Source organism: Argopecten irradians, chromosome 13 (genome assembly GCF_041381155.1).
Source record: "Argopecten irradians isolate NY chromosome 13, Ai_NY, whole genome shotgun sequence".
In the NCBI taxonomy this organism is placed as follows: domain Eukaryota; kingdom Metazoa; phylum Mollusca; class Bivalvia; order Pectinida; family Pectinidae; genus Argopecten; species Argopecten irradians.
Window position 1 is genome coordinate 38,224,920 of NC_091146.1, and position 61,398 is coordinate 38,286,317.

Here is a 61,398-nt window from a genome sequence, read left to right on the forward strand (position 1 = left end):
ATTCAGCATCCGCCAGTTTTTTTTAATAACTTATCACCGTGCCCATGCACACATGCGTATACTTATACTTCTTTGTGCACATTATCAGATACATATGACAACTGCTATATTACAATCAATTTATGAAGGACAAAACAGGAACAGGAGGACTAAAGAACAACAAGAAATGAATTTCAATAATATTTATTCTATACTGGTATTGCTATTTATAAAAAAAGTTGAATTATATGATATGAGCCTTTTCAGTAATTACTCTGTTAATACATTTATTGTTTCCATATGTTTTACAGAATGTCTACATGCAAGTATCATTTCAATTGGAACCAGTCCAGGAGAAAAATTGCGTGAACAAAATGAAAGAAATAATTTTCAACTGTGGAAGCTTAATACTGTAATAGTTTTTGATCTGAAAATAATTACTATCATCATATATTCAAATTCCATATATATAATACATTTAATGTTGTAAACATTTTTTATCCAAATAATTACCATCATCATGACATCTTCATTCCATATATACAATATTAATTTGCATAACACAGGTTGTCGTATGTTTTCCCTCCTTGACGATCAATCTTCTCTGATCACTCTGAAAGTGGTGATTTTACCTTTTTTCGGTCACCACATGAACTGCCCTTAAATCAATTGCATCCAATGCAATGAGACATACTGCATTTATTATTATTATTATTATTATAACGCTGTAAGGCAATTCTGCATGATCAGCTTACATTGTACATGCACAGTATGGTACCTTATTTATATCTCCTTTCCTATTTTCAATCTACCATGGTGACTTGGAATCTTATCTGGCGGAAAAAGAATGTTAATTGTCTGACAACTATTGACAAATTACTTATAGATAATATTGAAAAGTATCCTAAACTTTTTATCATTTTATATGCTGATGACACTGTTCTACAACAAATGTTAAACGGATTTGAACAATATTGCATTACATGGAAATTATAACCTAATGTCAGAAAGATAAAAGTTGAAATATTCTCAAAACGTAAATCGGCCCAACAACACCAGTTTACGTTATGGGATATAGAATTATTTTGATAAGAAGGGTATACATATCTAGGTATATTTTTTTAACATCAATGGTAGCGTTTTTAAAGAAAAGGAAAAAAACTGCTGAACAAACAATTCAATCAGTGTCTACTATTTTTAAAAAACAAAGGAATGTATCTCTTCCTGTTGATTTTAAACTGAAAATATTTAGTCACTTGTAATGCCAGTTTTATTATACTCATCAGAAGTATGGGAAAATACAAATATTGTAGAAAAAATCATTTGTAATTTCCTCAAGTTAAGAAAGTGTATAAAACAATTCATGGTCTATGGCGAGCTAACAAGATACACAATTGATATTGGAATAAAATGTAGAATGATTACTTTTTGGCATAATGTATACTTTACATGAAAATAGACCAGACGTTTTTTAAATGGCTGTAAGATGTAAGATATTTTATCCAGAGCTAGTTTAAATCATGTTTGGATATATCAATCAACATGCTGTTTTACAAAAGAATAATTACAAAAACTTGTTAAAAGTAGACCAATTGACCAATTCATTCAGAAATGGTATGACTATATTGATAAGTCTTCTAGAGGACTGACATATTCTATATTTAAGACATTTTGGAATAGAAAAATATGCCTCTTGTCTGTCTCTGCTGCAAAACAATACTTGTTAACTGATACTTTGGTCCCAGGAACTTGATGAGAATAACAAGGAAAAGGTTCAAGATGCTATAAAATCATTTGGCATATAACATCATAGGAAATATTAGAATGGGCTCCCAAGAGTTTAGTATGTGTTTCTTATTTAACACCTTGGTGTCCAAGGAATCCTCAAAAGTCCAAACTGGAAGGAACACTAGCAAAATATATTTCTTATTGTCCAAAAAAAGTGTTGACTTTAGAAATATATCCTCCAATCATTGAGACCGAGCCATTTAGTAGTTTCAGTACTTTGATTCAAATTACCTCCCCTTGTTACTTGTATAGGAGGAATATTGGTGAAAATATACCTACCTTATGGGTAAATTGGCATTACTCGGTGACTATTAGAGATACACAGTATAGACGGATAGGTCATTTTGTTTGTCACAACTTTGTTTAGATATTATTTGGGTTTACGAAAAACTTTAAATTAAAAAAACATGCCGTATAAGGTAGCAGTTGACAGTTAGACCGAATAGCCATGGGTGAGATTTTTAGCCCACCATCAGATGTGGGCTAATCAAATCGCCTTTCGTCCGTGGTCTGTCGTCCGTCCGTTAACAATTCTTGTTACCGCTATTTCTCATAAAGTACTGAAGGGATCTTTATCAAATTTTATATGTAGGTTCCTCTAGTGCCCTAGTTGTGCATATTGGTCAACAAGATGGCCGACCAGCTGCCATCTTGGATTTTGATAGTTAAAGTTTGTTATTAGCTCACCTAGTCCGAAGGACCAAGGTGAGCTTATGCCATACCGTGGCGTCCGTCGTCCGTCGGTCTGTCAACAATCGACTTCTTCTCCATAACTGCTGGTCGGATTTCAACAAAATTTTACTGGTAGCATCCTTATGGGCTACTTACTGAAAATTGTACAAATGATGGGGCTGACCCCCCAGGGGCCTGAGGGGCGGGGCCAAAAGGGGTCAATTTGGCTATTTCCATTTAAACGACTTCTTCTCTGAAACTAAGCATGGGATAGCACCCAAAATGCAATGGTAGCATCCTTATAGGGTGGGGATTCAAAATTGTACAAATGATGGGGCTGACCCCCTGGGGGCCTGAGGGGCGGGGCCAAAAGGGGTCAATTTGGCTATTTCCATATAAACAACTTCTTCTCTGAAACTAAGCATGGGATAGTACCCAAATTGCAATGGTAGCATGCTTATAGGCTGGGGATTCAAAATTGTACAAATGATGGGGCTGACCCCCCGGGGGCCTGAGGGGCGGGGTCAAAAGGGGTCAATTTGGCTTTTCCATATAAACGACTTCTTCTCTGAAACAAAGCATGGGATAGCACTCATAATGCAATGGTAGCATCGTTATAGGGTGGGGATTCTAAATTGTACAAATGATGGGGCTGACCCCCTAGGGGCCTGAGGGGCGAGAACAAAAGGGGTCAATTTGGCTATAATTTCCATATAAATGACTTCTTCTCTGCAACGAAGCATGGGATATATATATATAGCACCCACAATGCAATGGTAGCATCCTTATAGGGTAAGTATTCAAAATTGTGCAAATGATATGGCTGACCCCCCGGGGGCCTGATGGGTGGGGTCAAAAGTGGTCAATATGACTATTTCTGTATGAAAGACTTCTTCTCTGTAACTAAACATGGGATTACGCTCATAATGCAATGGTAGCATCCTTATAAGGTGGGGATTCAAAATTGTGCAAATCATGGGGCTGATCCCCCGGGGGCCTGAGGGGTGGTGTCAAAAGGGGTCAATTTGGCTATTTCCATATAAACAACTTTTTCTCTGCATCTAAACATGGCATTACACTCATAATGCAATGGTAGTATGACAGATAGCATTTGGTTAAATGAGACACAGTAATTATATCTATACATATAGATAAGAGAGTTAGACTGTCCACTGTGTAGTGTCAGGATAGAGGGACCATGCTGAGTCAGTACCCCTGGCTGAAGGGAAGGGTTGACCCCTGTGGTGACCACATGATAGCAGCTTTCAGTAAGAGCTAAAATAAATGTGTTTGTCTTATATTTAAAACAAGTAATAAGTCAGTATTTCTAATGTAACATTTGTAATTAATAATAGTTCTATATATTTTATATATCATAACAAAGAAGATAAAGTTATCTTTAATTGGCAACCTTTATATTGGTTGTGTACTATATGGTTTCATTAATATATTAGGATAAAGATGTATAAGAAACACAGACTAGGTCTGTCAGGTAAAACCTAGAGATCCTTAGGGAGTCTGATTAGGGTGTCTTCTACCAGGTGTGACAGAGACTTGTATGGTAGGGTCTTAAACCCCAAAATCTAGTTAGAGGAGTGAGAGAAGTTCTGGAAGTTCTAGAGGTTCTACTAAGAAGTTACAAAAGGTTATTTGACCATTGGAATATATATATATACATGGAATGTAATTGGTGAATGCGAGATGCTGATTTAAAATTGTGGAACCCTAAGTAATAAATATGAGGAACTGGCAGTACGGATTGGACATTATATTTGAAGTGTAAACTAAGCATAATCATTATGTATGATTATGCAAGTGCTATGACCAGCCACGACGGCCGGTCATACAGTGGTGGAGAATTCCGGGGCAGCATGTAACACCTGCAGCTGCATAATAAAAAGGATCCACAGGAAAATGGTGTGTAGTGATAGAAGATTGAAAGGAGAAAAATGTTGATATCTTCAAATTCACTTAATTAACTTCCCCTGATGGATATGGCAGAGGACAGAATCCTTCTGTGTGATCATAACCCCTTCCTTGTGGAGAACACTACAGTCTATACATTCTGTATGGTGAAGTACAAGTTTATTGGTTTCCTGGATGGGATGGAAAGAGCCTCCGTTGGCAAAGATGGAGCCATCCTCACAGATGCACCAAACCCATGTGGCATTGTTTTCTATGACATCATTCTTGAACAGTTTCGTACCATTGACCTGAACATAATGGATCTCAAACGACATTCCATTACATTCAAATTTATCTATGGGTCAGACATAAAGGCAATTCGATGTGGAAGCTACAAGATCCAGATTCGGTTCACAAGGAAGAAAACCATGGAACCTGTTATACCAAGGGACAGTAACAAGCTGTCAGGGGTTGGTTTCATCATGTGGATAGTCGCCTGTGTCTTATATATGACCACAAGGAAACTGGTTGTGGTGTTTAGCTTGGGGAATAAGCACTCATCACAAGAGACAGTGGATCGTTCAAAAAGAACAAGGACCATCTGTAGGGTACCCCAGCATCACCGACAAGGGAACCAACAATGTTACAAGGCACCAGATCAAATAGAGACACTGTCAGGTACACTCCATAACAAGAAGTGAAATATTAGAAGTAGTATACATGTATATATATATATATATATAGAGTAGTCTAGAGTAGTAAAAACATTTTTTTTTAGAAAAATGCCATTCCTCTAGTAGTATATGATTGTTATTTTTGTTTTGATGTAGAGTATAATTGACACACAACCATGTAAGATAATGGTATAAAGAGGAGTATGTAGGTATAATATATGCATATAGGTATATATGGGCACCAGAAAATACTAAATAGACTTTATATCCTTTTCTTACACTGATAGATCTTGACCTTCAGCAACTTGAGTTCTGAGATTTCTAGCAGTTTCAAAATTATTTTTGAAATTTGGCCAAAATATTCGGAAACTTTAGAATAACTTTTGGTTTTTTTTTACTGTTAGGATTTTAGTATTTTGATCTCTGCTTTAGCTATAGGTGTATTTTGTTGGGAAAACGATAGTAAAATCCCTTTGAATATTACATATCTAAATGTATTGTATAATTGTGCTGATATAAATACTCAAACTGTTCAGTGACATATCCAGGTACAGGTGTGTCTGAGGGTACAGAGAGTATCCAATAATCTAGGTACAGAAGGGTACTGGAAGGGTTAATACTTAAAGATAAAACTACCAGTAGAAATAAGTAATAGAACAAAGTTTGAGTAGTCACCTCATTTATGTTCATGGGATATAATAAGTCTTGGAGATATAAGTAGTACACAGGAATATGTGGTACTGAGGCATGTAGGATACGTGTATACAATGTATATAGCTATAGAGAAATAGTTATAAGAACATCAGTTAGTATTGTTCTGGAAAGTCAAACACATTTGGGAAGTATTCAGTATGTAGCTGTATTGTAACGTTTTATTCAATAGATAGATGAACACTTACTCTCAGTGCTGAGATGATTTAGGACTTGTCCTATCTTTTTGTTCTATCACTCAAAATCTATTTTGTTTAAGAACGTTGCATGGAACCTACAATTTGTGTGCAATTTGTTGTTACTCAATGATATGAAACATGGACAGTTTCAAATGTGAGCTTAAACGCTATATTTTCAATCGTGGAATTGAAGTGTTTGTGAATATGTCATCGTATGGACAAAAGTGAATATATATAGTGCTAAGAAACATGGACAGTTTCAGTAATACAGCACTAGAATATATATATTAAATTGAGCATTTTTATCGAACGTTCTACAGCTCATGGAAAACGAACTGTCACCAAGCAAAATGAGTTAATTTTTGCATGTCTATACAATATACTTATGAAATCATTATACATGATTATATATTATGTTGAGAGTTGGAATGCAAGAGTGAGAAACAGATAAAATAGAAATGATATTTTACAAATATCATGTACATATAAAGCAAATTTGTGGAACAAATTTAAATGGTGTAAGGGCGTATATGACCGATAGCATTTGGTTAAATGAGACACAGTAATTATATCTATACATATAGATAAGAGAGTTAGACTGTCCACTGTGTAGTGTCAGGATAGAGGGACCATGCTGAGTCAGTACCCCTGGCTGAAGGGAAGGGTTGACCCTTGTGGTGACCACATGATAGCAGCTTTCAGTAAGAGCTAAAATAAATGTGTTTGTCTTATATTTAAAACAAGTAATAAGTCAGTATTTCTAATGTAACATTTGTAATTAATAATAGTTCTATATATTTTATATATCATAACAAAGAAGATAAAGTTATCTATAATTGGCAACCTTTATATTGGTTGTGTACTATATGGTTTCATTAATATATTAGGATAAAGATGTATAAGAAACACAGACTAGGTCTGTCAGGTAAAACCTAGAGATCCTTAGGGAGTCTGATTAGGGTGTCTTCTACCAGGTGTGGCAGAGACTTGTATAGTAGGGTCTTAGAGCCCAATATCTAGTTAGAGGAGTGAGAGAAGTTCTGGAAGTTCTAGAGGTTCTACTAAGAAGTTACAAAAGGTTATTTGACCATTGGAATATATATATTTACATGGAATGTAATTGGTGAATGCGAGATGCTGATGTAAAATTGTGGAACCCTAAGTAATAAATATGAGGAACTGGCAGTACGGATTGGATATTATATTTTAAGTGTAAACTAAGCATAATCATTATGTATGATTATGCAAGTGCTATGACCAGCCATGACGGCCGGTCATACAGTGGTGGAGAATTCCGGGGCAGCATGTAACACCTGCAGCTGCATAATAAAAAGGATCCACAGGAAAATGGTGTGTAGTGATAGAAGATTGAAAGGAGAAAAATGTTGATATCTTCAAATTCACTTAATTAACTTCCCCTGGTGGATATGGCAGAGGACAGAATCCTTCTGTGTGATCATAACCCCTTCCTTGTGGAGAACACTACAGTCTATACATTCTGTATGGTGAAGTACAAGTTTATTGGTTTCCTGGATGGGATGGAAAGAGCCTCCGTTGGCAAAGATGGAGCCATCCTCACAGATGCACCAAACCCATGTGGCATTGTTTTCTATGACATCATTCTTGAACAGTTTCGTACCATTGACCTGAACATAATGGATCTCAAACGACATTCCATTACATTCAAATTCATCTATGGGTCAGACATAAAGGTAATTCGATGTGGAAGCTACAAGATCCAGATTCGGTTCACAAGGAAGAAAACCATGGAACCTGTTATACCAAGGGACAGTAACAAGTTGTCAGGGGTTGGTTTCATCATGTGGATAGTCGCCTGTGTCTTATATATGACCACAAGGAAACTGGTTGTGGTGTTTAGCTTGGGGAATAAGCACTCATCACAAGAGACAGTGGATCGTTCAAAAAGAACAAGGACCATCTGTAGGGTACCCCAGCATCACCGGCAAGGGAAAGAACAATGTTACAAGGCACCAGATCAAATAGAGACACTGTCAGGTACACTCCATAACAAGAAGTGAAATATTAGAAGTAGTATACATTTATATATATATATAGAGTAGTCTAGAGTAGTAAAATAATTTTTTTTAGAAAAATGCCATTCCTCTAGTAGTATATGATTGTTATTTTTGTTTTGATGTAGAGTATAACTGACACACAACCATGTAAGATAATGGTATAAAGAGGAGTATGTAGGTATAATATATGCATATAGGTATATATGGGCACCAGAAAATACTAAATAGACTTTATATCCTTTTCTTACACTGATAGATCTTGACCTTCAGCAACTTGAGTTCTGAGATTTCTAGCAGTTTCAAAATTATTTTTGAAGTTTGGCCAAAATATTCGGAAACTTTAGAATAACTTTTGTTTTTTTTTACTGTTAGGATTTTAGTATTTTGATCTCTGCTTTAGCTATAGGTGTATTTTGTTGGGAAAACGATAGTAAAATCCCTTTGAATATTACATATCTAAATGTATTGTATAATTGTGCTGATATAAATACTCAAACTGTTCAGTGACATATCCAGGTACATGTGTGTCTGAGGGTACAGAGAGTATCCAATAACCTAGGTACAGAAGGGTACTGGAAGGGTTAATGCTTAAAGATAAAACTACCAGTAGAAATAAGTAATAGAACAAAGTTTGAGTAGTCACCTCAGTTATGTTCATGGGATATAATAAGTCTTGGAGATATAAGTAGTACACAGGAATATGTGTTACTGAGGCATGTAGGATACATGTATACAATGTATATAGCTATAGAGAAATAGTTATAAGAACATCAGTATTAGTATTGTTCTGGAAAGTCAAACAGCTTTTTGGGAAGTATTCAGTATATAGCTGTATTGTAACGTTTTATTCAATAGATAGATGAACACTTACTCTCAGTGCTGAGATAATTTAGGACTTGTCCTATCTTTTTGTTCTATCACTCAAAATCTATTTTGTTTAAGAATGTTGCATGGAACCTACAATTTGTGTGCAATTTGTTGTTACTCAATTATATGAAACATGAACAGTTTCAAATGTGAGCTTAAACGCTATATTTTCAATCGAGGAATTGAAGTGTTTGTGAATATGTCAACGTATGGACAAAAGTGAATATATATAGTGCTAAGAAACATGGACAGTTTCAGTAATACAGCACTAGAATATATATTAAATTGAGCATTTTTATCGAACATTCTACAGCTCATGGAAAACGAACTGTCAACATGAAAGCAAAATGAGTTAAATTTTGCATGTCTATACAATATACTTATGAAATTATTATACATGATTATATATTATGTTGAGAATTGGAATGTAAAAGTGAGAAACAGATAAAATATATATAGCCATTTGTAGGTTTTGAACAAATTATATTTTACGAACGTTATGTAAATATGAAGCAAATTTGTGGAACAAATTTAAATGGTGTAAGGGCGTATATGACAGATAGCATTTGGTTAAATGAGATACAGTATATTATATCTATACATATAGATAAGAGAGTTAGACTGTCCACTGTGTAGTGTCAGGATAGAGGGACCATGCTGAGTCAGTACCCCTGGCTGAAGGGAAGGGTTGGCCCCCGTGGTGACCACATGATAGCAGGTTTCAGTAAGAGCTAAAATAAATGTGTTTGTTTTATATTTAAAACAAGTAATAAGTAAAGAATTATAATAGTGAATAATGTAATTTACTAAGCATTGGATACAGCAAGATGTGTATTATTGATATACTGAGTTACAATTCTATAGGCAGTATAGTATGGAAGCTGTATAGCTTTTACAGTAATGTTTAGTATGTGAAAGTCAGTATTTCTAATGTAACATTTGTAATTAATAATAGTTCTATATATTTTCTATATCATAAGAAAGAAGATAAAGTTATCTTTAATTGGCAACCTTTATATTGGTTGTGAAATATATGGTTTCATTAATATATTAGGATAAAGATGTATAAGAAACACAGACTAGGCCTGTCAGGCAAAACCTAGAGATCCTTAGGGAGTCTGATTAGGGTGTCTTCTACCAGGTGTGGCAGGGACTTTTATAGTAGGGTCTTAGAGCCCAAAAGCTCGGTGGCCGGTGGCCGAGTGGTTAAGATGTCCCGACATATTACCACAAGCCCTCCACCTCTGGGATGCGGGTTCGAATCCCATGTGGGGCAGTTGCCAGGTACTGACCGCTGACCGGTGGTTTTCCCCGGGTACTCCGGCTTTCCTCCACCAACAAACCTGGCACGTCCTTACATGACCCTGGCTGTTAATAAGACGTAAAACTAAACAAACCCAAAAGCTAGACTAGTAGTTCTAGAAGGTTGAAGAGGTTCTATAAGTTACAAAAGGTTATAGTAAGACCATTGGAATATATATATATATATATATGGAGTGTAATTGGTGAATGTGAGACGCTGATGTAAAATTGTGGAACCCTAAGTAATAAATATGAGGAACTGGCAGTACGGATTGGACATTATATTTTAAGTGTAAACTAAGCATAATTAATCATTATGTATGATTATGCAAGTGCTATGACCAGCCACGACGGCCGGTCATACATGTATATCGAGCAGCAGTCTCCCCGACAAACTGAAAGTAGATGACGTCATCAAATATTGTGTAGCTGAAGTGACGGACGCGGCGAAGTGACGGGTATTTTCCAACAGCGAAGCGTTACTTGACCGCCATCTTGTTGCTAATGACGTTAGGGGCAAAGAACGATAACTCTCTAGTCCAAACCTGATACGATTTCTACTAACCTGATACGACTATATCTTGGATATCACGTGACGTCATTTTAACCAATAGGAATACAAGATTCTTGCATTGTCTGAGGCGGGATAAAGTAAATTTTTAAGTCAATGGAAATGCTCTTTACAAGCAAAATTGAATTACTCAAAATCAAAAATTTTGAAGAGTTTAACATACCGTCACGTAATCGTTTCTGGTTTCAAACATATACATCTGTGGACTTTTTATAGCCGGCCAATGAGATTGCAGCCGAAGCCTCGCTCATGCATATTATATATCGACCACAAAGCCAGTATTAATTTTAATTAGATGATTTTCAAGATGTTTTTCATAGTGGGGCTTATATCGTCTTAATGACGGCACTTTTTATAGATGTATAGGATCGATGATTTTGAAAGGAAAATTATCGCTCTTTCCAACGGTAGTATTACCGTTTTTATGACGATGTACTAGAAATGTGTTTTTATAGCCGCTAAATGTAGGCGGGTTAGAAATTTTGAGTCCGTGAGTTTCCACCCTTCTCGTATATAGTACCATGTAACGGTTAGAGTATGATTTTTATCGTTTTATAATCTAGACCTCTAACACGCCGAAAAATGGTCTTAAGGCACTCTGGTGGGTCCATGATTATATAATCTGTAATTAATTCTCAGATCCCTGTGTCCGCAAGTTACATCAGAGGTTGCGCCGGCAGATATCAAAGGAAATCAGCCATCGCCCAACGTCACGGTCAGTGCATAAACACAAAAGCGCTCGCGACTCAAGTTATTCGTCTAAAACCCCAAGTGACTTATCTTTCTCATCTACGTATTCCTTTTGTATATTGACACCAAATTTAAATTATTCCATCATTGATGACCAGAATGCAAGAAAAAAAAAGATAGCTAGCTCATAATATAATTCATCAAAATTAATAGAATTTCACGCTTGATTGCGCCTTTGTGGTAAGAAATCCCCGGTTGAAAAACGATTGTTTGCAGTGGTGGCTAAATCTTGTATCCCGTGCCGCGCCCGCGCCGGGGACCCGCGCCGGAGCTGTGGTTATTTTCACTTTTCTCTATAACGACTGCATACATTAAAAAAATATTTTGCACAATTAGTCTTTGTGTTAATCTTTATCTTTCCGTGTAAGTTATGTTATTTGAGATGATTCGAAACTTTGTAAAATCGACGATTTCAGTTGGCGAGTCGAGTTTGTTTACCCCGCGCTCAAGCGTTAGGTTTCAAGGTTTTATGCAGATCATTTAAAATTTAAGCATTTATTGCATGAATTGTTATACTCCCAACAACAAATAAACCTAGCTGATTAAAAATATGTATATTTCAACATAAAGTACAAATCTTTTCATAACAAATTTTGTCTTTTTATTAACCGTGTCCACTGGCGCGGGCCTTACCGATCTCATTTGTTTACCCGCGCCCGCGCTAAGGGCAGACAACTCTATTGACCTTATACACTAAGCTAGCTATATGCGTACATATTCGTGTATTGCCAAACAGTAACAATATTAATAGAAATATTCATCTATTTATTTATTTAATAGTTTGTTTTTTTCTATTAATTTTCCAAATTATCCATACATGCACTTTCGGCTCAACACCATCTTTCTATAATAAATTCCTATAGTCGTCCTACTAAAATATTCTACTCCCTCACAAAAAACTAATGTCACAATATGCACAATCATACTTTAAAAACGTCGGAATGTACAGTATTATGTGTCGAAAGATAGGTATGGCAATACAGAAAGCAGAGACATTGACAAGATGAACAGTTTTTGTAAGGAGTCAGTCTTGGTTTGTGTTTAAATGTAGGGACACCAAAAAATTCACGAGCACGCTCACAACAACCACTAACTACTAACACTTAGTCCGTCGGATGGGACTTAAAGACGGTGTCCCGTGTGAGGATGCCCAGCCTTGCACTATAAAAACCCCTCTGCGGTCTTTCGATGAAGAGTAGGTGTGATAACGCCGGCCCAGAGGTTAGGTATAGGTACAGGTCATAGTTTAGATATTTTCACATAGATAAATTAGAAGGGCTTCAAAATTATAGAATCTATATACCAAATTGATAGGTTAGGTTCCTTCCTTTCCCCCTGCTCTTAATGGGTAGGGCTAGTTACTGCTAGACGATACCATGATAGGACATTTTAGGATCTAGGAGTCGTCTTCCAAATTAATAGATATATAGGTATAGCAGACGACTCCTCACTCTATGCTTTCTCTATATACTCTGCTCTTCCTACTCCATTTCCTATTTTTTCTCGTGCCCCGAAACGTTATATTTAGCGTCACGGTACGTAAAACTCTTCATTCGAAAATGGACGACTCGCATGGCCGGATAACCGGCCAACACCCGGGGGGAGACACCTCCCCTACCAGGCGCTGACAACAGTTGCCACACAGTGCTGATAACAGCACACGTACCTATGTACGTACTAAACGTAGAGTATGGAGTGGGACTGTTGTGGAGTTAGCTGGGAGGAGGGAGGGAATAGGAAGGGGTGTTGGTCATTAGCTAGGCTCTCGGCAGGAACTTGTGGGGGCTAGTGTTATCGTTAGGTACAATCTGTAAATACTTCTATTCTCTATTCTTACTTTGTTATTGTTTACCTGTATATTATCGATTACTTAGTATAATAAATCTCCATTTAACCTTATACAATGTGTTTGTTGACATGTAATTAAATTGCTCCGCCACATCCTTATGAACTTGGGATTGAGCTGTCTGTAATCAGCTCACCGTGTCTCTACTCTCGGGATTCGTCTGCTGACCGGTGTCGTGGGGATTGTAAATCAAAACTATACTATCACAACATTTGGGAACTGACGTCCCCTCGACGCTGGTCCTGGGAGTGGGGACGCGCTATTACACTAATAATAATAAAATATATGGGCTCTTTGTAGAACTGCGTCCCCGTCGCAGAGCCCGGTAACATTCTCGAAAGAATGGCTAAATGTTCTACTTTTACTATAGACTTCGAGTTGCCTGCCCTTAGCGCGGGCGCGGGCTCGGGTAAACAAATGAGATCGGCGAGGCCCGCGCTAGTAGACATGGTTAATAAAAAGGCAAAATTTGTTATGAAAAGATTTGTACTTTATGTTGAAATATACATATTTGTAATCAGCTGGGTTTACTTGATGTTGGAATGCTAACAATTATTACAATAAAAGCTTACTTTTGAAATAATCTGCATAAAACCTTGAAACTCAACGCTTGAGCGCGGGGTAAACAAACTCGACTCGCCAACTGAAATCGTCGATTTTACAAAGTTTCGAATCATCTCAAATAAACTTACACGGAAAGATAAAGATTAACACAAAGACTAATTGTGCAAAATATTAATTTAATGTATGCCGTCGTTAAGTAGAAAAGTGAAAATAACCACAGCTCCGGCGCGGGCGCGGCACGGGATACAAGATTTAGCCACCACCATTATTTGCAACTATGAGGAATTCCCCCCTCCCAACCCTCCCCCAACCCGTAAACAATAAATCTGATATTGATATTCGACACAATGATGGAAAAATTCATTTCAAATCGAACCGTACCGAAATTATTATTGTAGTTTGATTTATTGTTGAGAAATCGGTACAGTAATAAACTTAATTCCTGGTACGGTGATTGGGTGCGGGATCGGGGACGGCGTACACGAAATCACCTCCACGGCCTCCACGCGACCTTCACCTAGAAAGTGGTCATTAAATGCGCGGTGGATGGAAGAGACAGCGAAAAGACGGACAGTAACAGCTATAAGGTATAGTTTTATCTATATTCCAGAATATATTCTTCTATATTTAGCGATTTTACATAAGCCTTATATCATTTATTGATAGTCTGGCTTATTTTGTCAATATTTTCTCATCCCGTTTTCCGCCATTTTGGACAAGGTCTCCCAGACTCGCATAACTTTAAAGTCCCATTATGCTTTCACAAAACTCTGTTACGATTTACATAAGGATTCCTTATGAAACATACTTCATTTGGTTTCTTTCCAATGAGGATAATTACGTTAGTAATCAATTAGTAAAGAATTCTTAGAACGGGTTAATTATCACTCACCTGTATCACATGCAAACTCATGGAACATATCATTACAAGCGCCACAATGTCACATCTGGAGAACAACAACATATTATACAACTTACAACACGGCTTCATATCATCCAGATCATGCGAGACACAACTTGCTACATACACGACCTCGCAAACAATAATAACAGCAACAAACAGACAGACATTATTATCATGGACTTTGCCAAAGCCTTTGACAAAGTCCCACACAAACGCCTACAATACAAATTAAAATACTACGGCATAACAGGCAACACACACAAATGGATCACAGACTTTCTCTCACAACGCACCCAAACAGTAGTACTTGAGGGAAAACAATCAAATAAAATACAAGTAACTTCAGGAGTCCCTCAAGGAACATGTTTGGGTCCAATTCTGTTTCTCATATACATTAACGATTTCCATCAATACATGCAGTACAGCACACTAAGATTATTCGCAGACGACAGTATTATATACAAAACAATAAACAACAAAGACGACACAATAAAACTACAGAAAGATCTGGACGCAGCAGCACAATGGGAAACAGACTGGCTAATGAAATTTCACCCAGATAAATGCAACATAATCAGTGTTACACCAAAACGCAACAAAATACACCACAACTACACACTCCACAATCACACACTCGAGCAAGTAAACTCAAGCAAATATCTAGGACTAACACTACAAAAAAACCTAAAATGGGACATGCACATAAATATAGTGTTTCCCACAGGAAAAAAAAGGGCATGGTGCTGGGTTTTGAAAAGGGCACTTTGACCGCGATAAACAACCATCAGAGGGGCACAAAGGTTATATCGACGAATTCCAATACAAGGGAAAATCTTTAAAACTGTCTTGTTGTTTATGTAATTCTGGTTCAACTTGATATCATTTAAATGCTTTAAACTCTCTTAGTTGCTAAGTAATATCAGGACATCAATTTAATTATTCTGAGTGAACAAAATGATTTTGGAAATAGTTATCTGCCGATCAAATATGATCATGACTATAATTGATTCACAAGAAAGATCTAAATTTCATTTATATTAATTAAAAGGATGGGAAAAATGCAAAATGTATTCCTTTATTTCAATCCAATTACCTTTATTTTAATATATATCTTTATTGAAATATTAAAAATACTGTATTGAATTGAATAAGATAACATGTTTCATTATAATGGACAATTAATTAAAAAAATGTTCTAAATTTACAAGCATTAAATTAAGAAAATACAGATAATTAGATAAGTATTCCAAATATTTTAATTTAATCTGATAGAGAAAAAAAATATTTCTTTTTAATTTGATTTATTTTAATTACTTTGCTATTAATAATTTTATTATTATTAATATATCTTTTCCAAAAATAAATTCACATCGAAATTCTAAAAAAAATTATACCGTTTTCATTTTTAAAAACGTGTACATATTAGTAAAAATCCTGAAATTCAATACCTCCGGATCTACTTTTACAATACACCCAAAATGGCGGCCATTACGATTGCAAATTTTGTGACATCCATCAGATATAGATAGGCCTATTTAACATTAAAAACGTGAGTAAATAATTTACAGTTGTAAGCAGTATTTGTTTTTGAAGTAATGCTCACTATCTGTAGTCATAAAACTTATTGAAAGGCCAGCTGATTGTTTTCTAGGCTGCCGATCGGCTGCTCAGACTTCAGCTTACGTAATACACAGACCTGAAAGTGACACCACAAGCCAAGGTGGAAATAGCCCAAGGCTGCTAATTAGGGCCACTGGGGTATTGGTCAGGGGATCAGGGAGTGGTCACACCTCTTTTGTTTACTTAATTATCAAGCCACTGCCTGGTATTTTGGTAGATTAGTAAAAGTGTACTGGGGACAAACGGGGCAGGGCGTTAGGTTATAGGGGCATGGCGTCAGGTAAAAAGGGCACGGCGCAGCGCCATGCTAATCGGGGCTGTGGGAAACACTATAAATAATATCACCGCAAATGCAAACAGATCACTAGGGTTTTTAAAGCGCAACTTAAAAATTAATTCACCACATATAAAAGCACACGCATACAAAGCACTAGTTCGACCCAAACTGGAATACTGCTCTTCCATATGGGATCCCCACAACACACACCAAATTCAACAGATAGAAAAAACACAACGCAGAGCAGCAAGATATGTTCACAACAAATATCACGACACCAGTTCAGTTACAAACATGATACATCAACTCAACTGGCCAACATTACAGACACGACGGCTACACACAAGATTGATACTTTTCTACAAAATAATACACAATATAGTTGCCGTCGAATACCAGACCATACTCATACCAGTAGACCACAGAACCAGACACTCCAATCCACACTGCTTCAGACAAATCTCTGCTACAAAGGACACATACAAATACTCATTTTTCCCTCAAACAATAACACAATGGAATCTCCTCCCTGTAGCAGCAGTACAATGCACTACACTCGAGGACTTCAAGGCACATATTTCCAACGTAGCCCTTGAAGCCCTCACAAAATAGTTCTGCACACACCTTTTATCTATATACTAAAAAAAAAAAAAAAAAAATCACAAATCTAATCCTTTCACACCCTTGCACCCCTACAGGTCCCCGTGACATAATCGTCATACTTTGACGGCGTCCCGTATACATAAGAAGAAGAAGAATTCCCATAACAGTTACACAAAAATATACCTCGTGTACACACCATAGGTTAGCTACTGTTGTAGCGGAAAAGATATCACGGTGATATAACAGTAGCTGACCATAGGTATTAAACTCGTCTGACAATATATGTCAATATATAATCAAGGTGAGTAACTCGATTGGTCTGATAAAACGATCCAATTTTGGGGAAAATGTGTTTGTGAAATAACCGTTGAAGCTATCCGGCTGGCATTAGCCTCGATTTAATTTGGTATACAGTTCACCATATCCCATAATGTAATAGTGTTGTGATACTCGATGAAACATCGAGAAATTGTCAAATTTCGGTTAGTCGAACACTCATCTGTCCGGCGCACAACATGGCATTACTCAAGATCTCTTAACTACGAGTGCATGTCAACACCATTAAAGGCCCACTACCTTTCCGGAGCAAAATTTAAAGGTTTCTTGAAAACATTAATAACATAAGAATATACATATCGATGGCCTAAGGTGAAGTTACAACACCAAACATATGCAAGATTTCCTGCGTAATATGTGATAAATGTCGAGATCCACTTCGCTGTTTTGCCATCTGGCGCAGTAATAATCAACTACCGCGCGGTATTTAGGACTACGGCGGGAAACATAAGACGACCCGCGTTATGAAATTAACATTTTATTTATTTTAATTATTTTTTCCTACGATGATGATGAGTGTAGTATTAACGGTAAGTTAATAACTTTTGTGACTCTTCAAAATTATCGACCTCGTTTTACATTCCCATTTTAAAAATTTAAAGCTGTTTCGGAAAGGTAGTGGCCCTTTAACTTTAGATTTTTCCTTAACTTCTGTAATGCTTTCCTATGGAGAATTTTAAGTTAAGAGATTCCTTAAATTTAAGGAATGTTCATGAAACTGAGCCCAGTTCTTTAATATTAAATGCATCTGGCTGGGGCTGTTAACCCTTGGTAAGCAAATTTAGAAAAAATAGCATTTTTAGCCCACCATCATCAGATGGTGGGCTATTCAAATCGCTTTTTGTCCGTGGTCCGTCCGTCCTTCCGTCCGTCCTTCCGTCCGTCCGTCCGTTAACAATTCTTGTTATCGCTATTTCTCAGAAAGCACTGAAGGGATCTTTCTCAAATTTCATATGTAGGTTCCCCTAGGGCCCTAGTTGTGCATATTGCATTTTGGGACCAATCGGTTAACAAGATGGCCGCCAGGCAGCCATCTTGGATTTTGATACTTAAAGTTTGTTATCGCTATTTCTCAGAAAGTACTGAAGAGATCTTTCTCAAATTTCATATGTAGGTTCCCCTAGGGCCCTAGTTGTGCATATTGCATTTTGGGACCAATCGGTTAACAAGATGGCCGCCAGGCAGCCATCTTGGATTTTGATACTTAAAGTTTGTTATCGCTATTTCTCAGAAAGTACTGAAGGGATCTTTCTCAAATTTCATATGTAGGTTCCCCTAGGGCCCTAGTTGTGCATATTGCATTTTGGGACCAATCGGTTAACAAGATGGCCGCCAGGCAGCCATCTTGGATTTTAATACTTAAAGTTTGTTATCGCTATTTCTCAGAAAGTACTAAAGGGATCTTTCTCAAATTTCATATGTAGGTTCCCCTAGGGCCCTAGTTGTGCATATTGCATTTTGGGACCAATCGGTTAACAAGATGGCCGCCAGGCAGCCATCTTGGATTTTAATACTTAAAGTTTGTTATCGCTATTTCTCAGAAAGTACTGAAGGGATCTTTCTCAAATTTCATATGTAGGTTCCCCTAGGGCCCTAGTTGTGCATAATGCGTTTTTGGATCGATCGGTCAACAAAATGGCCGCCAGGCAGCCATCTTGGATTTTGATAGTTAAAGATTAATATCGCTATTTCTCACAAAGTACTGAAGGGATCTTTCTCATATTTCATATGTAGGTTTCCCTAGGGCTCTTGTTGTGCATAATGCGTTTTTGGATCGATCGGTCAACAAAATGGCCGCCAGGCTGCCATCTTGGAATTTGATAGTTAAAGTTTGTTATCGCTATTTCTCACAAAGTACTGAAGGGATCTTTCTCATATTTCATATGTAGGTTTCCCTAGGGCTCTTGTTGTGCATAATGCGTTTTTGGATCGATCGGTCAACAAAATGGCCGCCAGGCTGCCATCTTGGAATTTGATAGTTAAAGTTTGTTATCACTATTTCTCAGAAAGTATTGAATGAATCTGTCTCAAATTTCATATATAGGTTCCTCTATGGCCCTAGTTGTGCATATTTCGATTTGGGACCGATCGATTTACAAGATGGCCGCCAAGGAGCCATCTTGGATTTTGATAGTTGAAGTTTGTTACTGCTATTTCTCAGAAAGTACTGAAGCGATCTGTCTCAAATTTTATATGTAGTATGTTTGCAAAAGTTTGAAAAGCAGAGAAAAGATCCCTCTTTCCATTGTCAGACATAGATCATTCTTTGGTGGGCGCCAAGATCCCTCTGGGATCTCTTGTTATCACATTTGGCCAGTGTGCGAGTGTTAATTTCGAACCCTGAATTGTGACCTTGTCTTAATATAAGAAAAGTCTAGTATTAATAATTCCTCTAAGACCTTTTATACAGTATATTGACCAAATATCCTTGCCATAAATAAATGGATCTCAAACTTAGTTGATAGCATAGACATCCCAGGTAGCAAGTGACTGATTGGAACCTTGTATTTTCTTTCAAACACAGTGAATCTTTAATTTGTAATATATATAAATAACAACTTATTGTATCAACTTATTGAGTTCATATGGTACATTTACCTATGTTGTTTGGGACGATCTTCGGATGGAGCAAAAATTAAGTAATATATGTGAGAGAATTCAACATCATAAACAACAGTGGTGTATCTATTTTTGAACATTGATCGGTAATTTGGTAACTAACATTGGACAAATGTAATGTAACATTGATCAGTAATTTGGTAACTAACATTGGACAAATGTAATGTAACATTGATCAGTAATTTGGTAACTAACATTGGACAAATGTAATGTAACATTGATCGGTAATTTGGTAACTAACATTGGACAAATGTAATGTAACATTGATCAGTAATTTGGTAACTAACATTGGACAAATGTAATGTAACATTGATCAGTAATTTGGTAACTAACATTGGACAAATGTAATGTAACATTGATCAGTAATTTGGTAACTAACATTGGACAAATGTAATGTAACATTGATCAGTAATTTGGTAACTAACATTGGACAAATGTAATGTAACATTGATCAGTAATTTGGTAACTAACATTGGACAAATGTAATGTAACATTGATCAGTAATTTGGTAATTAACTAACATTGGACAAATGTAATGTAACATTGATCAGTAATTTGGTAACTAACATTGGACAAATGTAATGTAACATTGATCAGTAATTTTGTAACTAACATTGGACAAATGTAATGTAACATTGATCAGTAATTTGGTAACTAACATTGGACAAATGTAATGTAATATTGATCAGTAATTTGGTAACTAACATTGGACAAATGTAATGTAACATTGATCGGTAATTTGGTAACTAACATTGGACAAATGTAATGTAACATTGATCGGTAATTTGGTAACTAACATTGGACAAATGTAATGTAACATTGATCAGTAATTTGGTAACTAACATTGGACAAATTTAATGTAACATTGATCGGTAATTTGGTAACTAACATTGGACAAATGTAATGTAACATTGATCAGTAATTTGGTAACTAACATTGGACAAATGTAATGTAACATTGATCAGTAATTTGGTAACTAACATTGGACAAATGTAATGTAACATTGATCAGTAATTTGGTAATTAACTAACATTGGACAAATGTAATGTAACATTGATCAGTAATTTGGTAACTAACATTGGACAAATGTAATGTAACATTGATCGGTAATTTGGTAACTAACATTGGACAAATGTAATGTAACATTGATCAGTAATTTGGTAACTAACATTGGACAAATGTAATGTAACATTGATCAGTAATTTGGTAACTAACATTGGACAAATGTAATGTAACATTGATCAGTAATTTGGTAACTAACATTAGACAAATGTAATGTAATATTGATCTGTAATTTGGTAACTAACATTGGACAAATGTAATGTAACATTGATCGGTAATTTGGTAACTAACATTGGACAAATGTAATGTAACATTGATCGGTAATTTGGTAACTAACATTGGACAAATGTAATGTAACATTGATCGGTAATTTGGTAACTAACATTGGACATATGTAATGTAACATTGATCAGTAATTTGGTAACTAACATTGGACAAATGTAATGTAACATTGATCGGTAATTTGGTAACTAATATTGGACAAATTTAATGTAATATTGATCGGTAATTTGGTAACTAACATTGGACAAATGTAATGTAACATTGATCGGTAATTTGGTAACTAACATTGGACAAATGTAATGTAACATTGATCAGTAATTTGGTAACTAACATTGGACAAATTTAATGTAACATTGATCGGTAATTTTGGTAACTAACATTGGACAAATGTAATGTAACATTGATCAGTAATTTGGTAACTAACATTGGACAAATGTAATGTAACATTGATCAGTAATTTGGTAACTAACATTGGACAAATGTAATGTAACATTGATCAGTAATTTGGTAATTAACTAACATTGGACAAATGTAATGTAACATTGATCAGTAATTTGGTAACTAACATTGGACAAATGTAATGTAACATTGATCGGTAATTTGGTAACTAACATTGGACAAATGTAATGTAACATTGATCAGTAATTTGGTAACTATAACATTGGACAAATGTAATGTAACATTGATCAGTAATTTGGTAACTAACATTGGACAAATGTAATGTAACATTGATCAGTAATTTGGTAACTAACATTAGACAAATGTAATGTAATATTGATCTGTAATTTGGTAACTAACATTGGACAAATGTAATGTAACATTGATCGGTAATTTGGTAACTAACATTGGACAAATGTAATGTAACATTGATCGGTAATTTGGTAACTAACATTGGACAAATGTAATGTAACATTGATCGGTAATTTGGTAACTAACATTGGACAAATGTAATGTAACATTGATCAGTAATTTGGTAACTAACATTGGACAAATGTAATGTAACATTGATCGGTAATTTGGTAACTAATATTGGACAAATTTAATGTAATATTGATCGGTAATTTGGTAACTAACATTGGACAAATGTAATGTAACATTGATCGGTAATTTGGTAACTAACATTGGACAAATGTAATGTAACATTGATCGGTAATTTGGTAACTAACATTGGACAAATGTAATGTAACATTGATCGGTAATTTGGTAACTAACATTGGACAAATGTAATGTAACATTGATCAGTAATTTGGTAACTAACATTGGACAAATTTAATGTAATATTGATCGGTAATTTGGTAATAATATTGGACAAATGTAATGTAACATTGATCAGTAATTTGGTAACTAACATTGGACAAATGTAATGTAATATTGATCGGTAATTTGGTAACTAATATTGGACAAATGTAATGTAACATTGATCAGTAATTTGGTAACTAACATTGGACAAATGTAATGTAACATTGATCAGTAATTTGGTAACTAACATTGGACAAATGTAATGTAACATTGATCAGTAATTTGGTAACTAACATTGGACAAATGTAATGTAACATTGATCAGTAATTTGGTAACTAACATTGGACAAATGTAATGTAACAGCTGACAGAGCCCAGCATGTCCATGGCAGCTGATGTTCTCTTGCGCATATGCAACAGGAAGTACAAAAGAGTGACATTGTCTTAATTTGGACAGCGTCTGGTATTATCGTATACTAGCTTTAATATTGATAGTGAAAGTCAATGGTAACTATGAGGTTATAGGTGGAGATTGATGGTAGAAAAGGTCAGTCTATATGTCAAAGTTAAAAGCCATTCATAATCAGTTCTCTGATCATATTACAGTCATGGGAAATAAAAATTGAAATATGAATATGAATATGTCGTAAGAAGATGAAATGTTGTCCTTTGTGAGTAAAACTTGATAAATGAGTGAGATTTTGTACTACTTTTAACTGAATTTTATGTATACACAGACATCAGAATGTTTCCTATTTTGATGGGTACCTAGGTACACATTTTTTCACCCGGTTACTTCCCCAACCAGACGTGTAACCAGGTACTCATAACAGCCCTATATTTCTTTTGATAATTGAAGGATATGTGAATAAACTTTGAGGAAGCTGTCATATGCGTTATCTTAATTAACAAAATATCATACAGTATGACACCATTTCATGTGTTTTTGGTAAATACTTATAGTACTCTGATTTTGTATTTTTCTAGGTACACACCAAGGAAGGGAAAATGGCAGAAAATCAAAATATAGAGCTTGTCCTCCACATGGTCAATAAAATGGTAAATAAGCACAACACAGCACCTCAAACTATAGACGATTGACAATTCACCAGGGTTTTTGCCATTCCTTTATACCGGACCCATTCCCAATTGAAAAATAGCACTGTATTTTCCCAAATTCAGTCACTATTTTCCCAATCATGGCATTAAGTTAAAACCGCAAATGATGTCTCAATATACCCTCGGTATTAGTAATTGATATCAAATTATGTCCTGCACGAGTCCATTCCACCTGGGACACATCATTTTTCAATAGTTTACGTTTGCGGAAGCGTCCGATTTTAGTGGCTAAGTTCCATAACTTTTGGGACTTTGCAATCAAACGCACCCGAAAAATGGCAGCCATGACAGGTGAGTCGACTGGCCGAGAGCGTAGGTTAACTAACCGGGGTACCGACGCAAAACATCAACCAGACATAAAAATAGGATTATAAATGTATGGCAATCACCAATTAATTAACAGCTCAGACACAATATCTTAGGTCCTGTCAGTGGGTATTTTTGGCACGTGGCCCATTTTCAGTCTGGTATAGTCAGCGTGATGTGTCAGTACTGTGGTAAGTGACAGTAGGTTTGAGCCAGAGGTTTTGTCTGCTATTTAATTTATTAAGTATCGGTGGTAAATTAAATATTTTGTTTGAATCCATACATTGTACATTGTGTATAGTATGTTTCACTTTCAAACGTCTTTGACAATTTACATAGGCCTAATGTATTTGCACTTTGCCATAATTTCTGCATTGATCAGTTACATTTGTACTTTAATTTACAAGTGTTTTATTTTGGACGCTCCATCGCCGACAGAGCATATATGATACTCATCATTTGAACTATAATTGGTGTTTAATCATGTATGTATATGTCTAATTATCACAAAAAAATAATATAAAATAATTTATTTTGCTTTTGATGCATGCACAATCAGTACTTAAGCTTCATTCGATATAGGACATAGTAGTGCTGGAACGGTTAGTAAAAATGCCAACCGGTTAACCGGATCGGATTAACCGAACCGTAACCGGATAACCGTACAATTTTGTAGCTGTTTAAGTAACGTTTCAGTCGTACATCGATGCCATGAATTAGTCATACTTCGTCTGGATTCCATAACAATTGTTTATATCTTTCAGGAAACACTAATTTAACCCAAAGAATTATTACTTTGAATTAGATTTATTTTGTTTGCTTTTAATAAAACCATGACGGTGAATGGAAATCGGTGTAAACACTTACAATGTCAAAGTAGGCCTACTTCCTGCACATGGTTTCTTTTGCACACTGCACTTACTCACATCACGCTCACTGGAACATTTGCATAGAAGCCAAGTGACACCTATTAGCGTTTTAGTAACGACCCAGTTTCCGATAACAACACTGTTGTTGTAACACTTTTAATTTTATTACAAAATTGCGCATCTGAAAGCATGTATACTCTATACTATAGGTGAAGACGATCATTAGTACAGGAATTTCATTACTTTGAGGAATATTTTTGCCGTACAAAATGTATATGGCGGTTATCGGATACCTAAAATGCTAACCGGATACAAGCTGAAACCGAACCGTGAACCGGTTATCCGGTTATCCGTTCTAGCACTAGGACATAGTGCCACAGAATTTTTAGTTCACCAGACAGGGTCAGAATGTCACCTGGACACCTTGGTGTACAGGGTCAGAATGTCACCTTGGTGTACAGGGCCAGAATGTCACCTTGGTGTACAGGGTCAGAATGTCACCTTGGTGTACAGGGTCAGAATGTCACCTTGGTGTACAGGGTCAGAATGTCACCTTGGTGTACAGGGTCAGAATGTCACCTTGGTGTACAGGGTCAGAATGTCACCTTGGTGTACAGGGCCAGAATGTCACCTTGGTGTACAGGGTCAGAATGTCACCTTGGTGTACAGGGTCAGAATGTCACCTTGGTGTACAGGGTCAGAATGTCACCTTGGTGTACAGGGCCAGAATGTCACCTTGGTGTACAGGGCCAGAATGTCACCTTGGTGTACAGGGTCAGAATGTCACCTTGGTACAGGGTCAGAATGTCACCTTGGTGTACAGGGTCAGAATGTCACCTTGGTGTACAGGGTCAGAATGTCACATTTGTACTACTACTGGGTCAGAATGTCACCTTGGTAGAGGGTCATGCAGAAGATCACAAATTCTGGACTGTTATTCTGTAGATTGAGTAGATTTCTGTTGTTATTTTAGTGTGGAGAGTTAGTGGACAAAGGCTTCGAGTATTACCTGGTAACAGCATGTCCAACCAAAGCCTTCAATATAGGATCTACAAAGGGCAGGCACTTCCTACAGGACAACAAAGACTTAGTGCAGCGCTTTATCAAGCATTGCTATGGTAAGTACAAAATACCTGGTAAACGTTGCTATGGTGAGTACAAAATATCTGGTAAACGTTGCTATGGTAAGTACAAAATATCTGGTAAACGTTGCTATGGCTGGTAAACATTGCTATTGTAAGTACAAAATATCTGGTAAACGTTGCTATGGTGAGTACAAAATATCTGGTAAACGTTGCTATGGTGAGTACAAAATATCTGGTAAACGTTGCTATGGTGAGTACAAAATATCTGGTAAACATTGCTATGGTAAGTACAAAATACCTGGTAAACATTGCTATGGTAAGTACAAAATATCTGGTAAACGTTGCTATGGTGAGTACAAAATATCTGGTAAACGTTGCTATGGTAAGTACAAAATATCTGGTAAACGTTGCTTTGGTAAGTACAAAATATGTGGTAAACGTTGCTATTGTGAGTACAAAATATCTGGTAAACGTTGCTATGGTTAGTACAAAATATCTGGTAAACGTTGCTATGGTGAGTACAAAATATCTGGTAAACGTTGCTATGGTGAGTACAAAATATCTGGTAAACGTTGCTATGGTGAGTACAAAATATCTGGTAAACGTTGCTATGGTGAGAACAAAATATCTGGTAAACGTTGCTATGGTGAGTACAAAATATCTGGTAAACGTTGCTATGGTAAGTACAAAATATCTGGTAAACGTTGCTATGGTGAGTACAAAATATCTGGTAAACGTTGCTATGGTAAGTACAAAATACCTGGTAAACGTTGCTATGGTAAGTACAAAATATCTGGTAAACGTTGCTATGGTGAGTACAAAATATCTGGTAAACATTACTATGTTTAGTACAAAATACTATGGTTAGTACAAAATATCTGGTGAAGGTTGCTATGGCTGGTAAACATTGCTATGGTAAGTACAAAATATCTGGTAAACGTTGCTATGGTGAGTACAAAATATCTGGTGAAGGTTGCTATGGCTGGTAAACATTGCTATGGTAAGTACAAAATATCTGGTAAACGTTGCTATGGTGAGTACAAAATATCTGGTAAACGTTGCTATGGTAAGTACAAAATATCTGGTAAACATTGCTATGGTAAGTACAAAATATCTGGTAAACGTTGCTATGGTAAGTACAAAATATCTGGTAAACGTTGCTATGGTGAGTGCAAAATATCTGGTAAACGTTGCTATGGTTAGTACAAAATATCTGGTGAAGGTTGCTATGGTAAGTACAAAATATCTGGTAAACGTTGCTATGGTGAGTACAAAATATCTGGTAAACGTTGCTATGGTAAGTACAAAATATCTGGTGAAGGTTGCTATGGTAAGTACAAAATATCTGGTAAACGTTGCTATGGTGAGTACAAAATATCTGGTAAACATTGCTATATGGGTGTAAAGTATGACTGGGACACCATCATTCAAGGTTGCAGGGGTCAAATAAGCTGAACAATTTAAATAAGCATTATGACCTGATATTGGCATGCAGTGATGAATTGCTACTAAGTTTGTTCTAATGAATGACCTTAAAGTTATTCAAGGTCATAGCTGTCAATAATACAGCTTCTACTAAAGTGTTTCTAGTATGTTTTAATTTTGAGTTGAAGAAAAGGTGAACATTTTTTACTTGATTCTTTCCTATTGATACAAAGTTGTTTTGCTATGACTGTAGACTTTGATGCTTTGAAACAGCAATCACACCCGGTCAGTCTGATCACATCAAAACAATAACAATCTGTGATGAAAATCAAATGTCAGATTTTCACAATGGTAGTCGATGAATTACGCAATCATTGATGTTTTCCCATGTTTACTTTGAACTATTTCGTATAATTAATTTTCTCTTTGTTACTGGCTTTCTGATTGGCCTATGCATTTTTTTCATTCCACGATGGAAAAAAAATCCGAGAATGGCGCGGAAATCCCGACGTTATCGTGACATCACAATAGAAACATTGACGTTGCGTATTGTTTTGTAAAAAATAATCCCCTGGAAAAAATCAATGGAATCGTACGTGTAAACGTATTTCATTTTATAACTAGCCTGGAAAATTAATTATAAGCATTGAAGTCACTATTTTTTAATTTCATCGGGTTATGAAATAAATTTTGTTTGCAAACTTTTGTGAAAACAAAATTTCTTTCATACCCTGATGAAATTAAAAAATAGTGACGTCAATGCTAATTGAGATTTAGAGAGTTATATAGTTTATCATCTTCAGTGTTATAATAATTGAGATTTAGAGAGTTATAATTTTGTCATTGTTTTCAGCATTATGATTTTAATTAGATTTGATTAAAGTAAACAAGTACATAATTATACATATCATATAACCAGAAAACAACACTGCGGTACTTTCTTTTCGCGGAATATTAAGTTTCACTTTTAATTTTTGTATTATATATATCAAAATTAAAAAAAAAAATCAGGTATATACTTATAAATTGATAATTAGATTTGGTTGTATCCATAATTGATCATGATAAATTTTTAGCTGACAGTAATTTTGCTCAGTGAAACAAAAAGCCTGTGTTGGTATGAATACTACCGCTGTGTTGTTTTTCTGTCTGCAGGTGCCAGGCTCACAGATCAGGGCCAGAATTCATTCAAAATAACAAATTCCTCAGACAACACAAGACGGACAAAGAATGAAAATTCCTCACAAACATCAAAAGTTCACTGTTACACAGTTGATGGTTTGAAACAAAAACAAGTAGAAACACTGACAAAGGGAAAAGATTCAGGGGCTGAAATAGTAGAGAAGGATGGGAGCAAAGAGTGTGAAAATAAGGACAAAGAGGAGATAGACAGAAGTGAAGAGTCAGGAAATGAGGACATAGACAAAAAAGAGATAGAGAGAAGTGAAGAGTCAGGAAATGAGGACATAGACAAAAAAGAGATAGAGAGAAGTGAAGAGTCAGGAAATGAGGACATAGACAAAAAAGAGATAGAGAGAAGTGAAGAGTCAGGAAATGAGGACATAGACAAAAAAGAGATAGAGAGAAGTGAAGAGTCTGGAGGGATAGAAGCTCAATTAAAATTAAGTACTGACTCTTCTACTCATATGGTGCTTCGTGTCAAACGCAAACGCAAAACATTTTCAGATTGTGAAATGAGACCAGTATTTAAATCCATTCGCCAAACTTTTCAGTCTGATTTAAAAACTTCACTTGTTGGAGAAAAAAAACAAAAAGAAACAATTAAAGGTTCAAGACTTGAAAAGAAAGAGTTGAAGACCCCTGACAAAAGCTCTGAGAAAATGTTAGGAAGAAGGTCAGCATTACAATCAGTGAAGGAATGTAGTGTGCAACTGATCAGTAAGTCAGACAATACTGACACTGAGAGAGAATCGACAGACAAAAGAAGTAAACGAAACAAGGTCAGAAAGTCAGATAGCGCTCAGTCTAACACGGTGAGAGAATCAACAGAGAAAAGTAGTAAACGAAACAAGGTCAGAAAGTCAGATAGCACTCAATCTGATACGGAGAGAGAATCGACAGACACAAGTAGTAAAGGAAACAAGGTCAGAAAGTCAGATAGCACTCAATCTGATACGGAGAGAGAATCGACAGACAAAAGTAGTAAACGGAACAAGGTCAGAAAGTCAGATAGCACTCAATCTGATACGGAGAGAGAATCGACAGACAAAAGTAGTAAACGGAACAAGGTCAGAAAGTCAGATAGAGCTCAATCTGATACGGAGAGAGAATCGACAGACAAAAGTAGTAAACGAAACAAGGTCAGAAAGTCAGATAGAGCTCATTCTGACTTATGGGAAGAGTCAAGAAATATTCCAGAAAAACACAACACAGGAATCAAGAGTACAGCAGACATTAGTTCTGACAATGTCAAGCTGGAATTGGAAAATGTTGGGCCGAAAATGAACAATGACGGGCCGGAATCAAACAATGTCGTGCTTGACTCGGACAAAGTCGTATCAGACTTCAGATGTAAAACTTGTAATAAAGAGTTCAAGGGGAAAGGTGCTTTGGGCCGTCATATGATTGTCCATTCTACAAAATGTTCAGGATGTCAGCTAGATTTTGCTGACCACGACAGTTTGATATACCACAGAAAGAGATGCCCAAATTTACGAGAGATCACTAGAAAGCTGTATCCGTGCGACAAGTGCGACCTTGTGTGTATTGCGTCCTGGTCTTTACGACGTCATCAGATAGCCTCGCACGAATGGCGATGTCGGTTCTGTAAACAACTGTACAGCAGTGAGGCTAGACTAGATAAACACTTGGAAACCTGTATAGACAAAGCTGTGAAGGAAGAGGAGCGGCGCCAAGTCAGCACTCCTGGCCACGTGTGTGATACGTGTGGTAAGCAATTCGCTAACAAAGGAATACTAATGTCCCATAAGAGATGCCACACACAGGACGTGGCCAGACTGATCAGTGAGATGTGTGGAATCGAGCTGGACCAGGTACAGAACATTGTTGATGACCAATCTGCCCTTTTGTCCTGTGAAGGCTGTGCTATCAAGTTCTCCACTCAACAATCGCTAAAAGTCCATAGAAAATCATGTGTTATGATCAACAAACCATTTGTATGTCAGCATTGTGATAAATCCTTTAATCTTCGCTGTGAACTGAACAAGCACGCCAAGAATACTCACCCAGACACCTATAACATGCGTGACTTGTATCGTTATGAACGGGATTTAGGAAAGCAGATTCATTGCAGATTTTGCAACCAGACTTCATACAACCAGACTTGGATGGAAGCTCACAGCCAGAAGCATATCGATAAGGGTGATGTAGCCATAGAAGTACTGCTAACAAGCGAAACAGGAAACACTGAGCTTAACAAAGCTAATTCAGAGGTCAGCAATACTACATCAGAGGTCAAAGAGGACGGCAACACTACATCAGAGATCAGCAACACTACATCAGAGATCAGCAACACTACATCAGAGATCAGCAACACTACATCAGAGATCAGCAACATTACATCAGAGATCAGCAACACTACATCAGAGATCAGCAACACTACATCAGAGATCAGCAACATTACATCAGAGATCAGCAACACTACATCAGAGATCAGCAACACTACATCAGAGATCAGCAACACTACATCAGAGATCAGCAACACTACATCAGAGATCAGCAACATTACATCAGAGGTCAAAAGATCAGCGGATAGTGACACAGAAAGCAGACAGGAGTGTGAAGTAAAACCTGTACTAACCGACACAGGGGATGTACTACTGAGCTCACTTCGGTGTCACCATTGTAAGATATCCTTTAAAGACAAGCATGAGCTGTATTGCCATGCTGTTTCTCACCGCACATTTAAGTGCGAGACCTGTGGTAAAGTTTTGGCCAGTGCTGGTTCACTGAAAAAGCACCGGATTATAGCACACTCAGATCAGCGTGATTTTATATGCGAGTTATGTGGAAAGTGGTACAAAACACAACAGTGTGTGAACCAGCATATTAGGAAGGTGCACATCAACTCCAAACCAGCCACGGACACTGACGGACCTTTTCCTTGTCCAAAGTGTGACAAGGTGTTCGACTCAAAACGTTTGTTGACTAAACACAAATATAATCATAAGGACCGATCCACAGCTTGTCCTGTTTGTAGTAAATGCTTCTCTGGTAGAGGAGAAATGCTTTACCATCTCAAACATGTACATTCTGATGCGCGAAACTACGTGTGTGATATCTGCCAAAGAGCGTACAAGACCAACTCGTCATTGCGCGAGCATCATAAGCAGCATCACGAGGGCCGCGAGGGCTGGCGACATGCCTGTCAGTACTGTTAGTAAAGTGTTTAACAAGAAGAGTCAGCTGATGTATCACCAGAAAGTGCAGAAATTTTATACTGTGTATCGTCATGTACAACAACGACATCTCAAGACGCATCTCAAATGTAAAATAAGTTCTCGGTGAAATAAACGCGACAAGTTTTCCTCTTGCAATTACACTGGCGGACAGGCTCGTTTGTGCAATCAGTAAAGAGGACTAAAACGAAACAGAAAGTAGCCTGTACATGGCCGCGACAGGAGGACTACATAGGGACACCAAGGCATACGTCAGGGTTAAGTTAGAGTAAGGGGACACCAAGGCATATGTCATGTTAAGTTAGGGACCACCAAGGCATACATCATGTTAAGCTGTAGGGGACACCAAAGGCATACGTCATGTTAAGTTATGGGTAGGGGGACTTGACACTTCAAGGATACATCATGTTAAGTTAGGGGACACCAATAGGCATACATGGGTCATGTTAAGTTAGGTAGAGGACACCAAGGCATACGTCATGTTAAAGTTAGGTAGGGGACACCAAGGCATACGTTCATGTTAAGTTAGGGAAGACACCAAGGCATACATCATTGTTAAGTTAGGTAGGGGACACACCAAGGGCATACGTCATGTTAAGTTAGGTAGGGGACACCAAGGCATACGTCATGTTAAGTTAGGGGACACCAAGGCATACGTAATGTTAAATTAGGGGACACCAAGGCATACGTCATGTTAAGTTAGGTAGGGACACCAAGGCATACTGTCAATTTAAGTTAGGTAGAGGACACCAAGGCATACATCATGTTAAGTTAGGTAAGGGACACCAAGGCATACATGTCATGTTAATTTTAGGGACACCAAGGCAATAAGTCATGTTAAGTTAGGTAGGGACACCAAGGCATAATCATGTTAAATTAGGGGACACCAGAGGCATACGTCATGTTAATTAGGGACACCAAGGCATACATCATGTTAAGTTAGGGACACCAAGGCATACGTCATTAAATTAAGGGACACCAAGGCATACATCATCATAAGTTAGGGACACCAAGGCATACATCATGTTAAAGTTAGGGGACACCAAGGCATACGTCATGTTAAGGTAGGGGACACCAAGGCATACGTCATGTTAAGTTAGGGGACACCAAGGCATACGTCATGTTAAGTTAGGGACACCAAGGCATACGTCATGTTCAAGTTAGGGGACACCAAGGCATACGTCATGTTAAGTTAGGTAGGGACACCAAGGCATACGTCATGTTAAGTTAGGGACACCAAGGCATACGTCATGTTAAGTTAGGTAGGGGACACCAAAGGCATACATCATGTTAAAGTTAGGGACACCAAGGCATACATCATGTTAAGTTAGGGACACCAAGGCATATGTCATGTTAAGTTAGGGACACCAAGGCATACGTCATGTTAAGTTAGGGACACCAAGGCATACGTCATGTTAAATTAGGGACACCAAGGCATACGTCATGTTAAGTTAGGGACACCAAGGCATACATCATGTTAAGTTAGGGACACCAAGGCATACGTCATGTTAAGTTAGGTAGGGGACACCAAGGCATACGTCATGTTAAGTTAGGGACACCAAGGCATACGTCATGTTAAGTTAGGTAGGGGACACCAAGGCATACGTCATGTTAAGTTAGGGACACCAAGGCATACATCATGTTAAGTTAGGTAAGGGACACCAAGGCATATGTCATGTTAAGTTAGGGACACCAAGGCATACGTCATGTTAAGTTAGGGACACCAAGGCATACGTCATGTTAAGTTAGGGACACCAAGGCATACATCATGTTAAGTTAGGGACACCAAGGCATACGTCATGTTAAGTTAGGTAGGGGACACCAAGGCATACGTCATGTTAAGTTAGGGACACCAAGGCATACGTCATGTTAAGTTAGGGACACCAAGGCATATGTCATGTTAAGTTAGGTAGGGGACACCAAGGCATACGTCATGTTAAGTTAGGGACACCAAGGCATACGTCATGTTAAGTTAGGGACACCAAGGCATACATCATGTTAAGTTAGGGACACCAAGGCATACGTCATGTTAAGTTAGGGACACCAAGGCATACGTCATGTTAAGTTAGGGACACCAAGGCATACATCATGTCAAGTTAAGTTAGGGACACCAAGGCATAACGTCATGTTAAGTTAGGGACACCAAGGCATACGTCATGTTAAGTTTAGGGGACACCAAGGCATACATCATGTTAAGTAGGTAGGGGACACCAAGGCATACGTCATAAGTTTTAAGTTAGGGGACACCAAGGCATACGTCATGTTAAGTTAGGTAGGGACACCAAGGCATACGTCAATGTTAAGTTAGGGACACCAAGGCATACGTCATGTTAAGTTAGGGACACCAAGGTCATGTAATTAAGGTAGGGGACACCAAGGCATACGTCATGTTAAATTAGGTAGGGGACACCAAGGCATACGTCATGTTAAGTTAGGGACACCAAGGCATACATCATGTTAAGTTAGTTAGGGACACCAAGGCATATCAGGTCAATGTTATGTTAGGGACACCAAGTTCAATGTAAGGGGACACCAAGGCATACATCATGTTAAGTTTAGGGACACCAAGGCATACGTCATGTTAAGTTAGGGACACCAAGGCATACGTCATGTTAATGTTAAGTTAGGTAAGGGGACACCAAGGCATATACATCATGTTAAGTTATGGGACACCAAGGCATACATCATGTTAAGTTAGGTAGGGACACCAAGGCATATGTCATGTTAAGTTAGGGACACCAAGGCATACGTCATGTTAAGTTAGGGACACCAAGGCATACGTCATGTTAAGTTAGGTAGGGGACACCAAGGCATACGTCATGTTAAGTTAGGGGACACCAAGGCATACATCATGTTAAGTTAGGTAGGGACACCAAGGCATACGTCACGTAATTTAGGTTAGGGGACACCAAGGCATACGTCATGTTAAGTTAGGGACACCAAGGCATACATCATGTTAAGTTAGGTAGGGGACACCAAGGCATACGTCATGTTAAGTTAGGGAGGACACCAAGGCATACATCATGTTAAGTTAGGTAGGGACACCAAGGCATACGTCAGTAGGGACCCAATGTTAAGTTAGGTAGTTAGGGACACCAAGGCATACATCATGTTAAGTTAGGGACACCAAGGCATACGTCATGTTAAGTTAGGTAAGGGACACCAAGGCATATGTCATGTTTAAGTTTAGGGACACCAAGGCATACGTCATGTTAAGTTAGGGACACCAAGGCATATGTCATGTTAAGTTTGAAGGTAGGGACACCAAGGCATACGTCATGTTAAGTTAGGTTGGGGACACCAAGGCATACGTCATGTTAAAGTTAGGGACACCAAGGCATACGTCATGTTAAGTTAGGGGACACCAAGGCATACGTCATGTTAAGTTAGGGACACCAACAAACTCAAGGGACACCAAGACATACGTCATGTTAAGTTAGGGGACACCAAGGCATACATCATGTTAAGTTAGGGACACCAAGGCATACGTCATGTTAAGTTAGGGACACCAAGGCATACGTCATGTTAAGTTAAGGGACACAAGGCCATAGGGGACACCAAGGCATACATCATGTTAAGTTAGGGACACCAGGCATACGTCATGTTAAGTTAGGTTAGGGACACCAAGGCATACGTCATGTTAAGTTAGGGACACCAAGGCATACGTTCATGTTAAGTTAGGTAGGGGACACCAAGGCATACGTCATGTTAAGTTAGTGGGACACCAAGGCATACATCATGTTAATAGGACACAAGGCATAGTCATGTTAAGGGGGACACCAAGGCATACGTCATGTTAAGTTAGGGAGCACCAAGCATACGTCAGGCATAGGGACACCAACATACATGTTAAGTTAGGTAGGGGACACAATGGATATCTGTTAATTAGGGACACCAAGGCATACGTCATGTTAAGTAGTAGGGACACCAAGGCATATGTCATGTTAAGTTAGGGACACCAAGGCATACCATCATGTTAAGTTAGGTAGGGACACCAAGGCATACAGTCATGTTAAAGTTAGGGACACCACAAGGCATACATCATGTTAAGTTAGGTAGGGGACACCAAGGCATACGGTCATGTTAAGTTAGGGACACAAGGCATACGTCATGTTAAGTTAGGGACACCAAGGCATACGTCATGTTAAGTTAGGTAGGGGACACCAAGGCATACGTCATGTTAAGTTAGGGACACCAAGGCATACGTCATGTTAAGTTAGTGTAAGGGACACCAAGGCATATGTCATGTTAAATTAGGGACACCAAGGCATACGTCATGTTAAGTTAGGGACACCAAGGCATACGTCATGTTAAGTTAGGGACACCAAGGCATACGTCATGTTAAGTTAGGGACACCAAGGCATACATCATGTTAAGTTAGGGACACCAAGGCATACGTCATGTTAAGTTAGGGACACCAAGGCATACATCTGTGTTCATGTTAAGGCATTATGTTAAATTAGGGACACCAAGGCATACGTCATGTTAATTAGGTAGGGGACACCAAGGCATACATCATGTTAAGTTAGGACACCAAGGCATAGTCATGTTAAGTTAGGGACACCAAGGCATACGTCATGTTAAGTAAGGTAGGGACAACACAAGGCATATGTCATGTTAAGTTAGGGACACCAAGGCATACATCATGTTAAGTTAGGTAGGGACACCAAGGCATACGTCATGTTAAGTTAGGGACACCAAGGCATACGTCATTTCATAGTATGTTTTTAGGGACACCAAGGCATATACGTCATGTTAAGTTAGGTAGGGACACCAAGGCATACGTCATGTTAAAGGTAGGGACACCAAGGCATACGTCATGTTAAGTTAGGGACACCAAGGCATACATCATGTTAAGTTAGGGACACCAAGGCATACGTCAATGTTAAGTTAGGGACACCAAGGCATACGTCCATGTTAAGTTAGGGACACCAAGGCATACATCAATTAAGTTAGGTAGGGGACACCAAGGCATACGTCATGTTAAGTTAGGTAGGGGACACCAAGGCATACATCATGTTAAGTTAGGGACACCAAGGCATACGTCATGTTAAGTTAGGGACACCAAGGCATACATCATGTTAAGTTAGGTTAGGGGACACCAAGGCATACGTCATGTTAGTTAGATAGGGACACCAAGGCATATGTCATGTTAAGTTAGGGGACACCAAGGCATACGTCATGTTAAGTTAGGGACACCAAGGCATACGTCATGTTAAGTTAGGGACACCAAGGCATACATCATGTTAAGTTAGGTAGGGGACACCAAGGCATACGTCATGTTAAGTTAGGGACACCAAGGCATACATCATGTTAAGTTAGGGACACCAGGCATAGACAGTTAGGGTCTCCAAGGCATACGTCATGTTTAAGTTAGGGACACCAAGGCATACGTCATGTTAAGTTAGGGACACCAAGGCATATGTCATGTTAAGTTAGGTAGGGGACACCAAGGCATACGTCATGTTAAGTTAGGGACACCAAGGCATACATCATGTTAAGTTAGGGACACCAAGGCATATGTCATGTTAAGTTAGGTAAGGGACACCAAGGCATACGTCATGTTAAGTTAGGGACACCAAGGCATACATCATGTTAAGTTAGTAGGGACACCAAGGCATACGTCATGTTAAGTTAGGTAGGGGACACCAAGGCATACGTCATGTTAAGTTAGGTAGGGGACACCAAGGCATACATCATGTTAAGTTAGGGACACCAAGGCATACGTCATGTTAAGTTAGGGACACCAAGGCATACGTCATGTTAAGTTAGGGACACCAAGGCATACGTCATGTTAAGTTAGGGACACCAAGGCATACATCATGTTAAGTTAGGGACACCAAGGCATACATCATGTTAAGTTAGGTAGGGGACACCAAGGCATACGTCATGTTAAGTTAGGTAGGGGACACCAAGGCATACGTCATGTTAAGTAGGTAGGGGACACCAAGGCATACGTCATGTTAAGTAAGGTAGGGGACACCAAGGCATACGTCATGTTAAGTTTAGGGACACCAAGGCATACGTCATGTTAAGTTAGGTAGGGGACCCAAGGCATACGTCATGTTAAGTTAGGTAGGGGACACCAAGGCATACGTCATGTTAAGTTAGTTAGGGACACCAAGGCATACATCATGTTAAGTTAGGTAGGGACACCAAGGCATACGTCATGTTAAGTTAGGGACACCAAGGCATATGTCATGTTAAGTTAGGTAGGGACACCAAGGCATACGTCATGTTAAGTTAGGTAGGGGACACCAAGGCATACGTCATGTTAAGTTAGGGACACCAAGGCAGGGACACCAAGGCATATGTCATGTTAAGTTAGGTAGGGGACACCAAGGCATACGTCATGTTAAGTTAGGTAGGGGACACCAAGGCATACGTCATGTTAAGTTAGGTAGGGACACCAAGGCATATGTCATGTTAAGTTAGGGACACCAAGGCATACGTCATGTTAAGTTAGGTAGGGGACACCAAGGCATACATCATGTTAAGTTAGGGACACCAAGGCATACGTCATGTTAAGTTAGGGACACCAAGGCATACGTCATGTTAAGTTAGGTAGGGGACACCAAGGCATACGTCATGTTAAGTTAGGTAGGGGACACCAAGGCATACGTCATGTTAAGTTAGGGACACCAAGGCATACGTCATGTTAAGTTAGGTAGGGGACACCAAGGCATACGTCATGTTAAGTTAGGGACACCAAGGCATATGTCATGTTAAGTTAGGGACACCAAGGCATACGTCATGTTAAGTTAGGGACACCACACATATGTCATGTTAAGTTAGGTAAGGGACACCAAGGCATATATGTCATGTTAAGTTAGGTAGGGGACACCAAGGCACGTCATGTTATGTCATGTTAAGTTAGGGACACCAAGGCATATGTCATGTTAAGTTAGGGACACCAAGGCATACGTCATGTTAAGTTAGGGACACCAAGGCTACGGATATTATGTTTGTATTTTCCAGGTAGATAATTGAGAGATAGTGTCATTAATATTTTTCCAGGTAGAAAATTGAGAGATAGTGTCATTTATGTTTTCCAGGTAGATAATTGAGAGATACTGTTGTTTGTATTTTCCAGGTAATTTAGAGATAGTGTCGTTAGTGTTTTCCAGGTAATTGAAGAAAGTCTTGTTTGTATTTTCCAGGTAGTTGTTTAGAGAAAGTCTTGTTTGTATTTTCCAGGTAGTTGATTTAGAGATAGTGTTGTTTGTATTTTCCAGGTAATTTAGAGAAAGTGTTGTTTGTATTTTCCAGGTAATTAAGAGAAAGTGTTGTTTGTATTTTCCAGGTAATTAAGAGAAAGTGTTGTTTGTATTTTTCAGGTAGTTAATATAGAGAGTGTCGTTTGTATTTTCCAGGTAGTTGATTAAGAGACACTGTCGTTTGTATTTTCCAGGTAGTTAATTAAGAGATACTGTCGTTTGTATTTTCCAGGTAGTTAATTAAGAGATACTGTCGTTTGTATTTTCCAGGTAGTTAATTAAGAGATACTGTCATTTGTATTTTCCAGGTAGTTAATTTAGAGATACTGTCGTTTGTATTTTCCAGGTAGTTAATTAAGAGATACTGTCGTTTGTATTTTCTAGGTAGTTAATTAAGAGATACTGTTGTTTGTGTTTTCCAGGTAGTTAATTAAGAGATACTGCCGTTTTTATTTTCCAGGTAATTTATTAAGAGATACTGTTGTTTGTATTTTCCAGGTAGTTAATTAAGAGATACTGTTGTTTGTATTTTCCAGGTAGTTAATTAAGAGATACTGTTGTTTGTATTTTCCAGGTAGTTAATTAAGAGATACTGCCGTTTGCATTTTCCAGGTAGTTAATTAAGAGAGTGTTGTTTGTATTTCCAGGTTGTGTACAAGCTGAGGATATGGTGTTTATGACTACGTCTGATGTCCCCCTGGAGAAGCAAGATAACAAGACTCTCTGTACCGAAGATTTAACTGAGCACAGCCATTCGGTGGAGCACTGTGATAATATAACATCAAACTGTACTGTCGAGCTGACTGAGTCAACTTCTGAGGACTTACCCACTGCAAAATCTGTGATGATGGAAACGATGGGACTTAAAGAAATCTGTGAGGAAAGAACGCAAAGAATTGTGGACGAGTCGGCAGCCTCTCCAGGCAGACCAGTGAGACGACGACGATGTTCTGTACCAGTATGGCAAAATCTGATACCGAAATCAAGCAAGAAAGTAACATCCAACAGAATTAAGAATACAGTGGAAGAAGGCAATAACAGGCTGAAAAGGAAGGCGGGATTGGAGGAAGAACCAAAATCCAAACAGGAAGCAGGACTCACCTCTGCAAGACAGCAAAGATTGTCTAAAAGATTGAAAACATTGGAGTGTCTGACAAAAGATGAGTCACCCAAAACACTGGATTGTGGTCTGACAAAAAATGAGTCACCCAAAACACTGGATTGTCATCTGACAAAAAATGAGTGGCCCAAAACACTGGATTGTCGTCCAACAAAAAATGAGTCGACCAAAATGGAAACGGGCATTGAGTTTGTATCACTGAAAGGGACACGGTGTGATGTGTGTGGAAAACACTACAGTACGCCACAGAACATGAGACGGCATCGGGTCACTCACTCCAACTTCAAGGCCTACAAGTGCTCCTTCTGTTCGCAGCGTTTTCATTTTGTCCAGTATCTAAGGGAACACGTGGTTGGCTGTCTTAATAATCCACAAAGGGTTAAATATCGTAATCATGATCGTATAAGGCCTTCTCCAGTCATGATGAAACATCTCCAGATAGTACAGTCACCGCACGAACCAAACACATTCATCAATCTGCCGTGTGACATATCGGAGGAAATGCCCAAGGTTAACCCCCAGGAGGAGATCAAAAACCTCACAGCAGAAAATGATGCTGAGGAAATAATAAAGCAAGTGTCTGAGCCAGCAGTAGACCTTGAGGAGGCCAGACAGCACCATAGAGAGACTACAAAGGAGTTCAGATTAGGTATCAAGTCAGAAGACTGGAAAACAGCCGACGGCCAGTACAAATGTAACATTTGTGACAAGGTTATTCTCAACACGTACAATTTGTATCGGCACTTACAGACCCACACAGACTGTAAACGTTACAAGTGTACATACTGTGGCCGCCGCTTTACGTTCGGCCAGTACCTCAGAGATCACGTCATTTCATGTAAGAATAACAAAAATCGCATCACAATCTCCACAAATCGACGACGTATTAATCGTGATCTCAAACAAAATATCATCATTTTACCATCGACAGTAGAGGAAGGTACATTTGTTAATGCAGAAATAGATGGTCAGGAGTTTGATGTGGAATATGATAAGGAGTGTCAAAGTGAGGAATTATACCAGTGTTCTGAACAGGAGTGGACCAACTATTACGCCCATCGATCTAATGATGGCACTGGGAAGAGGTCCTTCACGCTCAGTCCCCATCTTATTGAGGTGTTCAAAACAGAGAAGGAGTTGGGGGACAACCGCTTAAAGGACAACGTGCTCAACCCCTACCATTGTACCGTGTGCAATGAGAGGAAGTTCAATCGTGCCGAGACTCTGCGCCGCCACCTCTGGTCACATATGGACAATGCCCACAAATGTGTTATATGTGGAGTAAACTTTCGCTATCAAGAATATTTAAAATCTCATGTACTTCAACTGCATTTTGGAATTAAAAGGAAACGGAAAAGTAGGGCAGTGAAGCAATTAACCCGACACAAATTCAGTCAAAAAGAGGCTGAGAAAAATTCATCAAATGTAGAGAGTGAAAATCTTAGTGATGATGGTGATGACAAGATCATCAAAACGAACCAAGGATCTAGTGATATCGATGATGACAAGATCATCAAAACGAACCAAGGATCTAGTGATGTTGATGACGAAAAGATCATCAAAACGACCCAAGGATCTAGTGATGTTGATGATGACAAGATCATCAAAACGAACCAAGGATCTAGTGATGTTGATGACGACAAGATCATCAAAACGACCCAAGGATCTAGTGATGTTGATGATGACAAGATCATCAAAACGAACCAAGGATCTAGTGATGTTGATGACGACAAGATCATCAAAACCAACCAAGGATCTAGTGATGTTGATGACGACAACAAGATCATCAAAACGAACCAAGGATCTAGTGATGTTGATGACGACAAGATCATCAAAACGACCCAAGGATCTAGTGATGTTGATGATGACAAGATCATCAAAACGAACCAAGGATCTAGTGATGTTGATGACGACAAGATCATCAAAACCAACCAAGGATCTAGTGATGTTGATGACGACAACAAGATCATCAAAACCAACCAAGGATCTAGAACAAAGCAGAACAGAAAAAGTGTTGGACAGTTGAATAACTTTCAACAGCGGATCCTGTTCCAGTGTGTGGAATGCAGTAACAAATTCTTCAAGTACGAGAATCTCCTGTGGCATCAGTATCATACTCATGGCCTCGCTTCATTTACTAAATGTCCCGTGTGTGATGTCGGGACAGCCAACGGAAGTCTACTGAGTCACCTGGTGCAACACCACCAGAAGGTGCAGCAGCCAAAGGCGGTGAAGGTGCAGCAGCCGGTGTATAAGTGTAGCCAGTGTGATCAATCCTTCAGCAGAGAACTCACCATGCTCATTCACCAACAGAAACACACGGCCAACACCGGTGGTACCACACACCCACACAAAGGCAATCAATGTCCAATATGTAACATCACCTTCACCACATTTGGAAACATGAGGCGGCATTTCAAGGTCATCCACAGTGATGAGAAGCCCTTTATGTGTCACCTTTGTGGGAAATCCTTTAAGACGAATGACAGTTTGAAATGTCATGTGAAGATACATGATCGAGAAAAACACCTCAAGTACCATTGTAAAACATGCGGTAAAGGTTTCTTCAGGAACCGCCTTCTGAAGGAGCATGAAACACTTCATGTTCCAGGAGCCACAACATGTATGTGTGACATTTGTGGCAAGCGTTTCCGTCTCAAGCCTAACCTCAGTAAGCACATGAAAAGTGTTCATAATCTGGAGCGTAACCATGTTTGTTCCACGTGTGGTAAAGCATTCAAACTGAAGGAACAGTTAAAAAACCACATGCGATACCATGTGATCAAGGAAGGTAAGGTAGAGGAGGTGGGCAACAGGTATGGCAAGATCTATCAGTGTGAGACTTGTGGTAAATTCTGTCCTTCCAGCTACTCACTGAAGATACATCAGACCAGTCACTCACCATCCAGGCCCTATTCATGTCAGTTGTGTGGCCGTAACTTCAAAGTCAAGAGTAAGATACAGCGCCATCTACAGACAGTGCACAACACCAAGAAACGTCTCTCCAGGAAACAAGTTAAAACTGAGATGGATGAGAGTAATGTAGCGGAGAGTATAGTTGAAGTGATCATGAATAACGAGGCTGATCTGGTTGACAACACAAAGATGTACTCATTGTTAGACCGCTCCTACAGCAGCTCGACCAATCATAACGACCCAACTGTGATAGAGGAGGCAGTGCAGGGTATCAGTGGTAACCAAGATTACATCCTACAAGGGGTACAGGAGGTGGAGGACCAGCCAGGCACTTATATTGTATCTGATACCGGGGAACAGTCCTTCAGTCTAAGTGTGGACGAAGGGCCAAAAACACTGATATACTACATCACTACTGACTGAATGTGGACGAAGGACCAAACACACTGATATACTACATCACTACTGACTGAATGTGGAAGAAGGGCCAAACACACTGATATACTACATCACTACTGACTGAATGTGGACGAAGGGTCAAAAACATTGATATACTACATCACTACTGACTGAATGTGGACGAAGGGCCAAACACACATTGATATACTACATCACTACTGACTGAATGTGGACGAAGGACCAAACACACTGATATACTACATCACTACTGACTGAATGTGGACGAAGGGTCAAACACACTGATATACTACATCACTACTGACTGAATGTGGACGAAGGGTCAAACACACTGATATACTACATCACTACTGACTGAATGTGGACGAAGGACCAAACTCACTGATATACTACATCACTACTGACTGAATGTGGACGAATGGTCAAACACACTGATATACTACATCACTACTGACTGAATGTGGACGAAGGACCAAACACACTGATATACTACATCACTACTGACTGAATGTGGACGAAGGACCAAACACACTGATATACTACATCACTACTGACTGAATGTGGACGAAGGACCAAACACACTGATATACTACATCACTACTGACTGAATGTGGACGAAGGGTCAAACACACTGATATACTACATCACTACTGACTGAATGTGGACGAAGGACCAAACACACTGATATACTACATCACTACTGACTGAATGTGGACGAAGGACCAAACACACTGATATACTACATCACTACTGACTGAATGTGGACAAAGGACCAAACACACTAATATACTACATCACTACTGACTGAATGTGGACAAAGGACCAAACACACTGATATACTACATCACTACTGACTGAATGTGGACGAAGGACCAAACAAACTGATATACTACATCACTACTGACTGAATGTGGACGAAGGACCAAACACACTGATATACTACATCACTACTGACTGAATGTGGACAAAGGACCAAACACACTGATATACTACATCACTACTGACTGAATGTGGACGAAGGACCAAACACACTGATATACTACATCACTACTGACTGAATGTGGACGAAGGACCAAACACACTGATATACTACATCACTACTGACTGAATGTGGACGAAGGACCAAACACACTGATATACTACATCACTACTGACTGAATGTGGACGAAGGGTCAAACACACTAATATACTACATCACTACTGACTGAATGTGGACGAAGGACCAAACACACTGATATACTACATCACTACTGACTGAATGTGGACGAAGGACCAAACACACTGATATACTACATCACTACTGACTGAATGTGGACGAAGGACCAAACACACTGATATACTACATCACTACTGACTGAATGTGGACGAAGGGTCAAACACACTGATATACTACATCACTACTGACTGAATGTGGACGAAGGGTCAAACACACTGATATACTACATCACTACTGACTGAATGTGGACGAAGGGTCAAACACATTGATATACTACATCACTACTGACTGAATGTGGACGAAGGACCAAACACACTGATATACTACATCACTACTGACTGAATGTGGACGAAGGGACCAAACACACTGATATACTACATCACTACTGACTGAATGTGGACGAAGGGACCAAACACACTGATATACTACATCACTACTGACTGAATGTGGACGAAGGACCAAACACACTGATATACTACATCACTACTGACTGAATGTGGACGAAGGGTCAAACACACTGATATACTACATCACTACTGACTGAATGTGGACGAAGGGTCAAACACACTGATATACTACATCACTACTGACTGAATGTGGACGAAGGACCAAACACACTGATATACTACATCACTACTGACTGAATGTGGACGAAGGGTCAAACACACTGATATACTACATCACTACTGACTGAATGTGGACGAAGGGTCAAACACACTGATATACTACATCACTACTGACTGAATGTGGACGAAGGGTCAAACACACTGATATACTACATCACTACTGACTGAATGTGGACGAAGGGCCAAACACACTGATATACTACATCACTACTGACTGAATGTGGACGAAGGGACCAAACACACTGATATACTACATCACTACTGACTGAATGTGGACGAAGGGCCAAACACACTGATATACTACATCACTACTGACTGAATGTGGACGAAGGACCAAACACACTGATATACTACATCACTACTGACTGAATGTGGACGAAGGGCCAAACACACTGATATACTACATCACTACTGACTGAATGTGGACGAAGGGCCAAACACACTGATATACTACATCACTACTGACTGAATGTGGACGAAGGACCAAACACACTGATATACTACATCACTACTGACTGAATGTGGACGAAGGGTCAAACACACTGATATACTACATCACTACTGACTGAATGTGGACGAAGGACCAAACACACTGATATACTACATCACTACTGACTGAATGTGGACGAAGGGTCAAACACACTGATATACTACATCACTACTGACTGAATGTGGACGAAGGGTCAAACACACTGATATACTACATCACTACTGACTGAATGTGGACGAAGGGTCAAACACACTGATATACTACATCACTACTGACTGAATGTGGACGAAGGACCAAACACACTGATATACTACATCACTACTGACTGAATGTGGACGAAGGGTCAAACACACTGATATACTACATCACTACTGACTGAATGTGGACGAAGGACCAAACACACTGATATACTACATCACTACTGACTGAATGTGGACGAAGGGTCAAACACACTGATATACTACATCACTACTGACTGAATGTGGACGAAGATTACTCATCCTCAAACACACTGATATACTACATCACTACTGACTGAATGTGGACGAAGGGTCAAACACACTGATATACTACATCACTAATGACTGAATGTGGACGAAGGACCAAACACACTGATATACTACATCACTACTGACTGAATGTGGACGAAGGACCAAACACACTGATATACTACATCACTACTGACTGAATGTGGACGAAGGGTCCAAACACACTGATATACTACATCACTACTGACTGAATGTGGAAGAAGGGTCAAACACACTGATATACTACATCACTACTGACTGAATGTGGACGAAGGGTCAAACACACTGATATACTACATCACTACTGACTGAATGTGGACGAAGGGTCAAACACACTGATATACTACATCACTACTGACTGAATGTGGACGAAGGACCAAACACACTGATATACTACATCACTACTGACTGAATGTGGACGAAGGGTCAAACACATTGATATACTACATCACTACTGACTGAATGTGGACGAAGGGTCAAACACACTGATATACTACATCACTACTGACTGAATGTGGACGAAGGACCAAACACACTGATATACTACATAACTACTGACTGAATGTGGACGAAGGACCAAACACACTGATATACTACATCACTACTGACTGAATGTGGACGAAGGACCAAACACACTGATATACTACATCACTACTGACTGAATGTGGACAAAGGGTCAAACACACTGATATACTACATCACTACTGACTGAATGTGGACGAAGGGTCAAACACACTGATATACTACATCACTACTGACTGAATGTGGACGAAGGGTCAAACACACTGATATACTACATCACTACTGACTGAATGTGGACGAAGGACCAAACACACTGATATACTACATCACTACTGACTGAATGTGGACGAAGGGTCAAACACACTGATATAACACACTGATGGACGAAGGACTCAAACACATGATATACTACTACTGACTGAATGTGGACGAAGGGTCAAACACACTGATATACTACATCACTACTGACTGAATGTGGACGAAGGGTCAAACACACTGATATACTACATCACTACTGACTGAATGTGGACGAAGGGTCAAACACACTGATATACTACATCACTACTGACTGAATGTGGACGAAGGACCAAACACACTGATATACTACATCACTACTGACTGAATGTGGACGAAGGACCAAACACACTGATATACTACATCACTACTGACTGAATGTGGACGAAGGGTCAAACACACTGATATACTACATCACTACTGACTGAATGTGGACGAAGGGTCAAACACACTGATATACTACATCACTACTGACTGAATGTGGACGAAGGACCAAACACACTGATATACTACATCACTACTGACTGAATGTGGACGAAGGACCAAACACACTGATATACTACATCACTACTGACTGAATGTGGACGAAGGGTCAAACACACTGATATACTACATCACTACTGACTGAATGTGGACGAAGGGACCAAACACACTGATATACTACATCACTACCTGACTGAATGTGGACGAAGGGTCAAACACACTGATATACTACATCACTACTGACTGAATGTGGACGAAGGACCAAACACACTGATATACTACATCACTACTGACTGAATGTGGACGAAGGGTCAAACACACTGATATACTACATCACTACTGACTGAATGTGGACGAAGGACCAAACACACTGATATACTACATCACTACTGACTGAATGTGGACGAAGGGTCAAACACACTGATATACTACATCACTACTGACTGAATGTGGACGAAGGGTCAAACACACTGATATACTACATCACTACTGACTGAATGTGGACGAAGGGTCAAACACACTGATATACTACATCACTACTGACTGAATGTGGACGAAGGGTCAAACACACTGATATACTACATCACTACTGACTGAATGTGGACGAAGGACCAAACACACTGATATACTACATCACTACTGACTGAATGTGGACGAAGGGTCAAACACACTGATATACTACATCACTACTGACTGAATGTGGACGAAGGGTCAAACACACTGATATACTACATCACTACTGACTGAATGTGGACGAAGGACCAAACACACTGATATACTACATCACACTACTACATGATATACTACATCACTACTGACTGAATGTGGACGAAGGGACCAAACACACTGATATACTACATCACTACTGACTGAATGTGGACGAAGGTCCAAACACACTGATATACTACATCACTACTGACTGAATGTGGACGAAGGGTCAAACACACTGATATACTACATCACTACTGACTGAATGTGGACGAAGGGTCAAACACACTGATATACTACATCACTACTGACTGAATGTGGACGAAGGACCAAACACACTGATATACTACATCACTACTGACTGAATGTGGACGAAGGGTCAAACACACTGATATACTACATCACTACTGACTGAATGTGGACGAAGGGTCAAACACACTGATATACTACATCACTACTGACTGAATGTGGACGAAGGACCAAACACACTGATATACTACATCACTACTGACTGAATGTGGACGAAGGGTCAAACACACTGATATACTACATCACTACTGACTGAATGTGGACGAAGGGTCAAACACACACTGATATACTACATCACTACTGACTGAATGTGGACGAAGGACCAAACACACTGATATACTACATCACTACTGACTGAATGTGGACGAAGGGTCAAACACACTGATATACTACATCACTACTGACTGAATGTGGACGAAGGGTCAAACACACTGATATACTACATCACTACTGACTGAATGTGGACGAAGGACCAAACACACTGATATACTACATCACTACTGACTGAATGTGGACGAAGGGTCAAACACACTGATATACTACATCACTACTGACTGAATGTGGACGAAGGACCAAACACACTGATATACTACATCACTACTGACTGAATGTGGACGAAGGACCAAACACACTGATATACTACATCACTACTGACTGAATGTGGACGAAGGGTCAAACACACTGATATACTACATCACTACTGACTGAATGTGGACGAAGGGTCAAACACACTGATATACTACATCACTACTGACTGAATGTGGACGAAGGGTCAAACACACTGATATACTACATCACTACTGACTGAATGTGGACGAAGGGTCAAACACACTGATATACTACATCACTACTGACTGAATGTGGACGAAGGGTCAAACACACTGATATACTACATCACTACTGACTGAATGTGGACGAAGGACCAAACACACTGATATACTACATCACTACTGACTGAATGTGGACGAAGGACCAAACACACTGATATACTACATCACTACTGACTGAATGTGGACGAAGGGTCAAACACACTGATATACTACATCACTACTGACTGAATGTGGACGAAGGGTCAAACACACTGATATACTACATCACTACTGACTGAATGTGGACGAAGGGTCAAACACACTGATATACTACATCACTACTGACTGAATGTGGACGAAGGACCAAACACACTGATATACTACATCACTACTGACTGAATGTGGACGAAGGGTCAAACACACTGATATACTACATCACTACTGACTGAATGTGGACGAAGGACCAAACACACTGATATACTACATCACTACTGACTGAATGTGGACGAAGGGTCAAACACACTGATATACTACATCACTACTGACTGAATGTGGACGAAGGGTCAAACACACTGATATACTACATCACTACTGACTGAATGTGGACGAAGGGTCAAACACACTGATATACTACATCACTACTGACTGAATGTGGACGAAGGACCAAACACACTGATATACTACATCACTACTGACTGAATGTGGACGAAGGGTCAAACACACTGATATACTACATCACTACTGACTGAATGTGGACGAAGGACCAAACACACTGATATACTACATCACTACTGACTGAATGTGGACGAAGGGTCAAACACACTGATATACTACATCACTACTGACTGAATGTGGACGAAGGGTCAAACACACTGATATACTACATCACTACTGACTGAATGTGGAAGAAGGACCAAACACACTGATATACTACATCACTACTGACTGAATGTGGACAAAGGACCAAACAATTTGATATACTACATCACTACTGACTGAATGTGGACGAAGGGTCAAACACACTGATATACTACATCACTACTGACTGAATGTGGACGAAGGACCAAACACACTGATATACTACATCACTACTGACTGAATGTGGACGAAGGGTCAAACACACTGATATACTACATCACTACTGACTGAATGTGGACGAAGGACCAAAACACACTGATATACTACATCACACTACTGACTGAATGTGGACGAAGGGTCAAACACACTGATATACTACATCACTACTGACTGAATGTGGACGAAGGGTCAAACACACTGATATACTACATCACTACTGACTGAATGTGGACGAAGGGTCAAACACACTAATATACTACATCACTACTGACTGAATGTGGAAGAAGGACCAAACACACTGATATACTACATCACTACTGACTGAATGTGGACGAAGGACCAAACACACTGATATACTACATCACTACTGACTGAATGTGGACGAAGGGTCAAACACACTGATATACTACATCACTACTGACTGAATGTGGACGAAGGTCAAACACACTGATATACTACATCACTACTGACTGAATGTGGACGAAGGGTCAAACACACTGATATACTACATCACTACTGACTGAATGTGGACGAAGGGTCAAACACACTGATATACTACAGTCACTACTGACTGAATGTGGACGAAGGGTCAAACACACTGATATACTACATCACTACTGACTGAATGTGGACGAAGGACCAAACACACTGATATACTACATCACTACTGACTGAATGTGGACGAAGGACCAAACACACTGATATACTACATCACTACTGACTGAATGTGGACGAAGGGTCAAACACACTGATATACTACATCACTACTGACTGAATGTGGACGAAGGACCAAACACACTGATATACTACATCACTACTGACTGAATGTGGACGAAGGGACCAAACACACTGATATACTACATCACTATGACTGAATGTGGACGAAGGGACCAAACACACTGATATACTACATCACTACTGACTGAATGTGGACGAAGGGTCAAACACATGATATACTACATCACTACTGACTGAATGTGGACGAAGGGACCAAATCCACAATGATATACTACATCACTACTCTGACTGAATGTGGACAAAGGACAAAAACACACTGATATACTACAATCACTACTGATGAATGTGGACAAAAGGGTCAAACCACACTGAATACTACATCCACTACTGACTGAATGTGGACACGAAGGGTTCAAACACACTGATATACTACAATCACTACTGACTGAATGTGGAAGAAGGCCCAAACACATTGATATACTACATCACTTCTGACTCAATGAGAAGGTCAATGAGAAATTATTGTAATCCTTGTATTGAGGCACCTGGGTCAATGAGAATTATTGTAATCCTTGCTATTGAGGGCCGGGGTCAATGAGAATTATTGTAATCCTTGTATTGAGGCCCGGGTCAATGAGAAGTATTGTAATCCTTGTATTGAGGGCCGGGGGTCAATGAGAATTATTGTAATCCTTGTATTGAGGGCCACGGGCCCGGGTCAATGAGAATTTATTGTAATCCTTGTATTGAGGGCCGAGGTCAATGAGAATTATTGTAATCCTTGTATTGTGGGCCTGGACGTCAATGAGAATTAGCCTGGGTCAATGTCAATGAGAATTATTGTAATCCTTGTATTGAGGGCCTGTAGCTGGTCAATGAGAGAATTATTGTAATCCTTGTATTGAGGGCCTGTGTCAATGAGAATTATTGTAATCCTTGTATTGAAGCCTGGGTCAATGAGAACTATTGTAATCCTTGTATTGAAGGCCTGGGTCAATGAGAATTTATTGTAAATCCTCCTTGTATTGAGAGCGTCTGGGTCAATGAGAATTATTGTAATCCCTTGTATTGAGGGCTCGAGTCAATTAAAATTATTGTAATGCTTGTATTGAGGGCCTGGGTCAATAAGAATTATTGTAATCCTTGTATTGAGGCACAGGTCAATGAGAATTATTGTAATCCTTGTATTGAGGGCCGGGTCAATGAGAACTATTGTAATCCTTGTATTGAGGGCCTGGGGTCAATGAGAATTATTGTAATCCTTGTATTGAGGCCCTGGGTCAATGAGAATTATTGTAATCCTTGTATTGAGGGCTCGGGTCAATGAGAATTATTGTAATCCTTGTATTGAGGCCCGGGTCAATGAGAATTATTGTAATCCTTGTATTGAGGGCTCGAGTCAATGAGAATTATTGTAATCCTTGTATTGAGGGCCTGGGTCAATGAGAATTATTGTAATCCTTGTATTGGGGCCCGGGTCAATGAGAATTATTGTAATCCTTGTATTGAGGGCCCGGGTATGGTTGAGGCACTGGATCAATGAGAATTATTGTAATCCTTGTATTGAGGGCCCGGGTCAATGAGAATTATTGTAATCCTTGTATTGAGGCCTCGGGATCAATGAGAATTATTGTAATCCTTGTATTCCGGGTTTTGAGGGCCGGGTCAATGAGAATTATTGTAATATCCTTGTATTGAGGCCTGGATCAATGGAGATTATTCAATGAGGGCCGGGAGAATTATTGTAATCCTTGTATTGAGGCCCTGGAGTCAATGAGAATTATTGTAATCCTTGTATTGACGCTAGGGACCGGGTCAATGAGAATTATTGTAATCCTTGTATTGAGGCCTGGATCAATTGAGAATTATTGTAATCCTTGTATTGAGGGCCGGTGTCAATGAGAATTATTGTAATCCATGTATTGAGGGCCTGGGTCAATGAGATAACTATTGTAATCCTTGTATTGAGGGCCCCGGGCCAATGAGAATTATTGTAATCCTTGTATTGAAGCCTGGATCAATTAGAATTATTGTAATGCTTGTATTGAGGCCCACGTCAATGGGAACTATTGTAATTCTTGTATTGAGGGCCCGGGTCAATGAGAATTATTGTAATCCTTGTATTGAGGCCCGGGTCAATGAGAATTATTGTAATCCTTGTATTGAGGGCTCGGGTCAATGAGAATTATTGTAATCCTTGTATTGAGGCCCGGGTCAATGAGAATTATTGTAATCCTCGTATTGAGGGCATGGATCAATGAGAATTATTGTAATCCTTGTATTGAGGCCCGGGTCAATGAGAATTATTGTAATCCTTGTATTGAGGGCTCGAGTCAATGAGAATTATTGTAATCCTTGTATTGAGGGCCTGGGTCAATGAGAATTATTGTAATCCTTGTATTGAGGCCTCTGGTCAATGAGAATTATTGTAATCCTTGTATTGACGCCCGGGTCAATGAGAACTATTGTAATCCTTGTTTTGAAGGCCTGGGTCAATGAGAATTATTGTAATCCTTGTATTGAGAGCTCTGGTCAATGAGAAGTATTGTAATCCTTGTATTGAGGCCCGGGTCAATGAGAATTATTGTAATCCTTGTATTGAGGGCCTTGGTCAAGGAGAACTATTGTAATCCTTGTATTGAGACCTGGATCAATGAGAATTATTGTAATGCTTGTATTGAGGGCCTGGGTCAATGAGAATTATTGTAATGCTTGTATTGAGGGCTGGATCAATGAGAATTATTGTAATCCTTGTATTGAGGGCCCGGGTCAATGAGAATTATTGTAATCCTTGTATTGAGGGCTCTGGCCAATGAGAATTATTGTAATCCTTGTATTGAGGGCCTGGATCAATGAGAATTATTGTAATCCTTGTATTGAGGCCCGGGTCGATGAGAATTATTGTAATCCTTGTATTGAGGGCCGGGTCGATGAGAATTATTGTAATCCTTGTATTGAGGCCTGGGATCAATGAGAATTATTGTAATCCTCGTATTGAGGGCCCGGGTCAATGAGAATTATTGTAATCCTTGTATTGAGGGCCTGGATCAATGAGAATTATTGTAATCCTTGTATTGAGGGCCCGGGTCAATGAGAATTATTGTAATCCTTGTATTGAGGCCTGGGTCAATGAGAATTATTGTAATCCTTGTATTGAGGGCCCGGGTCAATGAGAATTATTGTAATCCTTGTATTGAGGGCCTGGGTCAATGAGAATTATTGTAATCCTTGTATTGAGGCCCGGGTCAATGAGAATTATTGTAATCCTTGTATTGAGGCCTGGATCAATGAGAATTATTGTAATCCTTGTATTGAGGGACCGGGTCAATGAGAATTATTGTAATCCTTGTTTTGAAGCCTGGATCAATTAGAATTATTGTAATGCTTGTATTGAGGCCCGGGTCAATGAGAATTATTGTAATCCATGTATTGAGGGCCTGGGTCAATGAGAACTATTGTAATCCTTGTATTGAGGGCCCGTGCCAATGAGAATTATTGTAATCCTTGTATTGAAGCCTGGATCAATTAGAATTATTGTAATGCTTGTATTGAGGGCCTGGGTCAATGAGAATTATTGTAATGCTTGTATTGAGGGCCTGGGTCAATGAGAATTATTGTAATGCTTGTATTGAGGGCTGGATCAATGAGAATTATTGTAATCCTTGTATTGAGGGCCCGGGTCAATGAGAATTATTGTAATGCTTGTATTGAGGGCTCTGGCCAATGAGAATTATTGTAATGCTTGTATTGAGGGCCTGGATCAATGAGAATTATTGTAATCCTTGTATTGAGGGCCCGGGTCGATGAGAATTATTGTAATCCTTGTATTGAGGGCCCGGGTCGATGAGAATTATTGTAATCCTTGTATTGAAGCCTGGATCAATGAGAATTATTGTAATCCTCGTATTGAGGGCCCGGGTCAATGAGAATTATTGTAATCCTTGTATTGAGGGCCTGGATCAATGAGAATTATTGTAATCCTTGTATTGAGGGCCCGGGCCAATGAGAATTATTGTAATCCTTGTATTGAGGCCTGGATCAATGAGAATTATTGTAATCCTTGTATTCCGGGTATTGAGGGCCCGGGTCAATGAGAATTATTGTAATCCTTGTATTGAGGGCCTGGATCAATGAGAATTATTGTAATCCTTGTATTGAGGGCCCGGGCCAATGAGAATTATTGTAATCCTTGTATTGAGGCCTGGATCAATGAGAATTATTGTAATCCTTGTATTGAGGGACCGGGTCAATGAGAATTATTGTAATCCTTGTTTTGAAGCCTGGATCAATTAGAATTATTGTAATGCTTGTATTGAGGCCCGGGTCAATGAGAATTATTGTAATCCATGTATTGAGGGCCTGGGTCAATGAGAACTATTGTAATCCTTGTATTGAGGGCCCGGGCCAATGAGAATTATTGTAATCCTTGTATTGAAGCCTGGATCAATTAGAATTATTGTAATGCTTGTATTGAGGGCCTGGATCAATGAGAATTATTGTAATCCTCGTATTGAGGGCCTGGATCAATGAGAATTTTTGTAATCCTTGTATTGAGGGCATGGATCAATTAGAATTATAGTAATCCTTGTATTGAAGCCTGGGTCAATGAGAATCATTGTAATCCTTGTATTGAGGGCCCGGGCCAATGAGAATTATTGTAATCCTTGTATTGAGGGCATGGATCAATGAGAATTATAGTAATCCTTGTATTGAGGGCCTGGATCAATGAGAATTATTGTAATCCTCGTATTGAGGGCATGGATCAATGAGAATTATTGTAACCCTTGTATTGAGGGCCTGGATCAATGAGAATTATAGTAATCCTTGTATTGAGGGCCGGGGTTAATGAGAATTATAGTAATCCTTGTATTGAGGGCCCGGGCCAATGAGAATTATTGTAATTCTTGTTATGTTGTTTTGTCTTAAAAGTATGTCATTTTAAGAGGCCTCATCATCTGCCCTAAATACACAAATTTATTTAATGAAAATAATTGTTAATGATGATATACAATGTACTTTAATCAAGGCAGTTTGCTGTGTGGTCAAATAGAAAACTTTCTTGTCTTCTCTGTAAAAAACTCATTTGTTAATAAAATTGAAAAGATTCACGGTTTTCTGGTATATGTAAACCGTCCATTATGCGTAAGACTATTTCATTCAAATACCTACTCCTCCTTTACCTCTAAGTGCATCACTTCCAAATTAAGTGTGAATCGATGATCATATTGTGACAGAACAAACATATTTTCAGCTCACAAATAACTATGGTCTATTCATTGCCTTTCGTCATGGTCTGTGGTCCGTGGCCGTCGTCCGACATCTAATGATGGAGGACAAATTTTGAGACCGATATACCTGCCCACTTTCCGGATTATATTGGGGGAAATTACCGAATGGTCATCACGGGGTCAGACATCTAATGATGGAGGACAAATAACTATGGTCATCACGGGGTCAGACATCTAATGATGGAGGACAAATAACTATGGTCATCACGTGGCCAGACATCTAATGATGGAGGACAAATAACTATGGTCATCACGTGGCCAAACATCTAATGATGGAGGACAAATAACTATGGTCATCACAGGGCCAGACATCTAATGATGGAGGACAAATAACTATGGTCATCACAGGGCCAGACATCTAATGATGGAGGACAAATAACTACGGTCATCACGTGGCCAAACATCTAACGATGGTGGACAAATAACTATGGTCATCACGGGCCAAACACTAATGATGGAGGACAAATAACTATGGTCATCACGTGGCCAAACATCTAATGATGGAGGACAAATAACTATGGTCATCACGGGCATCACATGGTCAGACATCTAATGATGGAGGACAAATAACTATGGTCATCACGTGGCCAAACATCTAATGATGGAGGACAAATAACTATGGTCATCACGAGGCCAGACATCTAATGATGGAGGACAAATAACTATGGTCATCACGAGGCCGGATATCTAATGATGGAGGACAAATAACTATGGTCATCACGTGGCCAAACATCTAATGATGGAGGACAAATAACTAGGTTATCACAGGGCCAGACATCTAATGATGGAGGACAAATAACTATGGTCATCACAGGGGACATCTAATGATGGAGGACAAATAACTATGGTCATCACGGGCAGACATCTAATGATGAGGACAAATAACTATGGTCATCACGTGGCCAAACATCTAACGATGGTGGACAAATAACTATGGTCATCTAAGGGCCGGACATCTAATGATGGAGGACAAATAACTATGGTCATCACGTGGCCAAACATCTAATGATGGAGGACAAATAACTATGGTCATCACAGGGCCAGACATCTAATGATGGAGGACAAATAACTATGGTCATCACGTGGCCAGACATCTAATGATGGAGGACAAATAACTATGGTCATCACGTGGCCAGACATCTAATGATGGAGGACAAATAACTATGGTCATCACGTGGCCAGACATCTAATGATGGAGGACAAATAACTATGGTCATCACGTGGCCAGACATCTAATGATGGAGGACAAATAACTATGGTCATCACGGGGCCGGACATCTAATGATGGAGGACAAATAACTATGGTCATCACGTGGCCAAACATCTAATGATGGAGGACAAATAACTATGGTCATCACATGGTCCGGGCCAGACATCTAATGATGGAGGACAAATAACTATGGTCATCACGGGCCAGACATCTAATGATGGAGGACAAATAACTATGGTCATCACGGGGCCAGACATCTAATGATGGAGGACAAATAACTATGGTCATCACGGGGCCAGACATCTAATGATGGAGGACAAATAACTATGGTCATCACGTGGCCAAACATCTAATGATGGAGGACAAATAACTATGGTCATCACGGGCCAGACATCTAATGATGGAGGACAAATAACTATGGTCATCACGTGGCCAAACATCTAATGATGGAGGACAAATAACTATGGTCATCACGGGCCAGACATCTAATGATGGAGGACAAATAACTATGGTCATCACGTGGCCAGACATCTAATGATGGAGGACAAATAACTATGGTCATCACGTGGCCAAACATCTAATGATGGAGGACAAATAACTATGGTCATCACGTGGCCAGACATCTAATGATGGAGGACAAATAACTATGGTCATCACGTGGCCAGACATCTAATGATGGAGGACAAATAACTATGGTCATCACGTGGCCAGACATCTAATGATGGAGGACAAATAACTATGGTCATCACGGGCCAGACATCTAATGATGGAGGACAAATAACTATGGTCATCACGTGGCCAAACATCTAATGATGGAGGACAAATAACTATGGTCATCACGAGGCCGGACATCTAATGATGGAGGACAAATAACTATGGTCATCACGAGGCCGGACATCTAATGATGGAGGACAAATAACTATGGTCATCACGTGGCCAAACATCTAATGATGGAGGACAAATAACTATGGTCATCACGGGCCAGACATCTAATGATGGAGGACAAATAACTATGGTCATCACGTGGCCAGACATCTAATGATGGAGGACAAATAACTATGGTCATCACGTGGCCAGACATCTAATGATGGAGGACAAATAACTATGGTCATCACGTGGCCAAACATCTAATGATGGAGGACAAATAACTATGGTCATCACGGGGCCAGACATCTAATGATGGAGGACAAATAACTATGGTCATCACGTGGCCAGACATCTAATGATGGAGGACAAATAACTATGGTCATCACGGGCCAGACATCTAATGATGGAGGACAAATAACTATGGTCATCACGGGCCAGACATCTAATGATGGAGGACAAATAACTATGGTCATCACGGGCAGACATCTAATGATGGAGGACAAATAACTATGGTCATCACGTGGCCAGACATCTAATGATGGAGGACAAATAACTATGGTCATCACGTGGCCAACATCTAATGATGGAGGACAAATAACTATGGTCATCACAGGCCAGACATCTAATGATGGAGGACAAATAACTATGGTCATCACGGGGCCAGACATCTAATGATGGAGGACAAATAACTATGGTCATCACAGGGCCAGACATCTAATGATGGAGGACAAATAACTATGGTCATCACGGGGCCAGACATCTAATGATGGAGGACAAATAACTATGGTCATCACAGGGCCAGACATCTAATGATGGAGGACAAATAACTATGGTCATCACGTGGCCAAACATCTAATGATGGAGGACAAATAACTATGGTCATCACAGGGCCAGACATCTAATGATGGAGGACAAATAACTATGGTCATCACGGGGCCGGACATCTAATGATGGAGGACAAATAACTATGGTCATCACGTGGCCAGACATCTAATGATGGAGGACAAATAACTATGGTCATCTAAGGGCCGGACATCTAATGATGGAGGACAAATAACTATGGTCATCACGTGGCCAAACATCAAATGACATATCACAGGGCCAGACATCTAATGATGGAGGACAAATAACTATGGTCATCACGTGGCCAGACATCTAATGATGGAGGACAAATAACTATGGTCATCACGGGCCGGACATCTAATGATGGAGGACAAATAACTATGGTCATCACGTGGCCAAACATCTAATGATGGAGGACAAATAACTATGGTCATCACGAGGCCGGACATCTAATGATGGAGGACAAATAACTATGGTCATCACGAGGCCGGACATCTAATGATGGAGGACAAATAACTATGGTCATCACGGGCCAGACATCTAATGATGGAGGACAAATAACTATGGTCATCACGTGGCCAGACATCTAATGATGGAGGACAAATAACTATGGTCATCACGTGGCCAAACATCTAATGATGGAGGACAAATAACTATGGTCATCACGTGGCCAGACATCTAATGATGGAGGACAAATAACTATGGTCATACACGGGCCAGACATCTAATGATGGAGGACAAATAACTATGGTCATCACGTGGCCAGACATCTAATGATGGAGGACAAATAACTATGGTCATCACAGGGCCAGACATCTAATGATGGAGGACAAATAACTATGGTCATCACGTGGCCAAACATCTAATGATGGAGGACAAATAACTATGGTCATCACGGGGCCAGACATCTAATGATGGAGGACAAATAACTATGGTCATCACGGGGCCAGACATCTAATGATGGAGGACAAATAACTATGGTCATCACAGGGCCAGACATCTAATGATGGAGGACAAATAACTATGGTCATCACGTGGCCAAACATCTAATGATGGAGGACAAATAACTATGGTCATCACGTGGCCAGACATCTAATGATGGTGGACAAATAACTATGGTCATCTAAGGGCCGGACATCTAATGATGGTGGACAAATAACTATGGTCATCACGTGGCCAAACATCTAATGATGGAGGACAAATAACTATGGTCATCACAGGGCCAGACATCTAATGATGGAGGACAAATAACTATGGTCATCACGTGGCCAGACATCTAATGATGGAGGACAAATAACTATGGTCATCACGTGGCCAAACATCTAATGATGGAGGACAAATAACTATGGTCATCACAGGGCCAGACATCTAATGATGGAGGACAAATAACTATGGTCATCAAACATCTAATGATGGAGGACAAATAACTATGGTCATCACAGGGCCAGACATCTAATGATGGAGGACAAATAACTATGGTCATCACGTGGCCAAACATCTAATGATGGAGGACAAATAACTATGGTCATCTAAGGGCCGGACATCTAATGATGGAGGACAAATAACTATGGTCATCACGTGGCCAAACATCTAATGATGGAGGACAAATAACTATGGTCATCACAGGCCAGACATCTAATGATGGAGGACAAATAACTATGGTCATCACGTGGCCAAACATCTAATGATGGAGGACAAATAACTATGGTCATCACAGGGCCAGACATCTAATGATGGAGGACAAATAACTATG

At 39.1% G+C, this 61,398-nt stretch overlaps 1 protein-coding gene and 1 long non-coding RNA gene across 3 annotated transcripts; both read left to right on the forward strand.

Moving 5' to 3' along the window:
* Positions 1–14,330: 14,330 nt before the first annotated feature.
* LOC138306774 (zinc finger protein 99-like) lies at positions 14,331–45,211 on the forward strand. 2 transcript variants are annotated; one of them, XM_069247251.1, is made up of 4 exons: positions 14,331–14,431; positions 23,773–23,844; positions 26,053–26,197; positions 39,833–45,211. In XM_069247251.1, exons 2-4 carry the CDS (start codon positions 23,794–23,796, stop codon positions 43,642–43,644), a joined length of 4,008 nt encoding a protein of 1,335 aa, XP_069103352.1. In that variant the 5' UTR covers positions 14,331–14,431; positions 23,773–23,793; the 3' UTR covers positions 43,645–45,211. The 2 variants fall into 2 exon arrangements, with proteins under 2 accessions (XP_069103352.1, XP_069103353.1); XM_069247252.1 differs by lacking the exon at positions 39,833–45,211 and adding an exon at positions 28,745–31,992.
* An 8,119-nt stretch (positions 45,212–53,330) lies between these two features.
* On the forward strand, positions 53,331–56,542 carry LOC138305488 (uncharacterized). The gene is made up of 2 exons (XR_011205708.1): positions 53,331–53,526; positions 53,724–56,542. It is a non-coding gene; the product is annotated as an uncharacterized lncRNA (long non-coding RNA).
* Positions 56,543–61,398: the final 4,856 nt, after the last annotated feature.

Coding starts and splice junctions, on each gene's coding strand:
- LOC138306774 (XM_069247251.1), top strand. CDS start 23,794: ATGGCAGAAAATCAAAATATAGAGCTTGTCCTCCACATGGTCAATAAA. Junction 23,845..26,052: donor TCCACATGGTCAATAAAATG/GTAAATAAGCAC, acceptor TTGTTATTTTAG/TGTGGAGAGTTAGTGGACAA. Junction 26,198..39,832: donor CTTTATCAAGCATTGCTATG/GTAAGTACAAAA, acceptor TTGTATTTCCAG/GTTGTGTACAAGCTGAGGAT.